The sequence below is a fragment of the Schistocerca piceifrons genome, chromosome 3, assembly GCF_021461385.2.
Source record: "Schistocerca piceifrons isolate TAMUIC-IGC-003096 chromosome 3, iqSchPice1.1, whole genome shotgun sequence".
Classification (NCBI taxonomy): Eukaryota; Metazoa; Arthropoda; class Insecta; order Orthoptera; family Acrididae; genus Schistocerca; species Schistocerca piceifrons.
In genome coordinates, this window is record NC_060140.1 from 940,342,403 (window position 1) to 940,414,491 (window position 72,089).

Below are 72,089 nucleotides of genomic sequence, written 5' to 3' on the forward strand. Positions count from 1 at the left end.
AAAGCCAACGGATTCTGCTATGGAACAACAACACTTTATCATATGCACCCATTCCTATATACAGTTTCTCAGGACGAGTTTTTACGCAGTTGATCATTGAAACAGTCGTTTGATTGACGTCACTCAAACGATTTCTATCCATAGCCTTCATCGTTAAAGCCTCTCTATTAAAAGGCAATGAATAGTTACTAGTGTTGTCTTTCTATTCTACAAAAAAAAACTAGAAACCCCTGTATATCTTGTGTCATGGCAGCAGCATGATTAGTACATACAGCGACGCAGTTCGTTCACTTAAGATCGTTATCTTGAAATAAACTCTCAGCAGTAGCAAATATATCAGTTAGAGTGACTGTTGTTTCCAATTCTTGACAAAAGAGGTACTGCTCAATAATCTATGATCCGCAAACAAATCTTACAAAGGATAATAATTGAGCGTTTGCGAAAACGTCAGTCCTTCCATCTAACTCTGAGGCAAACTGAGTGATTGTTAGGTTTTATATAACATCACTTTGAATATCAACTGAGATGCCCATAATAAACCGATGAACTGCATCATTTGACTCATTTGACAGAGGTAAGTTTGAAATCAGTTCAACTGGTTCCGTTCCCAACATAGTAGCATCAGTTTCTTCACATGGGGTAAAATAAACTCTTCGCTCATGTTATGGGATTCCAGTTTCTCAGTAAATCATTCAAGAAATTTTGAATGATGCAGAAAGGGTTTTATCTGAGAGTTTCATTCTTTTTTCCATCACGACAGAAGATGCTTCAATGGAAGTATACAGACATTAAAAATATGCTCGCGGTTTTTGAGAGACACTGCAGTGGTTACGCTCCATACGCCTATGCATCTTGTTAGGTACCATAGAATCATGTGACAACATTGTTCGGCACACCAATTATTTCGGTGTAGGCTTGTCCTACTCGTCTGTCCACCTAAATCAGAAATTTATATTTTCTTCTTTACGGTGGCGATTGTTTTGGAAATTGCTGTATGTTTTTCTGGGTAGTAGACGAAGGAAACGGCGCAATTTTTGGTCTCTTTCGAATATTAGTCTATTCACGTTCACTCTCCTCAGATGGAGTAGACGTCTAAGCTTTGTTTTACCTTCCTAGAAATTTGTCCATGATGAAAAGAGGGCATTAGCAACTGGCAAACTCACGAAACAACCGAAACTGGGATAACACTGTACCGAGGATTGAAACAAAAAGCAAGACTCTCCAGAACTCCAGTTTGAGTATTCACCGACATTTGTTACAGACGTAGCCGAAAGTGCCAATAAAAAGTCGAAGATAACGGCAACCGCGCCGACAAAGGATAAAAGGATGTTACGCACCGCAAAAAATGGAACTTTTAATGAAGATTATTCATGAAATAATGAATCGTTCGTTTTAGAATATAATTATTACGATACGATACATGTTAAAATGTGTATAATCACGTATAATGACGACGGCTTCTTTGTAAACTGGGTTACTCCAAGAAACGATTTGGCGATAAATTTTTTGTGTTCTAGATATTTTATCTGCCGAAGGTTAGAAGACATTAAAAATTACACGGCGGCCGAGAAACTCTGGTCTGAGACATACTTTGTCCGCAGAAAAATTAAAAATTTTTGGGATTACAGCAGATTTTCTTATTTCGCCTGTTTCATAAATATTCCATGCGATGTGTACTTGCTTTTTCTATGTGTGGGTACATAGCCCACCCACATGACAGTGCTGCGCCCTGCGTTGCCTGCGCCGAAGAGTGTACTGACCATAACAAAGCATGGTAAAGAAAGTGTGTCAGTATATAACACTACCGCCCACTACTCTTATTCTATAACCTCAAAGCTGGAGGCAGTTCGTATAATGAAATTATTTTTGTTAAAGCAATTGTAGTATAAAGAAGTAGAGCAGTCTTACCCTCTGAAAGGAATTCAGTTGTGTTGACCGTGATATACCAAACGGAAGGGGCTTATTGGAAGTGAAAGTCAGAAATACGCAAATATTTAAACAGTAGCAAACAACATTTTACCTAGAATGAGATTTTCACTCTGCAGCGGAGTGTGCGCTGATATGAAACTTCCTGGCAGATTAAAGCTGTGTGCCCGACCGAGACTCGAACTAGGGACCTTTGCCTTTCGCGGGCAAGTGCTCTATCAACTGAGCTACCGAAGCACGACTCACGTCCGGTACTCACAGCTTTACTTCTGCCAGTACCTCGTCTCCTACCTTCCAAACTTTACAGAAGCTCTCCTGCGAACCTGCAGAACTAGCACTCCTGAAAGAAAGGATATTCGCAGGAGAGCTTCTGTAAAGTTTGGAAGGTAGGAGACGAGGTACTGGCAGAAGTAAAGCTGTGAGTACCGGACGTGAGTCGTGCTTCGGTAGCTCAGTTGGTAGAGCACTTGCCCGCGAAAGGCAAAGGTCCCTAGTTCGAGTCTCGGTCGGGCACACAGTTTTAATCTGCCAGGAAGTTTCAACATTTTACCTATCCATACTGTTCAAACAATTAATAAAACGCTCGCGAGCCTAATTAGGCATGAGAATGATTAACATTCTTGTTCAATAAAATAGATATGAGTAACTTTAATGTACAGACACAGCCTATACTTTATCACACGAGAGTGCAATGAACTCTGTCACTAGCAGATATTGACGTTAAAGAAAATGCTAACAGTTAAAGAAGAACAAGGCTATTTGAATAAACACAACATATAATGAAACACACTTTTACATTCAGGGCTTAGTCAAACTGAATAATTTCAATAACATTACTATTAAAGATAACTGTAGAATTATAAAATGGGGCATGAATTTAGTCCCTCTTTACCAAATACTTTTCTACCTTACATGAAATTAAAAAGGAGTTCGCTAGCAAACAATTCCTCACTGTCCTCTGCGTAAAACAAATTACTATTTTCATAGAAAATGATCTTTCTGTCAATAATTTTTTATCAGTGCGCACAATAGACAAACTATGGATCCTGTTGCACTGGTAATAATCACTTCCAACACATATGAGGATTAAGAATTCAGCAAGTTTAGGTATATAACTTTCAACAGTGACAGTTTTTAACTTTTATTGCAATGACACGTAAATTGACATAGTTATAAAACAATGACTCACCTTCTTGCACTATTTCAACAGACTGCACACTAATTGTTTACTAAGAAGAACTTTTCAAACCAAACTTTAGTAATATTTACTTTTGTAACCAACTTCAAGATGCGATTCTTCAGTTTCTCCCTGCGTATTTCTTGATCGAACCCGTAGACTATTCGAGCAAAAAAAAAAAACCACCAGTCAAGATGTTTTATTGTCTGTCGTTAATACCACAATCTTTTACTTTAATGTCAATGATTAAATAGGTAACTTTGAAAGTCCACAAAACTTTAAATTGGAATGTTTCAGTCACTGGGAGGCTTTCACAAAGCTACATTTACTACCTCCCACAATTTTACCAAATCCACAGTAAATATGAATACTCCCTTATTACCAAATATCAAACAACATTACTTAATTAACTGTCTGGCTTCGAGGCTTCCATTTTCCCACAGTAAGGACACTCGGTAATCATAGTTCAAACGGAGAGGAACCTGAGAGGTGTTGTCATAAGGAAAAAATCAAGGTAGGTACATAGATTCAGGTATAAGTTACGATGTATTTGACCACACTAACACATCCAATGAGGTGATCCGTCACTTAACATATCTACAATTCCTCCATTCCGTTACAGTGATTGCTCAATGTGGTGGCGAGTACATCTTGGCAGGTGGATTTATAGTTGGTATTGATAAAGCTCTGTCATTTCTTGGTGGCGATGACAGATATCATTTCCAAAACAGAGCTAGCTTACAAATCCACCCATCCGAGGCTTTGCAACATTGGAAAACGGCACAAAAAGCCTCTCTCGGCACCAGCACAATCCACGACCTTTACATAAGCTGTTGACAGTTTGGTAGCTCGTCCCCGACTGACTCTTCCGTCCACCTTTCTATCCATGCCAACCACATTTCGCGCGTGTTACAAAGTTCCGCTCCGGAGGGGAACCACAACACCTTTTATACATATAAAGAACGAAGCACCCTAAGTGAGGATCAGCTAATACAGAGTAGTAACAAGATATTTTGAACAAAACATATCGGTTGCACATATTGACAATTCCACAAAAAATTATTTAAACAAAACTATTCAACCTTAAAGATAACCAAAGAGAATATGTAAGAAAGACGAAACATATCATAGTATATTATAGAGTACATATTACAGAGATTACACTTCATACAAAAATATAATTAATCAGAAGAGAAACATTGGTCATCTTACTGTAGTGTTACAAGTACGGCAGAAACGACAGCAATCCACTCTATGGTGAACAACTCTGGACGCCATCTCTGCGATTCCGTGTGCTCGTCTCGTCGACTGACGGCAGCGACAGCGCTCCTACGAGGTGCAGCTAGTGCGAACCTAACTGCTTCCGCCACATCACGTAGTCACAAATACACTGGAAGCAGTCCATCCGCCCGCAACAGTCTGGGCCTAAGTGGAGTCGCCAACAGCCTCCGTCCTGGCTAAGCAGAGAGTTGGCATCTCAGTGTTGCCCTCCGGGGTTTTGGTATCTCAGCTCGATACTGCCGTTGTGGTCTAGCACTTTGTTTGTGACTAGACCATTCTAGGCGAACAGTTGAAACGAATCACGAACCTATACTTGGTAACTGCAAACTGTGTCTGACGAAACCCCTCGCTAGCAATGTGAAAGCAAGTACACTACTGGCCATTACAATTGCTACACCAAGAAGAAGTGAAGATGATAAACGGGTATGCATTGGACAAATATATTATACTAGAACTGACATGTGATTACATTTTCACGCAATTCGGGTGCATATACTCTGAGAAATCAGTACCCAGAACAACCACCTCTGGCCGTAATAACGGCCTTGATACGCCTGGGCATTGAGTCGAACAGAGCTTGGATGGTGTGTACAGGTACAGCTGCCCATGCAGTTTCAACTCGATACCATAGTTCATCAAGAGTAGTAACTGGCGTATTGTGACGAGCCAGTTACTCGGCCACCATTGATCAGACGTTTTCAATTGGTGAGAGATCTGGAGAATGTGCTGGTCACGGCAGCAGTCGAACATTGCCTGCATCCAGAAATGCCCATACAGGACCTGCAACATGGGGCCGTGCATTATCCTGCTGAATTGCAGGGTTTCGCAGGGATCGAATGAAGGGTAGAGCCACGGGTCGTAGTACATCTGAAATGTAACGTCCACTGTTCAAAGTGCCGTCAATGCGAACAAGAGGTGACCGAGACGTCTAACCAATGACATCCCATACCATCACGCCGGCTGATACGCCGGTATGGCGATGACGAATACACGCTTCCAATGTGCGTTCACCGCGATGTCGCCAAACACGGATGCTACCATCACGATGCTGTAAACAGAACCTGGATTCATCCGAAAAAATGACGTTTTGCCATTTGTGCACCCAGGTTCGTCGTTGAGTACACCATCGCAGGCGCTCCTGTCTGTGATGCAGCGTCAAGGGTAACCGCAGCCATGGTCTCCGAGCTGATAGTCCATGCTGCTGCAAACGTCGTCGATCTGTTCACGCAGATGGTTATTGTCTTGCAGACGTCCCCAGCCGTGCGTATCAAATGCCTTTCACCTCGACTGCTAGTCATACGAGGCCGTTGGGATCCAGCACGGCGTTCCGTATTACCCTCCTGAACCCACCGATTCCATATTCTGCTAACAGTCATTGGATCTCGACGAACGCGATATGCTATTATCCGACATTCATCAAAGTCGAAAGCGTGATGGTACGCATTTCTCCTCCTTACGCGAGGCATCACAACAACGTTTCACCAGGCAACGCCAGTCAACTGCTGTTTGTGAATGAGAAATCGGTTGGAAACTTTCCTCATGTCTGCACGTTGTAGGTGTCGCCACCGGCGCCAACCTTGTGTGAATGGTCTGAAAAGCTAATCATTTGCATATCGCAGCATCTTCTTCCTGTTGGTTAAATTTCGCGTCTGTAGCACGTCATCTTCGTGGTGTAGCAATTTTAATGGCCATTAGTGTACTTTTAAATTCCGATTACAGTGTCTGACCTAAAATCACCTTTGCTACCCTACTTTTAAACACTATGATAATTGTGCAAATTACTGTTAATGTACCTGATACCAGTTAATCTAAACTGCATCTATCTGTAAATGAATATAAGGACCGATTATCGATAATACTTCGAATGATTTTACCACGAAAAAATCACACACGATGGCTAACTGTTGCGGAATAAAACCTGTACCCATCTATAAAAGGAATCTGTTCAATTTACATGAAATTTCGGTAATGAAAACGTTTCCTAATATTCTCACAAAAGTTTCGTTTAGGCCATACAATATATCCTTACTCTGCAACGGACTTCTGTGTCTGCACTGCAAAACTGATGAGCTGAAATAAATCACTACGTGGCAGTTTGCCTCTTTAGCTTATTTACCAGGCTGCACTACCAACCGAAACTTTTTTGTCCTTTTCTCAGAAATGATACTGTTCTCGCAATAGTGCAACTTCTCTTATTAAACATCGAGGATAGGCTTCAGCGAAATGTTTCGCAAATTCTTAAGGGGGTATTTTGCAATTAGACTGAAACATTTTAATAAAAAAGAAAAAAACCGAACTAACATGAACCATTGCACTTTCTCAACATTATCTTCTCAACGTTGTCGTACACCATATAGAATACTTTTACAACACACTTTTTTAAATCTCTTTTAGATTACTAATGAAATATCTTTAATGTAATCTTGGGGAAGACTAATTAGCATACTGAACACATGACTGGTAATTCTCCCTGTACACCAACATGTAGACAGTGTCAAAGACAATTAAATCTTTACACTGCAATAACTATTAAACTATCGCTTCCAGAAAAATAAACTCAATGCAAATTACGTTGTTTTTAACAAATGACTCAGATATCTGTACAAATATACCAAATCATCCTTTATTTATTCTTTATGCCGCACATCCGCCATCCCAGCTCCTCATTCTACCATGATACAACACTCTCTATTTCTGCCTCTCTCTCTGGCGTACGACTGCTTCCGACTCCTTCGCTCGACCGTGTTCTACTTCATAATATAACCTCTCGAACCCAAAGAATACGTCACACGTGTGTTCAGGCATGCAAAGATGCTCGTAGTGGCAAACGTTACGAACAATCTTGATTGCTCTTAATATTTACATTAAAAGATACGCCAGGCGACAAACATAACAGACAAATTATGATTTTTCATGATATTTGAAATTTGTAACCATTTCTCTGTCAGAGACAGCAAAGGACTTGGAAGAGCAGTTGAACTGAATGAACAGTGTCTTGAAAGGAGGATATAAGATGAACATCAACAAAAGCAAAGCAAGGATAATGGAATGTAGTCAAATTAAATCGGGTGATGCTGAGGGAATTAGATTAGGAAATGAGACACTTAAAGTAGTAAAGGAGTTTTGCTATTTAGGGCCGGCCGCGGTGGTCTAGCGGTTCTGGCGCTGCAGACCGGAACCGCGGGACTGCTACGGTCGCAGGTTCGAATCCTGCCTCGGGCATGGGTGTGTGTGATGTCCTTAGGTTAATTAGGTTTAAGTAGTTCTAAGTTCTAGGGGACTTATGACCTAAGATGTTGAGTCCCATAGTGCTCAGAGCCATTTGAACCATTTTTTGCTATTTAGGGAGTAAAATAACTGATGATGGTCGAAGTAGAGAGGATATAAAATGTAGACTGGCAATGGCAGGGAAATCGTTTCTGAAGAAGAGAGATTTCTTAACATCGAGTATAGATTTAAGTGTCAGGAAGTCGTTTCTGAAAGTATTTGTATGGAGTGTAGCCATGTATGGAAGTGAAACATGGACGATAACTAGTTTGGACAAGAAGAGAATAGAAGCTTTCGAAATGTGGTGTTACAGAAGAATGCTGAAGATAAGGTGGGTAGATCACGTAACTAATGAGGAGATATTGAATAGGATTGGGGAGAAGAGGAGTTTGTGGCACAACTTGACTAGAAGAAGGGATCGGTTGGTAGGACATGTTTTGAGGCATCAAGGGATCACAAATTTAGCAGTGGAGGGCAGCGTGGAGGGTAAAAATCGTAGAGGGAGACCAAGAGATGAATACACTAAGCAGATTCATAAGGATGTAGGTTGCAGTAGGTACTGGGAGATGAAGAGGCTTGCACAGGATAGAGCAGCATGGAGAGCTGCATCAAACCAGTCTCAGGACTGAAGACCACAACAACAACAACTTCTCCCAATACAGATACCTTTAACTTTGAGTTAAACAATCAGAAGTGTTTAGTAAGATAAACAAAAAAATGGTTCAAATGGCTCTAAGCACTATGGGACTCAACTGCTGTGGTCATAAGTCCCCTAGAACTTAGAACTACTTAAACCTAACTAACCTAAGGACATCACACACACATCCATGCCCGAGGCAGGATTCGAACCTGCGACCGTAGCGGTTGTGCGGTTCCAGACTGTAGCGCCTGTAACCGCTCGGCCACTCCGGCCGGCTTAAGATAAACACAGTGATTCATAAACTAATTTTGTGTTCTTGTGAATGTATGCGCCAAGACATAGGAGAGTGAATTTATGTTATTAGAGTAATAAGATTGTTGTTCATTGTCTACCTGGGTGTTAGTTTCTCTGCGTTGAATCTGACGTGGCTGATTCGACAGACGAAGAAATTTTTTGTGAATCTGGTATGAACTCTCGTGCTACGTTACAGGTAGACGGTGTTTTGGCATGTTTTTACCCCAAAAACGTGATTTGCTTAAGTTATATTTCCGTTTCAGTATGGCCACGACCACTACGTATTTGACTACCCAAGTACCACTGCTTTTGCAAAACACTTGGCGGGGACTGCAGACCATACAGCAACTGCATGAACTGATGGAGGAAAAGATGGCGGCAACCGACACGCCGCCTGATGTATCCAACAGATTGTTTCGCGTATATTTCTGGACCAACTACGTCATACAACTTGTGCAGCGCTTCATCCGCCACGGAATCTCCGTTGATATCCAGCACTGTGCTTTTTGTGCTGGTTTACGCAGGAGCTGGTGTCTGTCGCCTCTTGCAGGATTTAAATCCTGTAGTGGAGCCTAACGCTTTAACCTATGAACTTCTGGAAACATGTTTATTGGGCTATTTTGATTCACAAGTTTATGTCGCAGCTGCAAACCACAAATTTCTTAGTTGTCATATGCAGTATGGATAGTCCGAGCAGGAGTGAAGAGCAGAATTACAGGGACTTCATTAGGACTACCGTTTTCAGTATTCCAATATTAAGGGCTAACAGTCATACTCTGAATCTTTAGTTAGGGATATGAGTCTAGTACATTCTTCACATGAGAGGCTCCGGAATGACCCGCCGTTATCCGTGTACCTGTCCCTCATCCATGATTTTCAGCAGTCCGTCAGGCCTTCAGGGGCCTTAGAACCCCTTGCAGGTATTTGCCATTTGCCCCACACGCAAGGCCGAGCCTCAACCCTCACCCCCACAGCCTGCCCATTCCACCGGAGAAGTCACCCTCTACATGGGATGTCGTAAGAAATCATTGCAATCAGAAGTTACCCTCAATCAATAGTTGTTTTGTTGCGTCTCAGCGCCAGCAGCGCTACTTCCCCAGGAGAAGGGTAAAGCCAGTGGTAAAACTGGGCATAAGGTAGAGGTTTGCCAGACCTCACTAGCAACTGAACGAGCATAGTATCTGTGTTGACACATTGGATTCTGACTTGGACGAGGCAGACTATGTGTATGGCCCATATGTCCTCCATGTATAGACTCTGCAGTCCACTTCAGATGATCCCATCAACGTCATCCCCTCACTTTTCAAATAGCTACTGGCTCTTATACCAGTACCCTGAATTGGGACATATATAAGAGCGTTAGTTCACCACGACTCCTGTGCTTTGCCAAACATCTCAGTAGCTACAGCAACGACATAATTGATTATGACAGACCAGTTAGTGCCCAGACTCAGTATCAAGTATGAGCCCTATTTGTCTACATCTATATGGGGAGCCACTTAACATCTTGGGTTTACATTTCTTTAACGCTTGATTAAAAGAATTTCATCCAATTCTTTGTACATAGACCCTTTCTTCAAGAGCTTTTTACAAGCTATGCCATAGTGTTTTCCCACCAGTCGACTAGTGTCACAGACTTTGAAACAAACATTTTCTTGCAGCCCTCAGCAATGCATAGATTTTTCAAGTCACGGAATGTATCTTTTCATTGTGGGGAACGCTTCGCCAGGAGCTATGAAGACTGCAGGAGTAGGGAAGCCTTACAATAGTCGCCAACAGTTAGTGGGCTACTCCTATTGTGATAGACGCAAAAGCAAATCTATCTTTGAGAATTTGAGTCTACTGTCTATGCACAGTCTGCCACAAATGCCTATCCTATCCCACATGTTGAAGATATCATGGCAAAACTTACTAGTGGTTAGCTGCTCACAAAAATCGACCATAGGGATGCTTACCTACAAATACACTTTGACGAAGCCGCTCAGTGCATCTTAGTGACTAACACGCCCTTTGGCCTTTCCTAATACAATCGACTGCCTCCTGGCATCGATAGCACGCTAGCCATATTTCAAAAATATTTGGAACACCTAACAAAGGGAGTTTGACGCATTGCCAATTATCTGGGTGATATCACAGTCGCTGGCAAAAACGCAAAACACCTTCCAACAAATTTGGAAGCGTTACTCAGTATGTCCCAAAAAGCAAACTTGAAATGTAAGAAAGACAAATGGTATTTTTTGATGCCACAAGTCGAATATGTAGGACATGTTTTAAGTACCTCAGGGATACGCCCCATTCCATGCCATGTAGAGGCTACACAAAAACTGCTGGTTCCAAGGGGTACCAAACAACTGAAATCGATATCGGTTCAGCTGAACTCCTATTGAAAATTTATTCCTCGCATAGCCGCCGTCACCCAACCGCTTCGTCAGCTTCCTTGCAAAAATCTTAAACGGCATTGGCCCTCTGCTTACAACAAGACTTTTCAGGACTTGAAACAGGTGTTGCTTCAGCCATTGTACCTTATAGCTTGTGACCCAGTGCTGTTCCAATTACTGTGACAGATGCATCAGACTATGGCCTTGGAATCATTGGCATGGAGTGCCTGATTGCATTTGTTCCCAACACTCTGACGCTGGCACAGCACAATTATCATCAAAGAGAAAAAGAGGCCTTGACCATCATCTATGCGCTAAAGAAGTATAATGACCATGTTTATGGTCAAAGATTTATTCATTTAACAGACTGTAAGGCAGATCCGCAATTGTTTAATGCTCACACTGACGTAAGTACCAACCCCTCCTGGTGCCTGCAATTATAGGCGCTGTTCCTCTCTGAGTACCACTCCAACATCCATTACTGCTCAACAGCAGACATGCGAACTCAGATGCATTGTCCTGTCTCCTAGGAGGGTAGGATTCTGACTTTGATGCTGCACCAGTTACCTGCTTCCTTGCAGAAGCACAGATAGAGGTCACTGTCATACGTTTCCCGAAACATGCCACGCCCATTGTAACCTCCCCCTCACTTATCGACCTTAATGACAGTGAAAAATTAAACCGCGTGTACCTAATGGAAATTTGGGAAAAGCAATCGTCACCGAAGTTAATTTGTCGGTAAAGAGGGAGGAAAGGGTTACAGCTAAATGAAAGGAAAAATGCAAATGAAATTGGTGGAAATTGATTTTGAGAAAAGGGGTAAAGTTAATAAAGAAAGTAAATGTGCGGCCGTTACGTTAACAATTAACTAGCGGTAATTAGATATTTGAGATTTGGGGGAAATTACGGTCGCCAGTCCTGAGGACAATCACTATAGTAACTGAAAAAGAAAGGTTATTACACATATAATTAGCACTAGAAGCGTGGCAACTGAAGGTTGACACGTGTAGTGTGAAAACTGAACGTTTGTCAGAAGAAATAAATTTCCCTACACTCTGACTTAATTTAGCAGAAGAATTAATAAAACCGGAAAATCGAAAGTTAATTTAGTGACTGAAGTTAATAGTGAGCTTTCTTTCTGAAGCACATCGAAATTCAGTAAAATACGATTAGTCTTGGACTACCTCAACAATCATTTCAAAAGCTACTTGAATCTACGCAATTTAGAAATAAGAGATTTAACTTTGAACTTGAATTAAATGATTCTGAACAATTAACAATAGTAAAATTTAGTACGTACCAAGCTGAGCTGCAGTCACAGGTAAGCTAAAATATGGTAACAAAACTCGCACTCTTAATTTGTGCTTGTGTAATCTAAATATTGTAGCCAGCTATGGATACTTAAACTGAACTTTGAAATTAAAGCAGTGAAATGGAATGATTGTACTTTAATGCTGGCGTCTGAATTTCAACGACACTCGGGTTCATTTCGGAAAAGGAAGGGACCCTGCTTGGCAATGCAATTGGGACAATGAGCAACAAAGGTTCATGCTAAGTTGCTGTAATTTTGCGAGGCAAATGGAACAGTTTGAAAAGGTGAGGTCTGCCATACAGTTCTAAAACTTTACGTGCTTCTAGTCTTCCTTGTTGGTTGATTGAAGGTTTGAAGTCGTCGATCGAGGAGGTGGCGACAGTCACTCATTGTCGGCCGTCGCTGTTGCAGAAGCTGGATGTTGGCGCGCCTTCTTCTCGACTCGGTCACCAGGCGAAACTGGCTCTTGATGTGCCCAGCTAATGCTTTCCGTCCGCGACACCGTGTCAGAAACTATCATAGCAAGTCGAGCGCAATTACATGCTGCCCAACCGCGAAAGCGCGGCAACTCGCGGGATCGTCACACAACACACCTGCTCCACTGCACCACCCCAGCCAGACTCTCCCTCTGCCCGCGCTCCACGCGACAGAGTTATCACTACCAAAGATCCTAAACATTTTCGTTCTCCATACGACCTATCGATGTATTTGTTCGATAGCATAGTTTTCCCTAGGCCAGACCCAGCGTATAAATACAAATAATATTCACAAAACAAACCAATTATAAATCGACATAAATGCATTTATATACAAATAGTAAAACAATTACAATATACAAAGACACAGAAATGTCATATCTTCAGGTAACAAAATAAGGAAAAAAACTTATAGTGCAGCAGATGGAAATAGGAGGATATGTATTTCCGGCGTTACACCATCACTAACAGGTTGCCAGAGGACCTGGTAGTCTGTGATGTCATCCACTATGTTAAACATGGGAGGCCATTAGATCGCAAACTCTTCATGTACCCTAAGAACCAGGCATATTGCCACTGCCGGCACAAATTACCCCATTCAGTGATTTAGTAGTGTGCTCTTACTGCATGGAGACAACAGTCACCCACAGTCATCATGCCAAGACCACTCCAACGCTGGGTATTGATCTTTCTTCATCAAAGTCATTGGGGCAGGTCATCACCAAAAAGTAGGCTGAACAACATGTCTTCAGGAAGGTCATCAACAAAGATATCAAACAGATGCCTGCAGTGTGCCGGATATGCCAGAGCAAGCAGGTAGCCCTGGAATGTCAGTAATTCCCATAGGACGAGGCAATGTCCCAGTGTCCCCAGATTCATTTGGATTTCGCTGGCCTCTTCTGGGTTCCTCTTGGTTGTTCCTGGTCAATGCTCAAAGAAAATTCACGGTTCTCTCTCGAATTCAACAGGCTTCCTCAGGAAAAACTGTACAGGCCTTATCATGCTCTTCTTCTGTATCAAATATGCTCTCATAAGACTCATGGTGCCCCAGCAGAGAATTTCTGCTCAATTACTGTTCCAGATCTGGACCACGCAGCCCCCAAGAGTGACAACCACAGCTGTCGACTGCCCCAACTTGGAAACCAAAGAGCCTGTGGTCATGTTCCTGGCTGGCACCTCTTCAGCAGTCCACAGCGCCAATTCCACGAATGTCGACAGCAGTCAACTAGGGTTGCTGCTTCCTCAGGGCTTTGGCGGCAGCAATGCTGACTTTCGGGGATGCCAAGATGAGCCACTATCTTTCCACTTGGGGAAGACGGATGATATTCCTGGACACAGACAAGCACCATGACAGTACTGCGCCATAGGTTACTTACATTGTGAGTGAAAGGGCCACGATAACTTAATCAGGACAAATTGCGTCAGTATGGCACTAACAATAAAAATACAGGGTTATAGAGAACTCTGGGCGTCACCGCCGTCACTCCCAGCGCTCACCTCACAAACAAGCTGAAGTGTAATTGGTTCAAATAGCTCTGAGCACTATGGGACTTAACATCTATGGTCATCAGTCCCCTAGAACGTAGAACTACTTAAACCTAACTAGCCTAATGACAGCACACAACACCCAGCCATCACGAGGCAGAGAAAATCCCTGACCTCGCCGGGAATCGAACCCGAGAACCCGGGCGTGGGAAGCGAGAACGCTACCGCACGACCACGAGATGCGGGCTGAAGTGTAATTGGAAAGCACAGTTAGGCGCAGCAAGTATGTCCGTAAGTATGACTCCCCCCACAAAACCCCAGGACAGAGTATGTGTACACTGACTGTGGTGCCAAGTATAGAAGACATATTGGTAGAGCAAAGCCAGTTAGTGAAATAGTTGCCTTCAAATCCCAAGTGAAAGAGCTGATGAAGAGCTCTGACACGGTCTCCTTGTAAGGTGTCAAACAAATAACACACATAACATTAAATTCCTGAAACATTTCCAGTTAACTCGATATGTCACATGGCATAGTTATGTGAAAATGTACGAATTATTGATAGACAATGCGAATAAACAAGCTAGCATTTCATGAATATAAACCACTAGCACTCACACTGGTAATTGTACGCAAGTAATTTCCCAGACCCCAGCTAAGAGAAGCAGTTCTGAGGGAAGCAGAATTTTACGACAGAATGTCCATCCCGCGTTTGGCTAAAAACTTCACAGCGGGACATCTAGCAGACACAATGAGACACCAGGCCGCCGCAAAAGCAGCCCTTGTCCCTGCTTTTAATAACGATCCTTCGGAAACCATTTCTAGAGCAACACTACTGAAGATCGCAGATAAACTTCTGAAGAAACCCAACTCAGAACACTGGTGACTCTCTGAAGCCACCTGTGTTAAAACTCACATGAGAGAAAAAGCTGTTTATCTCAGTATTAAAACTAAACTCCTCCAGAACAGGCCATGAGGGCCCAATGGTACCGACCGGCCGCCGTGTCATCCTCCGCCCATAGGCATCACTGGATGCGGATATGGACGGGCACGTAGTCAGCACACCGCTCTCCAGGCCGTATGTCAGTTTACGAGACCGGAGCCGCTACTTGTCCGCGTTCGCAGGAGAGCTTCTGTGAAGTGTGGAAGGTAGGAGACGAGATACCGGCAGAAGTAGAGCTGTGAGGACCGGGCGTGAGTCGTGCTTCGGTAGCTCAGAAGGTAGAGCACTTGCCCGCGAAAGGCAAAGGTCCCGAGTTCGAGTCTCGGTCGGGCACACAGTTTTAATCTGCCAGGAAGTTTCATATCAGCGCACACACCCCGCTGCAGAGTGAAAATCTCATTCTGGAAACATCCCCCAGGCTGTGGCTAAGCCATGTCTCCGCAGTATCCTTTCTTTCAGGAGTGCTAGTTCTGCAAGGTTCGCAGGAGAGCTTCTGTAAAGTTTGGAAGGTAGGAGACGAGATACCGGCAGAAGTAGAGCTGTGAGGACCGGGCGTGAGTCGTGCTTCGGTAGCTCAGTTGGCAGAGCACTTGCCCGCGAAAGGCAAAGGTCCCGAGTTCGAGTCTCGGTCGGGCACACAGTTTTAATCTGCCAGGAAGTTTCATATCAGCGCACACACCCCGCTGCAGAGTGAAAATCTCATTCTGGAAACATCCCCCAGGCTGTGGCTAAGCCATGTCTCCGCAGTATCCTTTCTTTCAGGAGTGCTAGTTCTGCAAGGTTCGCAGGAGAGCTTCTGTGAAGTGTGGAAGGTAGGAGACGAGATACCGGCAGAAGTAGAGCTGTGAGGACCGGGCGTGAGTCGTGCTTCGGTAGCTCAGAAGGTAGAGCACTTGCCCGCGAAAGGCAAAGGTCCCGAGTTCGAGTCTCGGTCGGGCACACAGTTTTAATCTGCCAGGAAGTTTCATATCAGCGCACACACCCCGCTGCAGAGTGAAAATCTCATTCTGGAAACATCCCCCAGGCTGTGGCTAAGCCATGTCTCCGCAGTATCCTTTCTTTCAGGAGTGCTAGTTCTGCAAGGTTCGCAGGAGAGCTTCTGTGAAGTGTGGAAGGTAGGAGACGAGATACCGGCAGAAGTAGAGCTGTGAGGACCGGGCGTGAGTCGTGCTTCGGTAGCTCAGTTGGCAGAGCACTTGCCCGCGAAAGGCAAAGGTCCCGAGTTCGAGTCTCGGTCGGGCACACAGTTTTAATCTGCCAGGAAGTTTCATATCAGCGCACACACCCCGCTGCAGAGTGAAAATCTCATTCTGGAAACATCCCCCAGGCTGTGGCTAAGCCATGTCTCCGCAGTATCCTTTCTTTCAGGAGTGCTAGTTCTGCAAGGTTCGCAGGAGAGCTTCTGTGAAGTGTGGAAGGTAGGAGACGAGATACCGGCAGAAGTAGAGCTGTGAGGACCGGGCGTGAGTCGTGCTTCGGTAGCTCAGAAGGTAGAGCACTTGCCCGCGAAAGGCAAAGGTCCCGAGTTCGAGTCTCGGTCGGGCACACAGTTTTAATCTGCCAGGAAGTTTCATATCAGCGCACACACCCCGCTGCAGAGTGAAAATCTCATTCTGGAAACATCCCCCAGGCTGTGGCTAAGCCATGTCTCCGCAGTATCCTTTCTTTCAGGAGTGCTAGTTCTGCAAGGTTCGCAGGAGAGCTTCTGTGAAGTGTGGAAGGTAGGAGACGAGATACCGGCAGAAGTAGAGCTGTGAGGACCGGGCGTGAGTCGTGCTTCGGTAGCTCAGAAGGTAGAGCACTTGCCCGCGAAAGGCAAAGGTCCCGAGTTCGAGTCTCGGTCGGGCACACAGTTTTAATCTGCCAGGAAGTTTCATATCAGCGCACACACCCCGCTGCAGAGTGAAAATCTCATTCTGGAAACATCCCCCAGGCTGTGGCTAAGCCATGTCTCCGCAGTATCCTTTCTTTCAGGAGTGCTAGTTCTGCAAGGTTCGCAGGAGAGCTTCTGTGAAGTGTGGAAGGTAGGAGACGAGATACCGGCAGAAGTAGAGCTGTGAGGACCGGGCGTGAGTCGTGCTTCGGTAGCTCAGAAGGTAGAGCACTTGCCCGCGAAAGGCAAAGGTCCCGAGTTCGAGTCTCGGTCGGGCACACAGTTTTAATCTGCCAGGAAGTTTCATATCAGCGCACACACCCCGCTGCAGAGTGAAAATCTCATTCTGGAAACATCCCCCAGGCTGTGGCTAAGCCATGTCTCCGCAGTATCCTTTCTTTCAGGAGTGCTAGTTCTGCAAGGTTCGCAGGAGAGCTTCTGTGAAGTGTGGAAGGTAGGAGACGAGATACTGGCAGAAGTAGAGCTGTGAGGACCGGGCGTGAGTCGTGCTTCGGTAGCTCAGAAGGTAGAGCACTTGCCCGCGAAAGGCAAAGGTCCCGAGTTCGAGTCTCGGTCGGGCACACAGTTTTAATCTGCCAGGAAGTTTCATATCAGCGCACACACCCCGCTGCAGAGTGAAAATCTCATTCTGGAAACATCCCCCAGGCTGTGGCTAAGCCATGTCTCCGCAGTATCCTTTCTTTCAGGAGTGCTAGTTCTGCAAGGTTCGCAGGAGAGCTTCTGTGAAGTGTGGAAGGTAGGAGACGAGATACCGGCAGAAGTAGAGCTGTGAGGACCGGGCGTGAGTCGTGCTTCGGTAGCTCAGAAGGTAGAGCACTTGCCCGCGAAAGGCAAAGGTCCCGAGTTCGAGTCTCGGTCGGGCACACAGTTTTAATCTGCCAGGAAGTTTCATATCAGCGCACACACCCCGCTGCAGAGTGAAAATCTCATTCTGGAAACATCCCCCAGGCTGTGGCTAAGCCATGTCTCCGCAGTATCCTTTCTTTCAGGAGTGCTAGTTCTGCAAGGTTCGCAGGAGAGCTTCTGTGAAGTGTGGAAGGTAGGAGACGAGATACCGGCAGAAGTAGAGCTGTGAGGACCGGGCGTGAGTCGTGCTTCGGTAGCTCAGAAGGTAGAGCACTTGCCCGCGAAAGGCAAAGGTCCCGAGTTCGAGTCTCGGTCGGGCACACAGTTTTAATCTGCCAGGAAGTTTCATATCAGCGCACACACCCCGCTGCAGAGTGAAAATCTCATTCTGGAAACATCCCCCAGGCTGTGGCTAAGCCATGTCTCCGCAGTATCCTTTCTTTCAGGAGTGCTAGTTCTGCAAGGTTCGCAGGAGAGCTTCTGTGAAGTGTGGAAGGTAGGAGACGAGATACCGGCAGAAGTAGAGCTGTGAGGACCGGGCGTGAGTCGTGCTTCGGTAGCTCAGAAGGTAGAGCACTTGCCCGCGAAAGGCAAAGGTCCCGAGTTCGAGTCTCGGTCGGGCACACAGTTTTAATCTGCCAGGAAGTTTCATATCAGCGCACACACCCCGCTGCAGAGTGAAAATCTCATTCTGGAAACATCCCCCAGGCTGTGGCTAAGCCATGTCTCCGCAGTATCCTTTCTTTCACGAGTGCTAGTTCTGCAAGGTTCGCAGGAGAGCTTCTGTGAAGTGTGGAAGGTAGGAGACGAGATACCGGCAGAAGTAGAGCTGTGAGGACCGGGCGTGAGTCGTGCTTCGGTAGCTCAGAAGGTAGAGCACTTGCCCGCGAAAGGCAAAGGTCCCGAGTTCGAGTCTCGGTCGGGCACACAGTTTTAATCTGCCAGGAAGTTTCATATCAGCGCACACACCCCGCTGCAGAGTGAAAATCTCATTCTGGAAACATCCCCCAGGCTGTGGCTAAGCCATGTCTCCGCAGTATCCTTTCTTTCAGGAGTGCTAGTTCTGCAAGGTTCGCAGGAGAGCTTCTGTGAAGTGTGGAAGGTAGGAGACGAGATACCGGCAGAAGTAGAGCTGTGAGGACCGGGCGTGAGTCGTGCTTCGGTAGCTCAGAAGGTAGAGCACTTGCCCGCGAAAGGCAAAGGTCCCGAGTTCGAGTCTCGGTCGGGCACACAGTTTTAATCTGCCAGGAAGTTTCATATCAGCGCACACACCCCGCTGCAGAGTGAAAATCTCATTCTGGAAACATCCCCCAGGCTGTGGCTAAGCCATGTCTCCGCAGTATCCTTTCTTTCAGGAGTGCTAGTTCTGCAAGGTTCGCAGGAGAGCTTCTGTGAAGTGTGGAAGGTAGGAGACGAGATACCGGCAGAAGTAGAGCTGTGAGGACCGGGCGTGAGTCGTGCTTCGGTAGCTCAGAAGGTAGAGCACTTGCCCGCGAAAGGCAAAGGTCCCGAGTTCGAGTCTCGGTCGGGCACACAGTTTTAATCTGCCAGGAAGTTTCATATCAGCGCACACACCCCGCTGCAGAGTGAAAATCTCATTCTGGAAACATCCCCCAGGCTGTGGCTAAGCCATGTCTCCGCAGTATCCTTTCTTTCAGGAGTGCTAGTTCTGCAAGGTTCGCAGGAGAGCTTCTGTGAAGTGTGGAAGGTAGGAGACGAGATACCGGCAGAAGTAGAGCTGTGAGGACCGGGCGTGAGTCGTGCTTCGGTAGCTCAGAAGGTAGAGCACTTGCCCGCGAAAGGCAAAGGTCCCGAGTTCGAGTCTCGGTCGGGCACACAGTTTTAATCTGCCAGGAAGTTTCATATCAGCGCACACACCCCGCTGCAGAGTGAAAATCTCATTCTGGAAACATCCCCCAGGCTGTGGCTAAGCCATGTCTCCGCAGTATCCTTTCTTTCAGGAGTGCTAGTTCTGCAAGGTTCGCAGGAGAGCTTCTGTGAAGTGTGGAAGGTAGGAGACGAGATACCGGCAGAAGTAGAGCTGTGAGGACCGGGCGTGAGTCGTGCTTCGGTAGCTCAGAAGGTAGAGCACTTGCCCGCGAAAGGCAAAGGTCCCGAGTTCGAGTCTCGGTCGGGCACACAGTTTTAATCTGCCAGGAAGTTTCATATCAGCGCACACACCCCGCTGCAGAGTGAAAATCTCATTCTGGAAACATCCCCCAGGCTGTGGCTAAGCCATGTCTCCGCAGTATCCTTTCTTTCAGGAGTGCTAGTTCTGCAAGGTTCGCAGGAGAGCTTCTGTGAAGTGTGGAAGGTAGGAGACGAGATACCGGCAGAAGTAGAGCTGTGAGGACCGGGCGTGAGTCGTGCTTCGGTAGCTCAGAAGGTAGAGCACTTGCCCGCGAAAGGCAAAGGTCCCGAGTTCGAGTCTCGGTCGGGCACACAGTTTTAATCTGCCAGGAAGTTTCATATCAGCGCACACACCCCGCTGCAGAGTGAAAATCTCATTCTGGAAACATCCCCCAGGCTGTGGCTAAGCCATGTCTCCGCAGTATCCTTTCTTTCAGGAGTGCTAGTTCTGCAAGGTTCGCAGGAGAGCTTCTGTGAAGTGTGGAAGGTAGGAGACGAGATACCGGCAGAAGTAGAGCTGTGAGGACCGGGCGTGAGTCGTGCTTCGGTAGCTCAGAAGGTAGAGCACTTGCCCGCGAAAGGCAAAGGTCCCGAGTTCGAGTCTCGGTCGGGCACACAGTTTTAATCTGCCAGGAAGTTTCATATCAGCGCACACACCCCGCTGCAGAGTGAAAATCTCATTCTGGAAACATCCCCCAGGCTGTGGCTAAGCCATGTCTCCGCAGTATCCTTTCTTTCAGGAGTGCTAGTTCTGCAAGGTTCGCAGGAGAGCTTCTGTGAAGTGTGGAAGGTAGGAGACGAGATACCGGCAGAAGTAGAGCTGTGAGGACCGGGCGTGAGTCGTGCTTCGGTAGCTCAGAAGGTAGAGCACTTGCCCGCGAAAGGCAAAGGTCCCGAGTTCGAGTCTCGGTCGGGCACACAGTTTTAATCTGCCAGGAAGTTTCATATCAGCGCACACACCCCGCTGCAGAGTGAAAATCTCATTCTGGAAACATCCCCCAGGCTGTGGCTAAGCCATGTCTCCGCAGTATCCTTTCTTTCAGGAGTGCTAGTTCTGCAAGGTTCGCAGGAGAGCTTCTGTGAAGTGTGGAAGGTAGGAGACGAGATACCGGCAGAAGTAGAGCTGTGAGGACCGGGCGTGAGTCGTGCTTCGGTAGCTCAGAAGGTAGAGCACTTGCCCGCGAAAGGCAAAGGTCCCGAGTTCGAGTCTCGGTCGGGCACACAGTTTTAATCTGCCAGGAAGTTTCATATCAGCGCACACACCCCGCTGCAGAGTGAAAATCTCATTCTGGAAACATCCCCCAGGCTGTGGCTAAGCCATGTCTCCGCAGTATCCTTTCTTTCAGGAGTGCTAGTTCTGCAAGGTTCGCAGGAGAGCTTCTGTGAAGTGTGGAAGGTAGGAGACGAGATACCGGCAGAAGTAGAGCTGTGAGGACCGGGCGTGAGTCGTGCTTCGGTAGCTCAGAAGGTAGAGCACTTGCCCGCGAAAGGCAAAGGTCCCGAGTTCGAGTCTCGGTCGGGCACACAGTTTTAATCTGCCAGGAAGTTTCATATCAGCGCACACACCCCGCTGCAGAGTGAAAATCTCATTCTGGAAACATCCCCCAGGCTGTGGCTAAGCCATGTCTCCGCAGTATCCTTTCTTTCAGGAGTGCTAGTTCTGCAAGGTTCGCAGGAGAGCTTCTGTGAAGTGTGGAAGGTAGGAGACGAGATACCGGCAGAAGTAGAGCTGTGAGGACCGGGCGTGAGTCGTGCTTCGGTAGCTCAGAAGGTAGAGCACTTGCCCGCGAAAGGCAAAGGTCCCGAGTTCGAGTCTCGGTCGGGCACACAGTTTTAATCTGCCAGGAAGTTTCATATCAGCGCACACACCCCGCTGCAGAGTGAAAATCTCATTCTGGAAACATCCCCCAGGCTGTGGCTAAGCCATGTCTCCGCAGTATCCTTTCTTTCAGGAGTGCTAGTTCTGCAAGGTTCGCAGGAGAGCTTCTGTGAAGTGTGGAAGGTAGGAGACGAGATACCGGCAGAAGTAGAGCTGTGAGGACCGGGCGTGAGTCGTGCTTCGGTAGCTCAGAAGGTAGAGCACTTGCCCGCGAAAGGCAAAGGTCCCGAGTTCGAGTCTCGGTCGGGCACACAGTTTTAATCTGCCAGGAAGTTTCATATCAGCGCACACACCCCGCTGCAGAGTGAAAATCTCATTCTGGAAACATCCCCCAGGCTGTGGCTAAGCCATGTCTCCGCAGTATCCTTTCTTTCAGGAGTGCTAGTTCTGCAAGGTTCGCAGGAGAGCTTCTGTGAAGTGTGGAAGGTAGGAGACGAGATACCGGCAGAAGTAGAGCTGTGAGGACCGGGCGTGAGTCGTGCTTCGGTAGCTCAGAAGGTAGAGCACTTGCCCGCGAAAGGCAAAGGTCCCGAGTTCGAGTCTCGGTCGGGCACACAGTTTCAATCTGCCAGGAAGTTTCATATCAGCGCACACACCCCGCTGCAGAGTGAAAATCTCATTCTGGAAACATCCCCCAGGCTGTGGCTAAGCCATGTCTCCGCAGTATCCTTTCTTTCAGGAGTGCTAGTTCTGCAAGGTTCGCAGGAGAGCTTCTGTGAAGTGTGGAAGGTAGGAGACGAGATACCGGCAGAAGTAGAGCTGTGAGGACCGGGCGTGAGTCGTGCTTCGGTAGCTCAGAAGGTAGAGCACTTGCCCGCGAAAGGCAAAGGTCCCGAGTTCGAGTCTCGGTCGGGCACACAGTTTTAATCTGCCAGGAAGTTTCATATCAGCGCACACACCCCGCTGCAGAGTGAAAATCTCATTCTGGAAACATCCCCCAGGCTGTGGCTAAGCCATGTCTCCGCAGTATCCTTTCTTTCAGGAGTGCTAGTTCTGCAAGGTTCGCAGGAGAGCTTCTGTGAAGTGTGGAAGGTAGGAGACGAGATACCGGCAGAAGTAGAGCTGTGAGGACCGGGCATGAGTCGTGCTTCGGTAGCTCAGAAGGTAGAGCACTTGCCCGCGAAAGGCAAAGGTCCCGAGTTCGAGTCTCGGTCGGGCACACAGTTTTAATCTGCCAGGAAGTTTCATATCAGCGCACACACCCCGCTGCAGAGTGAAAATCTCATTCTGGAAACATCCCCCAGGCTGTGGCTAAGCCATGTCTCCGCAGTATCCTTTCTTTCAGGAGTGCTAGTTCTGCAAGGTTCGCAGGAGAGCTTCTGTGAAGTGTGGAAGGTAGGAGACGAGATACTGGCAGAAGTAGAGCTGTGAGGACCGGGCGTGAGTCGTGCTTCGGTAGCTCAGAAGGTAGAGCACTTGCCCGCGAAAGGCAAAGGTCCCGAGTTCGAGTCTCGGTCGGGCACACAGTTTTAATCTGCCAGGAAGTTTCATATCAGCGCACACACCCCGCTGCAGAGTGAAAATCTCATTCTGGAAACATCCCCCAGGCTGTGGCTAAGCCATGTCTCCGCAGTATCCTTTCTTTCAGGAGTGCTAGTTCTGCAAGGTTCGCAGGAGAGCTTCTGTGAAGTGTGGAAGGTAGGAGACGAGATACCGGCAGAAGTAGAGCTGTGAGGACCGGGCGTGAGTCGTGCTTCGGTAGCTCAGAAGGTAGAGCACTTGCCCGCGAAAGGCAAAGGTCCCGAGTTCGAGTCTCGGTCGGGCACACAGTTTTAATCTGCCAGGAAGTTTCATATCAGCGCACACACCCCGCTGCAGAGTGAAAATCTCATTCTGGAAACATCCCCCAGGCTGTGGCTAAGCCATGTCTCCGCAGTATCCTTTCTTTCAGGAGTGCTAGTTCTGCAAGGTTCGCAGGAGAGCTTCTGTGAAGTGTGGAAGGTAGGAGACGAGATACCGGCAGAAGTAGAGCTGTGAGGACCGGGCGTGAGTCGTGCTTCGGTAGCTCAGAAGGTAGAGCACTTGCCCGCGAAAGGCAAAAGTCCCGAGTTCGAGTCTCGGTCGGGCACACAGTTTTAATCTGCCAGGAAGTTTCATATCAGCGCACACACCCCGCTGCAGAGTGAAAATCTCATTCTGGAAACATCCCCCAGGCTGTGGCTAAGCCATGTCTCCGCAGTATCCTTTCTTTCAGGAGTGCTAGTTCTGCAAGGTTCGCAGGAGAGCTTCTGTGAAGTGTGGAAGGTAGGAGACGAGATACCGGCAGAAGTAGAGCTGTGAGGACCGGGCGTGAGTCGTGCTTCGGTAGCTCAGAAGGTAGAGCACTTGCCCGCGAAAGGCAAAGGTCCCGAGTTCGAGTCTCGGTCGGGCACACAGTTTTAATCTGCCAGGAAGTTTCATATCAGCGCACACACCCCGCTGCAGAGTGAAAATCTCATTCTGGAAACATCCCCCAGGCTGTGGCTAAGCCATGTCTCCGCAGTATCCTTTCTTTCAGGAGTGCTAGTTCTGCAAGGTTCGCAGGAGAGCTTCTGTGAAGTGTGGAAGGTAGGAGACGAGATACCGGCAGAAGTAGAGCTGTGAGGACCGGGCGTGAGTCGTGCTTCGGTAGCTCAGAAGGTAGAGCACTTGCCCGCGAAAGGCAAAGGTCCCGAGTTCGAGTCTCGGTCGGGCACACAGTTTTAATCTGCCAGGAAGTTTCATATCAGCGCACACACCCCGCTGCAGAGTGAAAATCTCATTCTGGAAACATCCCCCAGGCTGTGGCTAAGCCATGTCTCCGCAGTATCCTTTCTTTCAGGAGTGCTAGTTCTGCAAGGTTCGCAGGAGAGCTTCTGTGAAGTGTGGAAGGTAGGAGACGAGATACCGGCAGAAGTAGAGCTGTGAGGACCGGGCGTGAGTCGTGCTTCGGTAGCTCAGAAGGTAGAGCACTTGCCCGCGAAAGGCAAAGGTCCCGAGTTCGAGTCTCGGTCGGGCACACAGTTTTAATCTGCCAGGAAGTTTCATATCAGCGCACACACCCCGCTGCAGAGTGAAAATCTCATTCTGGAAACATCCCCCAGGCTGTGGCTAAGCCATGTCTCCGCAGTATCCTTTCTTTCAGGAGTGCTAGTTCTGCAAGGTTCGCAGGAGAGCTTCTGTGAAGTGTGGAAGGTAGGAGACGAGATACCGGCAGAAGTAGAGCTGTGAGGACCGGGCGTGAGTCGTGCTTCGGTAGCTCAGAAGGTAGAGCACTTGCCCGCGAAAGGCAAAAGTCCCGAGTTCGAGTCTCGGTCGGGCACACAGTTTTAAATTGCCAGGAAGTTTCATATCAGCGCACACTCCGCTACAGAGTGAAAATCTCATTCTGGAAACATCCCCCAGGCTGTGGCTAAGCCATGTCTCCGCAGTATCCTTTCTTTCAGGAGTGCTAGTTCTGCAAGGTTCGCAGGAGAGCTTCTGTAAAGTTTGGAAGGTAGGAGACGAGATACCGGCAGAAGTAGAGCTGTGAGGACCGGGCGTGAGTCGTGCTTCGGTAGCTCAGAAGGTAGAGCACTTGCCCGCGAAAGGCAAAGGTCCCGAGTTCGAGTCTCGGTCGGGCACACAGTTTTAATCTGCCAGGAAGTTTCATATCAGCGCACACTCCGCTACAGAGTGAAAATCTCATTCTGGAAACATCCCCCAGGCTGTGGCTAAGCCATGTCTCCGCAGTATCCTTTCTTTCAGGAGTGCTAGTTCTGCAAGGTTCGCAGGAGAGCTTCTGTAAAGTTTGGAAGGTAGGAGACGAGATACCGGCAGAAGTAGAGCTGTGAGGACCGGGCGTGAGTCGTGCTTCGGTAGCTCAGAAGGTAGAGCACTTGCCCGCGAAAGGCAAAGGTCCCGAGTTCGAGTCTCGGTCGGGCACACAGTTTTAATCTGCCAGGAAGTTTCATATCAGCGCACACTCCGCTACAGAGTGAAAATCTCATTCTGGAAACATCCCCCAGGCTGTGGCTAAGCCATGTCTACGCAGTATCCTTTCTTTCAGGAGTGCTAGTTCTGCAAGGTTCGCAGGAGAGCTTCTGTAAAGTTTGGAAGGTAGGAGACGAGATACCGGCAGAAGTAGAGCTGTGAGGACCGGGCGTGAGTCGTGCTTCGGTAGCTCAGAAGGTAGAGCACTTGCCCGCGAAAGGCAAAGGTCCCGAGTTCGAGTCTCGGTCGGGCACACAGTTTTAATCTGCCAGGAAGTTTCATATCAGCGCACACACCCCGCTGCAGAGTGAAAATCTCATTCTGGAAACATCCCCCAGGCTGTGGCTAAGCCATGTCTCCGCAGTATCCTTTCTTTCAGGAGTGCTAGTTCTGCAAGGTTCGCAGGAGAGCTTCTGTGAAGTGTGGAAGGTAGGAGACGAGATACCGGCAGAAGTAGAGCTGTGAGGACCGGGCGTGAGTCGTGCTTCGGTAGCTCAGAAGGTAGAGCACTTGCCCGCGAAAGGCAAAGGTCCCGAGTTCGAGTCTCGGTCGGGCACACAGTTTTAATCTGCCAGGAAGTTTCATATCAGCGCACACACCCCGCTGCAGAGTGAAAATCTCATTCTGGAAACATCCCCCAGGCTGTGGCTAAGCCATGTCTCCGCAGTATCCTTTCTTTCAGGAGTGCTAGTTCTGCAAGGTTCGCAGGAGAGCTTCTGTGAAGTGTGGAAGGTAGGAGACGAGATACCGGCAGAAGTAGAGCTGTGAGGACCGGGCGTGAGTCGTGCTTCGGTAGCTCAGAAGGTAGAGCACTTGCCCGCGAAAGGCAAAGGTCCCGAGTTCGAGTCTCGGTCGGGCACACAGTTTTAATCTGCCAGGAAGTTTCATATCAGCGCACACACCCCGCTGCAGAGTGAAAATCTCATTCTGGAAACATCCCCCAGGCTGTGGCTAAGCCATGTCTCCGCAGTATCCTTTCTTTCAGGAGTGCTAGTTCTGCAAGGTTCGCAGGAGAGCTTCTGTGAAGTGTGGAAGGTAGGAGACGAGATACCGGCAGAAGTAGAGCTGTGAGGACCGGGCGTGAGTCGTGCTTCGGTAGCTCAGAAGGTAGAGCACTTGCCCGCGAAAGGCAAAAGTCCCGAGTTCGAGTCTCGGTCGGGCACACAGTTTTAAATTGCCAGGAAGTTTCATATCAGCGCACACTCCGCTACAGAGTGAAAATCTCATTCTGGAAACATCCCCCAGGCTGTGGCTAAGCCATGTCTCCGCAGTATCCTTTCTTTCAGGAGTGCTAGTTCTGCAAGGTTCGCAGGAGAGCTTCTGTAAAGTTTGGAAGGTAGGAGACGAGATACCGGCAGAAGTAGAGCTGTGAGGACCGGGCGTGAGTCGTGCTTCGGTAGCTCAGAAGGTAGAGCACTTGCCCGCGAAAGGCAAAGGTCCCGAGTTCGAGTCTCGGTCGGGCACACAGTTTTAATCTGCCAGGAAGTTTCATATCAGCGCACACTCCGCTACAGAGTGAAAATCTCATTCTGGAAACATCCCCCAGGCTGTGGCTAAGCCATGTCTCCGCAGTATCCTTTCTTTCAGGAGTGCTAGTTCTGCAAGGTTCGCAGGAGAGCTTCTGTAAAGTTTGGAAGGTAGGAGACGAGATACCGGCAGAAGTAGAGCTGTGAGGACCGGGCGTGAGTCGTGCTTCGGTAGCTCAGAAGGTAGAGCACTTGCCCGCGAAAGGCAAAAGTCCCGAGTTCGAGTCTCGGTCGGGCACACAGTTTTAATCTGCCAGGAAGTTTCATATCAGCGCACACTCCGCTACAGAGTGAAAATCTCATTCTGGAAACATCCCCCAGGCTGTGGCTAAGCCATGTCTCCGCAGTATCCTTTCTTTCAGGAGTGCTAGTTCTGCAAGGTTCGCAGGAGAGCTTCTGTAAAGTTTGGAAGGTAGGAGACGAGATACCGGCAGAAGTAGAGCTGTGAGGACCGGGCGTGAGTCGTGCTTCGGTAGCTCAGAAGGTAGAGCACTTGCCCGCGAAAGGCAAAGGTCCCGAGTTCGAGTCTCGGTCGGGCACACAGTTTTAATCTGCCAGGAAGTTTCATATCAGCGCACACACCCCGCTGCAGAGTGAAAATCTCATTCTGGAAACATCCCCCAGGCTGTGGCTAAGCCATGTCTCCGCAGTATCCTTTCTTTCAGGAGTGCTAGTTCTGCAAGGTTCGCAGGAGAGCTTCTGTAAAGTTTGGAAGGTAGGAGACGAGATACCGGCAGAAGTAGAGCTGTGAGGACCGGGCGTGAGTCGTGCTTCGGTAGCTCAGAAGGTAGAGCACTTGCCCGCGAAAGGCAAAAGTCCCGAGTTCGAGTCTCGGTCGGGCACACAGTTTTAATCTGCCAGGAAGTTTCATATCAGCGCACACTCCGCTACAGAGTGAAAATCTCATTCTGGAAACATCCCCCAGGCTGTGGCTAAGCCATGTCTACGCAGTATCCTTTCTTTCAGGAGTGCTAGTTCTGCAAGGTTCGCAGGAGAGCTTCTGTAAAGTCTGGAAGGTAGGAGACGAGGTGCTGGCAGAAGTAGAGCTGTGAGGACCGGGCGTGAGTCGCGCTTCGGTAGCTCAGAAGGTAGAGCACTTGCCCGCGGAAGGCAAAGGTCCCGAGTTCGAGTCTCGGTCGGGCACACAGTTTTAATCTGCCAGGAAGTTTCAAAGTAGCTCCTCAGTTTGCCTCCCAAGGGCTGAGTGCACCCCGCTTGCCGACAGCGCTCGGCAGACCGGATGGTCACCCATCCGAGTGCTAGCCCAGCCCGACAGCGCTTAACTTCGGTGATCTGACGGGAAGCGGTGTTATCACTGCGGCAAGGCCGTTGGCTTACCTTAGTATTACGTAGCAAAAGTAAAACTCTGCCCTACAAAAGAAACGACTCCTGTATAATAGGCAAAAAAAAATCTAGTGGATGGAATTATAACAAGTACGAATGCTCTGATTGGCCAAAAAGAAAACGCGTGGCGACCAGCTTTGATGTAGGCAAACTGGAGACAGAAAATTCGCTTTTTCTCTTGCGGCAAATCGTCGAGTGTTTGAGAAAGGCGACTGGCGCCGAGCTGAGACGATTGCCATAGTCATTATGTCAACACCTGTTCACAGGCTCGTCTTAAATCGTAAGGAGTTAAACTGTAAAGTCTCCCAGTTCGGAGAAACACACCGAGCACTGACAGTTAACCGCTGTGAGCGATTTGAGGGCAACAACGTACGCGCTATTCCAGCCAGATAACGTGTACCATGGCAGTTAACTTGGCTACGGAGTAACTAGGAGTCTCAGCTTCACCAAAGATGTAGGAAATGTATCAGACTGGGTTTTAACAATCGAGAGAGATTTAGAATACATTCTCAGGTCCACAGCGGCCACTCACTGCCGCCAACGACGAAAGGTAAACACTCGCGCTCATGCTATGCCAACAAGTAATATTCAGTTGCCACTCAGAACTGCGGTCGTGTCCGTTTTTTTTTTTTTTTTTTTTTTTTTTTTTTTTTTTTTTTTTTTTTTTTTTTGTACATTCAGCCATGACCTGTAGTTAAACGTGAATTCATGATTGTTGGGCTTAATCGAAGCAGAAACGCAAGATATCCGGTCTAGCGGAAGGGATTGATCAGCCACTATGGAGTGCTTTATACTCCGAAATTATTGAACTGTTTAAATTGAGCAGTTATCTTTGCAGTGATATTTACGCACCCTATACGGACCCCATTCAATTTTGAGTACTTTCATTGTGCATTTTAGCTTAATTGATTTCTCTGGCCCCAATTGTATTTAACTTGTGTGTATTTTTTCAACCCCCAGACATGGTTATCAACCATCTTGCTATTAAAGAACCTTAGAATAGTTGGGAATTTTGCTTCACAGTTGTGAACACCCAATATCAATATTTTACAGTCCTGTATGTATTATAACTATGAAGGATATGTAATAGAGCCATACTTAGAGTAAAATATAAATCTTAATAACGTATAGTTACGCCTGAACATGTACACTAATTTCTGTTGGCACTAACGTTTCCTTTACAGGGAATGTAGTGGAACCGACATTGAGATCATTGTCTGATTACATCACTGTCTGTACTGCTTTCTGAGCTCTGCATGTGTGGGATGGCGTCTTCCTACCTTGCAGGCCGTATGTTCAACACAAATTCCTAAAACAATCACAGAGCGTTTTTGCGCAACTGTGGTAGGAAGATAGATCAGAACAGCCTCACACATGTTACATCCTATTTGGAGGCTTTTGTTCCAGAGTGTGGGTTAAGAGATTATTATGCGAAGATCGAAATAGCTTTGAGTATGTTTGTGACATTATCAGTCACTCTGTCTATTGTGGACGTCGTTCCAGAAAATTAAATATTATTTCCAACTACTTATGGTCGCGTATAAGTGAAAGCAGACTGTGAAATGTAGCTATTGTTTTGACAGGATATGCCACAGCTGTTAAAGTTGACTCCAGCGACATAATAAATGAGTTTCATTCACTAAAGCAGGAGAATGCAGAGTAAATTTACATTAAACATACAATTTACGGAAAGGAATAGTCTCTCAGTTCTTAAATGCAGAACTTTTTCTTTAATTTCTGATCAGTAATTTATGTACTATTAATAACTTATAAGGATTAAATAAAGTAAGCTCTTTGTTAACAAAACCCAATGTACAGCAGTTGCCACAAACAATTGGGTATAGATTTTCCCTTGCTTTCAGTTTTTCAATGTTTGTAGTACAGTGGACGTACAGTTATTCGGGAATCACTTATACAGATGTGTGATTATCTACAATGGTGTCCAAAATTAAAGCGACAAATGAAAATTTTGCAATGTTGCACTTATTTTATTTATAAACAGGTGATAGTAAAGTAAAAACAATGTAATGAATGTAGAACGTAATCAACTACGACATGCATAACGGAAGACAAAAATTTTCTTCGTTTCTTTCTAACTTAACCCATTTGCACACACATTATGGCAGCTGGTTAACGTGCTCAGTATGGGGTGTGACCACCTCTGGTACCAATGCAGACCTGACGACGACGGGATCACGCTGCGAAAGATATTTGCAATCTCACGTTGAGGCAATAACGCCCATTCTTCCTGCACAGTTGTCGCAAGTCTTGGAGAGTGGTTGGTGGATGCAGACATCATGCAACCCGTCTCCGTAGTGCAGTCCAAACATGCTCTATGGGATTCAGATTGGGAGAGCGAGCGGGCCACGCCATATGTGCTATATCTTCCGTTTCCAAAATAACATGAACCACCCGCACTCTATGATGTCGAGCATTATTGTCCAACAATAAGAACTCTGGACCCACAGCAGCTCGCAACATCCGCACACGAGATCCCAACATCTCCTCACAGTACCTGATAGCAGTTACATCTTGCTGATTTATCTGTACAATTTCGTGAAGAGGTGATCGAGAGGTCAACATAATCCTGGTCCACACCATTAGGGATCCTCCTCGATACCTACATCTACATCTACATGGATACTCTGCAAATCACATTTAAGTGCCTGGCAGAGGGTTCATCGAACCACCTTCACAATTCTCTATCATTCCAATCTCGTATAGTGCGCGGAAAGAACGAACACCTGTATCTTTCCGTACGAGCTCTGATTTCCCTTATTTTATCATGGTGATCGTTCCTCCCTATGTAGGTCGGTGTCAACAAAATGTTTTCGCATTCGGAGGAGAAAGTTGATGATTGGAATTTCGTGAGAAGATTCTGTCGCAACGAAAAACGCCTTTCTTTTAACGATTTACAGCCCAAATCCTGTATCATTTCTGTGACACTCTCTCCCATATCTCGCGATAATACAAAACGTGCTGCCCTACTTGGAACTTTTTCGATGTACTCCGTCAGTCTTATCTGGTAAAGATCCCATACCGCGCAGCAGTATTCTAAAAGAGGCCGGACAAGCACAGTGTAGGCAGTCTCCTTAGTAGATCTGTTACATTTTTTAAGTGTCCTGCCAATAAACCGCAGTCTTTGGTTAGACTTCCCCACGACATTTTCTATGTGTTCCTTCCAATTTAAGTTGTTCGTAATTGTAATACCTAGGTATTTAGTGGAATTTACGGCTTTTAGATTAGATTATCGTGAAACGGAAGTTTAACGAGTTCCTTTTAGTACTCATGTGAATGATCACACACTTTTTGTTATTCATGGTGCCACTTTTCGCACCATTCAGATACCTTTTCTACATCGTTATGCAGTTTGTTTTGATATTCTGATGACTTTATTAGTCGATAAATGACGACCTCATCTGCAAACAACCGAAGACGTCTGCTCATATTGTCTCCCAAATCGTTTATGTAGATAAGGAACAAAAAAAATGGCTCTGAGCACTATGGAAGGAAGGGAAACCAATGAAAAATTTAGAGAAGGAATTAGAGCGCAGGGAGAAGAAATAATAAGTTTGAGGTTTACCGATGACATTTTTAGATCCATCACAAACAATAAGGACCTTGCAGTTGAAAGGAATGGACAGTATCGAGCATGGAGTGTGTAACCTCCCCCTCACTTATCGACCTTAATGACAGTGAAAAATTAAACCGCGTGTACCTAATGGAAATTTGGGAAAAGCAATCGTCACCGAAGTTAATCTGTCGGTAAAGAGGGAGGAAAGGGTTACATCTAAATGAAAGGAAAAAAGCAAATGAAATTGGTGAAAATTAATTTTGAAAAGGGGTAAAGTTAATGAAGAAAGTAAATGTGCGGCCGTTACGTTAACAATTAACTAGCGGTAATTAGATATTTGAGATTTGGGGGAAATTACGGTCGCCAGTCCTAAGGACAATTACTATAGTAACTGAAAAAGAAAGGTAATTACACATATAATTAGCACTGGAAGCGTGGCTACTTAAGGTTGACACGTGTAGTGTGAAAACTGAAAGTTTGTCAGAAGTAATAACTTTCGCTGCACTCTGACTTAATTTAGCAAAAGCATTAATAAAACCGGAAAACTGAAAGTTAATTTAGTGACTGAAATTAATAGTGAGCTTTCTTTCTGAAGCACATCGAAATTCAGTAAAATACGGTTAGTCTTGGAGTACCTCAACAACCATTCCAAAAGCAACTTGAATCTACGCAATTTAGAAATAAGAGATTTTACTTTGAACTTGACTTAAATGATTCTGAACAATTAACAATGGTAAAATTTAGTACGTACCAAGCTGAGCTGCAGTCACAGGTAAGCTAAAATACGGTAACAAAACTCGCACTCCTAATTTGTGCTTGTGTAATCTAAATATTGTAGCCAGCTATGAATACTTTAACTGAACTTTGAAATTAAAGCAGTGAAATGGAATTATGCTGGCGTTTGAATTTCAACGACACTCGGGTTCATTTCGGAAAGGGAAGGGACCCTGCTTGGTAATGCAATTGGTACAATGAGCAACAAAAGTTCATGCTAAATTGCTGTAATTTTGCGAGGCAAATGGAACAATTTGAAAAGCTTAGGTCTGCCATACAGTTCTAAAACTTTACGTGCTTCCAGTCTTCCTTGTCGGTTGATTGAAGGTTTGAAGCCGTCGATCGAGGATGTGGCGACAGTCACTCATTGTCGGCCGTCGCTGTTGCAGAAGCTGGATGTTGGCGCGCCTTCTTCTCGACACGGTCACCAGGCGAAACGGGCTCTTGATGTGCGCCAGCTAATGCTTCCCGTCCGCGACACCGTGTCAGAAACTATCATCGCAAGTCGAGCGCAATTACATGCTGCCCAACCCCGAAAGCGCGGCAACTCGCGGGAGCGTCACACAACACACCTGCCCCACTCGCTACTCCAGCCAGACCCTCCCTGCCCGCGCTCCACGCGGCAGAGTTAACACTACCAAAGATCCTACACACTTTGATTCTTCACACGACCTATCGATGTAATCGTTCGATAGCAGTTTTCCCTAGGCAAGACCCAGCGTAAAAATACAAATAATATTTACGAAACAAACCAATTATACATCGACATAAGTGCATAAATATATATATACAAACAGTAAAACAATTACAATATATAAAGAGACAGAAATGTCATATCTTGAGGTACCAAAGCAAGGAAAAAATATAATAGTACAATAGATGGAATTAGGAGGATATGCATTTCCGGCGTTGCAAGTGTACAAGATGCACACCAACAAAAGCAAAACATGGGTAGTGGAATGTAGTCTGATAAAATCGGGTGATGCTAAGTAAAAAAATGGCTCTGAGCACTATGGGACTTAACTACTGAGGTCATAATTCCCCTAGAACTTAGAACTACTTAAACCTAACCAACCTAAGGACATCACATACATCCATGCCCGGGGCAGGATTCGAACCTGCGACCGTAGCAGTGGCGTGGTTCCGGACTGAAGCGCCTAGAACCGATATAAGGAACAGCAAAGGGCCTATAACACTACCTTGCGGAACGCCAGAAATCACTTCTGTTTTACTCGATTACTTTCCGTCAATTACTACGAACTGTGACCTCTCTGACAGGAAATCACAAATACAGTCACATAACTGAGACTATATTCGGTAAGCACGCAATTTCAATACGAGCCGCTTGTGTGGTACAGTGTCAAAATCCTCCCGGGAATCCAGAAATACGGAATGGATCTGAAATCCCTAATATCGTTCTCTTTGCACAATGTTTGGGTCCAGAAATCGTGTTCCAAGTTCCCTCGAGATGCGACGCCACAGATAATCTCTCTCCATCTCTCAAAATCTGGACTCAGCTGTGACAAGAACATTGGCCCACTGGTCCACTGTCCAGGTGGCATGTTGATGACTCCACTCTAGACGCCGGTCGATGTGGCGGAGCGGTTCTAGGCGCTTCAGTTTGGAACCGGGAGACCGCTACGGTCGCAGGTTCGAATCCTGCCTCTGGCACGGATGTGTGTGATGTCCTTAGGTTAGTTAGGTTTAAGTAGTTCTAAGTTCTAGGGGACTCAAGACCTAAGATGTTGAGTCCCATAGTGCTCAGAGCCATTTGAACCACTCTAGACGTTCTCTTCTGTGGAGACGCGTCAGAGGCAGCAGACATACAGCAGGTCTCCCACGGTAAGAGCCACTCTGCCGAAGCCGTCTGCTCACCGTTTGCACAGATACAACACGTCCAGTGGATGCTGCGAGTTCACATGCCAGTTGCCGCACAGAAATAAGGTGGTACCGTCGTGCCCTTATAGCCAAATCACGGTTCTCTCTTTTCAAATTGTAAATAGGCTGTTTAGCTTTTTATGTTGGCAACGCCACGTAGCGCTCTGTATGAAAATCACTGACTGTGCTGTGTGAAGTCTGTGGCTGGTTTGCGTTATTCGAGTTTGCCATTGTAGTGTTGGACAGTTGGATGTGAAGAGCGCGTAGTGTTGTGCAGTTGGAGGTGAGCCGCCAGCAGTGGTGGATGTGGGGAGAGAGATGGCGGAGTTTTGAGAGCGGATGATCTGGACGTGTGTCCATCAGAGACAGTAAATTTGTAAGACTGGATGTCATGAACTGAAATATATATTATGACTTTTGAACACCATTAAGGTTGAAAGGTCTCTGTTGGATTCCTTTCATGTTTAATTTCTTAAATCTGTTGTCATTTACGGCATAAATTCCTTTTCTAAATTTACTGTGGCGTTTCTGACTATCTGGGAGGAGACTGAGTAGTGGAACGTGTTACTTTTACACATAAACAAGAACGATCTGTCACACTACTACACTTTAAAACACAGTTTATATGTAATTCGTGTCAGACAGTCTCATACGAAACCTACATCTGCTTTCTTTTATATACTGTATATGATAAGATACTGTCATCCCCCTTCCCTTCTGTGTGAGAGGATGAATGAGCAAATGTATTTCTAGTTGCATGCTTGAGGGTAGCAGACAAGCCTGTCTGCTAGAGAACAGTAGGACCAACGTCGGAACAGGTAGCTACGCTTTCTAAAAGCAGAGAGGTTTCTATTCTTAGTATGATCCTGGCCGTCCCTTGTCATGTTGGTATAGGAAGCTGCCCCTCCGGCCACTTCCGTTTGTATTTGTGAGCCACCCCTCAGGAAGGGACCACGGCAGTCTGTCCGTGGCGAGGGTCTGAAGTGGTAAGATCTCCGACTAAGCGCGTGTCTGCTAAGTCCGTAGGACAATGGATTTCTTAAGTTCAGCCTAACTGAAAATTTAATGACCTTTCTTTGAGGTTTAGCTCTAAAATATCTAATGTTATCTTAAATTGCAGCGCAATGTAATTCTCGTGTGAAGTTCAGATTATTTTCCGGTAGTTGCTATGTCACTACTTTGTGAGTAAAGTGGAACCACGTGTTGATCAGTAACTCTAAGATCAATCTTAAATGCGAATGCTTGTGTGATTATAACGTCTCGTCTTGACAATATTTTTCAATATAGCAACTTTTCTTTATGTTCAACCCACGTGGGGTGTACTTTGCCAGACCAGTACCACGTGCTTATATAACTGTTTGACCCGTCAGGTTAACAGTAAGACGTTAGTAACCAGTTCGAGGTTTTTCTTTTGTAAATTGCTTTTCGATGTAATTTATTTTAATTATCAAAATTATTGTGGAGTTACACTCTTTGTGTAAACCAAGTTGACCACGTGAAGCAAGTGGTGTAATCATCAAAGTAGCCCTCAGCTATTCTTTTCGCGAAGATTTCACAAAGAGTTAATATGAATTTAGTATACCAGTGTGTGGTAATTGCATGACGGACAGGATTGTGCTACAAACGTATCTTCTTTGGGTGAAAATTTGAATCTATTGGTAGTGGTTAACTTTCTCTTGCATACGTTTCAACGTTCTTTGTGTGTTGTTTTATGAATGCAGTGTTGTATGCAGTCTCCCGATCTTGCCTCCATATTTGATATGTTCCGTAAGATTACAAACTCACATTTTCACAGTCTTAAATAAGGCACCAGCTCAGTTATAACTCACGTTTAATATGCTGAAATTTCAATGATCAATCTTAAAATAAATTTCCAAATATAAACTGATTTCTTCCTTTTTATTTAAATTCTCCTTTATATATATATATATATATATATATATATATATATATATATATATATATATATATATATATATATATATATATATATATATATATTACCGGTTGTTGTATGACTATTAAAAGATTATAATCAATGTTAGTCTGATTGGGAATTTGGTAAACCTAGACTAGTTACCTGGTGAAACAATTGCGCAGTAATGCATGGTTAACTTCCCCAGACAGTTCACAGCTTTTAACCTGCTATTATTGAATATCTGTACCCCTGTCATAGCAAATCAAAGTAACAAACTTACAAGGTAAATACATTGTTTGTTCTCTATTAAAATCTTTCACTTGCTAACTATGCCTATCAGTAGTTAGTGCCTTCCATAGTTTGAATCTTTTATTTAGCTGGCAGTAGTGGCGCTCGCTGTATGGCAGTAGTTTGAGTAACGAAGATTTTTGTGGGGTAAGTGATCCATGAAAGGTTATTGTTAGTCAGGGCCATTCTTTTGTAGAGATTATTGAAATTCAGATTGCGTTGCACGAAAAAAAAATATTGTGTGTCAGTTTAAGCACAGTAATTCATAAATTTCAAAATTACACATGGTCGGCCCTGACCTTGCCTCTGGGGTACAGTGTCTGTCTCTATAAAGTGCCGTGTCATCAGAGAAACAACAGAACGATTCACATTAGGCCACCGGGCCACATCAGTTTGCATGTGACTCTCCTGCTTCTATTCTTCCTATGGCTCCCCACAGTAGAGAGTCTGTGGGTGTCTTTTCTGTGCCATACTGCACCGTCAGAGACTGTGAACACAGCGATTGTGGATGTGGGGCTACGCTGCAGACACTAGCCGCTTGATAGGTGCCCCGACGTCATTGCTAGTGTGGTGTCACCGCCAGACACCGCACTTGCTAGGTGGTAGCCTTTAAGGGGCTCCGGAACGCCCTATACTTGCAATGTTAAAATAACGCTTATAAATTACATCTTTCCTCACAAAGTATTTGAGGTAGGAAGTTGAACTTTTTACAGATTATTTACTGGAATATGGGCTACAACATAACACAGGGATTTTACAAAATTTTAGTTCAGTTATTAAAGATGATTTTTTTTTCAATTGTAATGAAAATTCACAACATTTTTTTGCAATTTTTTATTTATATATTCAAAAATATACAGTTTTTTGGAAAAAGGCTGTGTTAAATTATGCAGAAGGTACTGTGTAACATTTACTGAAAGTTTGAAACAAATATGTTTGGAAGATCCCTAGAAAACATGTAATTAGTATGAGAAAATAAAAGTTTTGGGAATCGAGCGACAAAGATTGGATTAACTTTTTAATGCATTCCAGGTCCATAAGATGGATTATCTTCATCCTCTGCAAACTCCTCCTCCAGCTTCCTCTTGTTCCTCCTCCTGTTTACTCTTGCTTGTATTTCTAGACTCTTTACAGCCCTGTCTGCAGCCCGAAGGTGTTCCTTGTCTAAAGCAAGCATCGCTCGTTGTTGTGTTCGTAGATTTTGCTACTATTTTCTTCAGTTGCAGTTACTGCAACACTGTTCCAAAAGGTGGTCATGTATGAACACTTATCACATTTCAGTTGTATTTCACTAGCAAGTCCTACGTGCTTTATTATGGAGAGTTCCAGACCAACTTCACTACAATGAATACATCTTACACAGTTTGAAAAAATTCCTTTGAGAACCGACATATCAAATATTTCATTCACATCCGATTTGCCCATAAAACATTCATAGTTTTCACTCATTGAACCAAGCTTCTTCTGTGAAGTATTTTCTTTCCCAGTCTGACTGCTATGGGCAGGTGTACTTGAGAGGTTAGGTTCACTCACTTGGTTATCGTCTTTATTGTTTACAGTAATAACACAGACCTTTGGCTTTCCAACATTTCTCCTTTTCTTAAAAGCCTTCAGAGGATTTCTAATAACTTTACTTTTACTTATTATTATACTTCAACAAAACAGAGACTCAAGAAACAGAATTAATTACGAATATTTTCGAGATAACGACAGAGTAAATAAACATGAAACAATCGACAATCACACCAGCGATATATATTGAACCATCACAGGTTAGCCACAACACATACATTATCTCACATCACTAAAATGTACCTGATGAACACGGACGTTAATAATAACACCATTTGACAGCAGTTTAACAGCGCCACAGTGGGTCACGCCCATGTAGAACACATTTCAAAAAAAATTTAAAAATAGTTGTAGTCTTCGGAATTGAATAAATTATATATCTATCAAAAGGTAATAGTCTGCAGATTCAGAAAACGCAAAAAAGTAAAAATTGAACTTTTCATGATTTTGAGCCTTTCCGGAGCCCCTTAAATCGGCCGCGGTCCGTTAGTATACGTCGGACCCGCGTGTCGCCACTGTCAGTGATTGCAGACCGAGCGCCGCCACACGGCAGGTCTAGAGAGACTTCCTAGCACTCGCCGCAGTTGTACAGACGACTTTGCTAGCGTTGGTTCACTGACAAATTACGCTCTCATTTGCCGAGACGATAGTTAGCATAGCCTTCAGCTACGTCATTTGCTATGACCTAGCAAGGTGCCCTTATCATTTGCTATTTATCTTGTGATGCATGTACCGACAGACCGATGTTCACCAATTATGGATTAAAGTTAAGTATTCCAACAGAATTAAGCTACGTACCTTTTTTGCTAGTCTCTATTCCTCTAACTGTTCCAGACCTCACGCCAGCCTGCGTGAGCTTAAACGCGTGCCTTTCGGCTTCCCCTCACAGTGGCTTGGCTGTCTTGCCAAGTCACAACAGCTAGTGTGGTCGTCCGTTGGTCGGAACGTCTTCTTCCGTGCAGGACACGATCGTAACGACATCTGTTGACAGTTTGTGTGATTATATCGTGAATTAGACACGGGACGGGGAAACAGTGGTTTGTTTGCTTTAATTTTGGACACCACTGTAGACTGTCTACCAGGACGAACACCTACAAGTATTTAGTATTTCAGTAATTTTAAGAAAATGTGTACGTATGTACGAAAAGATGTCTCTAATCTCTTTATAAACACTGATTTTTGTAGATTTTTGCCGGCCGAAGTGGCCGAGCGGTTAAAGGCGCTACAGTCTGGAACCGCACGACCGCTCCGGTCGCAGGTTCGAATCCTGCCTCGGGCATGGATGTGTGTGCTGTCCTTAGGTTAGTTAGGTTCAAGTAGTTCTAAGTTCTAGGGGACTTATGACCACAGCAGTTGAGTCCCATAGTGCTCAGAGCCATTTGAACCATTTTTTTTGTAGATTTTTAATAAGTTTAATTTATTTTTATTGTTTTGAATAAACACTTGACATCGTGTATTAACCTTAGAAATATAATCATATCTTCAACTTTTGTAGTCCCACTGATTTTCGTAGATGTTTTATAAGTTTAATTTATTTTTATTCTTTTGAATAAACACTTGACATCATGTATTAACCTTAGAAATATAATCATATCTTCAACTTTTGTAGTCCTGTCTTCCGCAGTTGCGTGTAATATTACGGTATACTGATAATTTTTATTTCTGGACCGTCTGACTGCAACTGGATGAAACCTAATTTTCGTGCCATACGCGTTTCGCCTTTATTTTCTGCAAGGCATCTTCAGTGGAAGGTTTCGTGGACGATTTTCTACATATTACGCTCCTGCTGCATTTTTGGTGTTGTTCCTGTTCTTATACATGCCAGTTTGCGGTTTTTTCCCCGTATGTCACAGCACTAGAAACTGAGCACCAGAACATTGCATCAAAACAAATGTTAGTTCCTAGGGCTGTGAAATATGGGAAAAAGCCGCAAGCTGGCATCTGTAAGAAGAGGAACAACACAAACCAGAACATTACATCAAAACAAGTGTTCAGTTCCTAGTACTGTGAAATATGGGGAAAAAACCGCAAACTGGCATTTATAATAAGAGGAACAGCACCAAAATTGCAGCAGGAGCGTAATATGTAGAAAATCGTCCACGAAATCTGGCACTGAAGATACCTTGCAAAAAATAAAAGCGAAACGCGTATGGCACGAAAATTGTGTTTCATTCAGTTGCAGTCAGACGGGGCCCATAAAATTAAAATTATCAGTATATCGTAATATAATCATATGACAACGTACCCAAAAGATAACCATACTTGGGTGACGTAGGTTAATAATAGAAAAAACGCTTTTCTTGATACGTTCAGTTATCTGGATTTTCGATTATCCGAATGGCTTACGACAGGAATAGGTTCGATTAATCGAAACTCCACCGTATTTGTGATTAATTTATTAGAATGATAGTTTTAATTTATACTGTATGCAACAGCTTGTACTCATGCTGCCATCGTTGCACCCTTTAGACTGCGGGGCCCCCGGTTCGATTCCCGGCCACGTCGGGGATTTTCTCCACTCTGGGTCGGGGTCTGTGTGTGTTGTCCTCATCATTCATCGCATTTTCTTCAGGCGCCCCGGCGTGTAATAGAAAAATTTGCGCGAGACGACCGAACAACCTTGCACGGAGTCTCTAAGTCAATAAAGTAACAATTTCATTTCAGTTTTTTGTGTGCAATATTTTCTACCAATTTAATTAATTTAAAAGATAGTATTTTCAGTAACAATTAATTTTTCTTAAACCTACTTATGATTACAAAAATTGCGAAAGAGACGTAGGAAAAATTGCGGAAAAGTAGTTTTACGGGAGGGGGGGGGGGGGGGCAGACGGCAGACGGCACCTAGCTTTAGCAGTTCTACGTGTACTTCTATATCCATACTCCGGAAGCCACCTGACGGTGTGTGGCGGAGGGTACCTTGAGTACCTCTATCGGTTCTCCCCTCTATTCCAGTTTCGTACTGTTCGTGGAAAGGAGGATTGTCGGTATGCCTCTGTGGGCTCTAATCTCTCTGATTTTATCCTCATGGTCTCTTCGCGAGATATACGTACGAGGGAGCAATATACTGCTTGACTTCTCGGTGAAGGTATTGTCTCGAAACTTCAACAAAAGCCGGTTCCGAGCTACTGAGCGTCTCTCCTGCAGAGTCTTCCACTGGAGTTTATCTATCATCTCCGTAACGCTTTCGCGATTACTGATTGATCCTGTAACGAAGCGCGCTGCTCTCCTTTGGATCTTCTCTATCTCTTCTGTCAACCCTCTCTGGTACGGATCCCACACCGGTGAGCAGTATTCAAGCAGTGGGCGAACAAGTGTACTGTAACCTACTTCCTCTGTTTTCGGATTCCATTTCCTTAGGATTCTTCCAATGAATCTCAGTCTGGCATCTGCCTTACCAACGATTAATTTTATATGGTCATTCCATTTTAAATCACTCCTCTTGCCTACTCCCAGATAATTTATGGAATTAACTGCTTCCAGTTGCTGACCTGCTATATTGTAGCTAAATGATAAAGGATCTTTCTTTCTATGTATTCGCAGCACATTACACTTTTTGCCATTCCCTGCACCATGCGTCAATTCGTTGCAGATCCTCCTGCATTTCAGTACAATTTTCCATTATTACAATCTCTCGATATACTACAGCATCATCCTCAGTGAACTTCGGATGATATCCACGAGGTCATTTATATACACTGTGAATAGCAACGATCCTACGACACTCCCCTGCGGCACACCTGAAATCACTCTTACCTCGGAAGACTTCTCTCCATTGATAATAACACGCTGCATTCTGTTATCTAGGAACTCTTCAATCCAATGACACAATTGGTCTGATAGTCCATATGCTCTTACTTTGTTCATTAAACGACTGTGGGGAACTGTATCAAACGGCTTGCGGAAGTCAAGAAACACGGCATCTACCTGGGAACCCGTGTCTATGGCCCTCTGAGTCTAATGGACGAATAGCGCGAGCTGGGTTTCACGCTATCGTCTTTTTCGAGACTCATGCTGATTACTACAGAGTAGATTTCTAGTCTCCTGAAGAGTCATTATACTCTAACATAATACGTGTTCCAAAATTCTACAATTGATCGACGTTAGAGATTTAGGTCTATAGTTTTGCACATCTTTTCGAAGTCCCTTCTTGAAAACGGGGATGGTTCAAATGGCTCTGAGCACTATGGAACTTAACTTCTGAGGCCATCAGTCCCCCAGAACTTAGAACTAGTTAAACCTAACTAACCTAAGGACATCACACACATCCGTGCCCGAGGCAGGATTCGAACCTGCGACCGTAGCGGTAGCGGGGTTCAGACTGTAGCGCCTAGAACCGCTCGGCCACTCCGGCCGGCTGAAAACGGGGATGACCTGTACCCTTTTCAAATCCTTTGGAACGCTACGCTCTTCTAGAGACCTACGGTACACCGCTGCAAGAAGGGGGGCAAGTTCCTTCGGGTACTCTGCGTAGAATCGAACTAGTATCCATCCGGTCCAGCGGCATTTCCTCTTTTGAGCGATTTTAATTATTTTTCTATCCCATTGTCATCTATTTCGATATCTTCCATTTTGTCATCTGTGCGACAATCTAGAGAAGGAACTACGGTGCAGTCTGCCTGTAACGCAAGATCTCCTGTCAAATCGACTCTTCTGGAGTATACAGCGTTTATTTACCTCCCTTCACTATTTTGCCGACGTAAATAGGACGTTGCTGCCACGCTTTGCGGAGACATATAGCACCTTCCTTTGTTTTGCGATTATTAAGCATTATTGGCCACGTCTCGCAGCGCTGAGAAGTTGCGCGCGAGGCCGCGCGCGGCGCTAGCGTCGCCGGCTTGGCGGGCCGGTACGAAGTTCCGCGGAGCTCGCTCAGTCGCTGTCATGCACACGACGCGAAAAGGTCGGACCGCGCTCAGCTGTGACTAGCCAGCCGCCACACGCGGCGCGCAATCTCCTCTCTGTCGACGCGAAACGCCGCCAGGATTCCGGAGCACGGGGCCACGGTTACGCCGCTCCTCGACCACCACCAACAGGTAAGGTCGGCAGCCTTGTCTCCGTACCGTCCCCTCGCATTCGTCTCTACCGCCCACGCAGAAAATGCGTTGTGATGCAGCGTTTTGCACTCAAGCAATTTCTCAGTGCTGTGACATCAAAAAGTGACGCAAAGTGTGGTACTCTGTACATCCTTCGGTAATTGAGGAAACAGATTGTATGAAATGTTGAACAGGTGGCGCATGTAAGGGTACTGTTTATGTTGTTGGCGTGATAAAATTTCGCTCTTTTAGCAAATTTAGGAGAAAGGAAGGAGGGTATGTCGAAAGTAATGCTGTCTGAAACCTTAATGCGAATTATTTATCAATTGCGGTCAAGCATCAGTTGGTGACTTCTTTACTATCCAGTTACATGGATTTGTGTAGAATTCATCTGGCAGCTGACAATAACAACGAGCTGTTTATTAAATTTGTTGACGCCCACTCACATGTGGCTAAACTCGTCAGGTGCCACGTTCTAACAATAAGATGAGCTGTTTTCTGTTATGCTGGTCTTGTAGTGTCAAACTTTGTGATGGCTATTGATATAAAAGTTTTCTGCGTATCGAATCTTATCATAACATAAAAAGAAAAGAACAGAGTCGGAAGTAATCCTTGTCGAAACGTTGATTTCTTCAGTATAGGGTTTCTTCTCCCGCGGTGCCCTAGGCAATTATAATTGTGATAATTGTTTATTCGTTTAAACCTAGTGGCACTGGTTTTGGACTGGTCGAGGTTGTCTTCTGTTCCTTCCGATGCCAAATGAAATTACCTGAAACAGGTGTCCCTAACCATGATTTTTCTTACTTCATTGTTGACAGTGTCTTTATTTACTATACTGCGAAGCGTCCCACCCGGAGTAGGAAATTACTAGCATCAAAATTAAAGTGCCTTTGTTTTTTGTTTTCTGTTTGGTATATGAGTTACGTCCGTGGTGTAAATACTGCATTCCAGCCATGAAATTAGATGGACTTCTGGTTGTCAAATTAGCGTAGTATAGTTAACAGCCAAGAAAATTTGTTTCCAATTTGCCATCTTTTTCTCCTTTGTGATAATTACTGAAATTGTGTGTGCGCAAATTCGTGACCACGTAACGGTATTGACAGCGAATTAATCCAAGCTGACGGCTGCATCGTATTCTTCAAAACGTCCGACAAAGATACCCAACAAATTAACAATGTGCACTGGACTTCTAGAGTGTATGACAGTGAAGTAGAACGATGGGGATTTTAGGTTATTGAGAACAGATTTGCGTTTGTTTGCTGGACGAGAAATTAAAAATAGACTTGTTGCTGTCGACGCAACACATGCCGCTAGTATGGGATTCCAAATGTTATTGGCACAAAAAAAAAATCAGCTTAATTTGATAAATGAGACTGCTATCTGCTGAATGTTATTTCTTAAAGGGGTTTCGTGTGACTAATGAAATGCACATTAATAATCTTTTGGTGGATTTTGTCTGCGGTATTGAAAAATGCGATACAAGCCGTCAGTTCTGAACAGTTATCTACTGTATTAACCAGTATGTTTACTATGACGTCATACAATCACACGTGTTGTAACCAACATAGTATTGTGATTCCTGCAGGAATATGGCCGTTTTTGGTTTCGGGATGCTCACGTTATTAGAGACCTAAACAATAAAAATTTGAGAATATTAGATCGCAGTGGGAAAATTGTGGTTATCATTAGGAACATAAATATAGACATAGTGTTTAATGGGCACGGAAAAGAAATTTTTAAAAACTCCGCATACATGCATTAGTTTCGGCAGCTTACAACCCAGACGTCGTCTTCCAGCGTAGCGTAGATTTCTGGTTTACGCTATAGATAAGTCTGACACTATAGTCTCCATTTAGAACTGACGGCAAGAGCACATCAAAGACCTGAGCAAGGAGATGGGCGGGTGCGCGTGAGGGGGGGAGGGGAGGGGGGGGGGGAGGAGCGACAACTGTCACTTGTTTCGCGGGGAATGACGAAATAGTTTTGAGATTTTCGTTCCGAGTGCACTTGCTGCTGTGCGCTACATGTTCAGCCTTTCTTCACACCGATACTGAACTGACACGTCTGTGTGGCGGTCTGTATAGATCACTGCTTTGGGATAACAGCTGTCCACCCTCCACCTCCTCATTAGCTATTCCCACCTTCAATGTCTGCCAAAGCAGACTGGTTCTATAGTGAACTTCAGCATCCCCGATTTTGTTTTGCTGGTAATTGGTAGCACAATGCTCGTGACAGACTTGGTCCTGTCCCAATGAGGCACACAGTTTTGGCTCGTCACGTACAAATAACGGAAACAATACTGTGCGGATAGTCAAAAATATCATGCCCATTTTGTCGTACTGTTACTGGCAGTAGCTTACTGCGTTGTGTAGCTCTAAACTAAAACTGCATTTTGTAGTTGTTAAACGTTAAAGCTAATATCTCTTTTGCGACTAAGTTTCTGTCTTAAAGACAATTTTCAAGCATATCAAGAGACTCCCAAGTAAATCAAATGCCATAATCTTGGGAAACAGGACAAATTACTTGTTTGAAGGAGACTCTAATCCATTCTCCTGCAATGTAATACTATGTATTAGTGTGGTAACGGTTGTGCATCTGCATACAGTATACAGGGTGGTCCATTGATCGTGACCAGGCCAAATATCTCACGAAATACGCGTCAAACGGAAAAACTACAAAGAACGAAACTTGTCTAGCTTGAAGGGGGAAACCAGATGGCGCTATGGTTGGCCCGCTAGATGGCGCTGCCATACGTCAAACGGATATCAACTGCGTTTTTTTAAATAGGAACCCCCCATTTTTAGTACATATTCGTGTAGTGCGTAAAGAAATATGAATGTTTTAGTTGGACCTTTTCGCTTTGTGATAGATGGCGCTGGAATAGTGACAAACATATGGCTCATAATTTTAGACGAACAGTTGGTAACACGTAGGTTTTTTAAAGTAAAATACAGCAAGTAGGTACGTTTGAACATTTTATTTCGGTTGTTCCAATATGAGACAAGTACCTTTGTGAACTTATCATTTCTGAGAACGCATGCTGTTACAGCGTGATTACCTGTAAATACCACATTAACGCAATAAATGCTCAAAATGATGTCCGTCAACGGCAATGCATTTGGTAATACGTGTAACGACATTCCTCTCAACAGCGGGTAGTTCGCCTTCCGTAATGTTCGCGCATGCATTGACAATGCGCTGACGCATGTTGTCAGGCGTTGTCGGTGGATCAACTTTCGCCACAGAAAGAAATCCGGGGACGTCAGATCCGGTGAACGTGCGGGCCATGGTATGGTGCTTCGACCAGTCCACCTGTCATGAAATATGCTATTCAATACCGCTTCAACCGCACGCGAGCTATGTGCCGGACATTCATCATGTTGGAAGTAGATCGCCATTCTGTCATGCAGTGAAACATCTTGTAGTAATATCGGTAGAACATTACGTAGGAAATCAGCATACATTGCACCATTTAGATTGTCATCGATAAAATGGGGGCCAATTATCCTTCCTCCCATAATGCCGCACCACACATTAACCCGCCAAGGTCGCTGATGTTCCACTTGTCGCAGCCATCGTTGATTTTCCGTTGCCCAATAGTGCATATTATGCCGGTTTACGTTACCGCTATTGGTGAATGACGCTTCGTCGCTAAATAAAACGCGTGCAAAAGATCTGTCATCGTCACGTAATTTCTCTTGTGCCCAGTGGCAGAACTGTACGCGACGTTCAAAGTCGTCGCCATGCAATTCCTGGCGCATAGAAATATGGTACGGGTGCACTCGATGTTGATGTAGCATTCTCAACACGGACGTTTTTGAGATTTCCGATTCTCGCGCAATTTGTCTGCTACTGATGTGCGGACTAGCCGCGACAGCAGCTAAAACACCTACTTGGGCATCATCATTTGTTGCAGGTCGTGGTTGACGTTTCACATGTGGGTGAACACTTCCTGTTTCCTTAAATAACGTAACTACCCGGCGAACGGTCCGGACACTGGGATGATGTCGTCCAGGATACCGAGCAGCATACATACCACACGTCCGTTGGGCATTTTGATCACAATAGCCATACATCAACACGATATCGACCTTTTCCGCAATTGGTAAACGGTCCATTTTAGCGCGGGTAATGTATCAGGAAGCAAATATCGTCCGCACTGGCGGAATGTTACGTGATACCAAGTACTTATACGTTTGTGACTATTACAGCGCCATGTATCAAAAAGCGAGAAAAGTGTTCCAAGTGAAATATTCATGTTTCTTTAGGTACTACACGAATATATATTAAAAAATGTGGGTTCCTATTTTAAAAAAACGCAATTGATATTCGTTTGACCTATGGCAGCGGCATCTAATGGGCCAACCATAGCGCCATCTGGTTTTCCCCTTCAAGCTAGACGAGTTTCGTTCTTTGTAGTTTTTTCGTTTGATGATTATTTCGTGAGATATTTGGCCCGGTCACTATCAATGGACCACCCTGTATATCCGCTTATTAATGCACAGTACGATACGTTTGTTTATGTTGAGGGTCAACTGGCAATCTCTGCACCGAGTGTCGATTCTCTGCAGGTTTTATATTTCATTGGCAATTTCCTAGTGTTGCAACCTCTCTATACGAAACACCATCATCCGCGAACAGCCTTATTGAGTTTCCCACGTTATTCCTTCGGTCATTTTTACTTACTGTGAGCGATAATGGCCCTATACTCTCCTGGCATACACCTTAAGTTAATTTTCCGTGTGAAGATTTACAGGGGGTGAAAAAAAAACGACAAAAACATAGCACATTACCACGCCCGTGATAGTTTTATCACGTTTCAAGTAGTCGATAATCATGAATCTTTCTGTATCGCAAAAGACAGATGCAAGCAACTCATCTGCTGAACTCGGCGTTTTGAACTTCTTTGGACGTGGAGAACCACCGTCTCCATTTTTTGGACTGTTCTCTGGTCTCTCGATTAGAAGTGTCCATCCACGGTGACGAGACGATTCAAAAATTCCACAGGATCCCGGCCAAATTTCACCAAATAGACTGTGAACACTCGTTCATGCTATTGGTCTGCACTGAGACATTTGGGAACCCATTTGGCTAAGAGCTTTCTCATGTCCAAAATATCATGAATAATATGACCCATACGTTCTATGGATGTGGCTCGGGGTCTCTGTTATCCTTTTAGCAGCTACCCTCCATTCATCCATCACCATCACTTACGATTTCATGAACGGTGACCTGAGTTGGCCTCCCAGGACTTCTTCACCTTCAGTACTGAAATGTTCTGTGTTAAATCCAGCAACCAAATTCTTGATAGTGGAGTTGGGAAGGCAGTTACCACCCAATGTACCAGACGTATCATTATCACAAATTTGGTTGGTCGTGTTCCCTTTAAAAAAAAAAAATACTTAGTCAAAGCTTGACTCTCTTTCAGCGTGAATTCTCTGTTGCCTTGCGCCACGTTCAAATGTGTGTCAAGTCCTAAGGGACATTCCCTAGAACTACACTCTACTTAAACTAACTTATTCTAAGAACACACCCATGACCAAGGGAGGACTCGAACCTCCGGCGGGAGAGGCCGCGCAACCCGTGACATGGCGCCTCAAACCGCGCGGCCACTCCGCGCGGCGTCTCGTCCAGTTCAAACCTGCACTGAAAGATAAAAACCAACGTTACAGCTAGGCATTTACACTGAGGTGACAAAAGTCAGCGATATGCACTTATACATATGGAGGTACTGTCGAGAACACATCATATAAAAGGGCAGTGAATTGATGGAGCTGTCATTTGTACTCCGTTGATCCATGTGACAAAGTTCCCGACTTGATTATAGCCGCGCGACAGGAATTAACAGGCCTAGAACGGGGAATGGCAGTTGGGGCTAAACGCATGGGACATTTCATTTCGAAAATCGTTAGGGAATTCAATATACCGAGATTCACAGTGGCAATAGTGTGCTGAGAATACCAAATTTCAAGCATTGCCTCTCACCACAGACAACGCACTGGCCGACGGCCTTCATTTAATGACCGACATCTGCGGCGTTTTGCGTAGAGTTGTCAGTGCTAACAGACAAGCAGCACAGCGTGAAATGACCGCAGAAGTCACTGTGGGACGTACGACGAAAGTACCCGTTAGGACAGCGCGGCTAAATTTGGCGTTAATGGGCTACAGTAGCAGACAACCGTCTGCCCTCGGTAGCTCTGAGTGGCCAGCGCGACGGAATGTCAACCCTAAGGGCCCCTCTTCTTCAATTTATGTATAATCTGTAGTACAGGGTGATTCAAAAAGAATACCACAACTTTAGGAATTTAAAACTCTGCAACGACAAAAGGCAGAGCTAAGCACTCTCTGTTGGCGAATTAAGGGAGCTATAAAGTTTCATTTAGTTGTACATTTGTTCGCTTGAGGCGCTGTTGACTAGGCGTCAGCGTCAGTTGATGCTAAGATGGCGACCACTCAACAGAAAGCTTTTTGTGTTATTGAGTACGGCAGAAGTGAATCGACGACAGTTGTTCAGCGTGCAATTCGAACGAAGTATGGTGTTAAACCTCCTGATAGGTGGTGTATTAAACGTTGGTATAAACAGTTTACAGAGAATGGGTGTTTGTGCAAAGGGAAAAGTTCTGGACGGCCGAGAACGAGTGATGAAAATGTAGCACGCATCCAGCAAGCATTTGTTCGCAGCCCAGGAAAATCGACTCGCAGAGCTAGCAGAGAGCTGCAAATTCCACAATCAACTGTATGGAGAGTCCTACGAAAAAGGTTAGTTATGAAACCTTATCGTCTGAAATTGGTTCAAGCACTGTCTGCAGCTGATAAGATTAAAAGAATCGATTTCTGTGATTTTCTCCTTGGTCAAATGGAAACAGATGAATCTTTCGTTTCAAAGATTGTGTTTAGTGATGAAGCAACTTTCCACACTAACGGGACAACTCAGTATGAACGTGACTCGCCTAAGGTGAACGTTTTCTGTGCCATTTCAGCCAATAAGGTTTTTGGTCCCTTTTTCTTCGAAGGTGCTACTGTAACTGGACTACAGTATCTGGAGATGTTAGAGAATTGGCTGTTCCCTCAGCTCGAACAAGAAGCACAACAATTCATATTTCAGCAGGATGGAGCGCCACCACATTGGCACTTATCTGTCCGTAACTACCTGAACGTCAACTACCCGAGGCAATGGATCGGCCGCCAGGCAGCCCGTGACAGAGCACTTCATCACTGGCTTCCAAGAAGCCCTGATCTTACCCCCTGCGATTTTTTCTTATGGGGGTATGTTAAGGATATGTTGTTTCGGCCACCTCTCCCAGCCACCATTGATGATTTGAAACGAGAAATAACAGCAGCTATCCAAACTGTTACGCCTGATATGCTACAGAGAGTGTGGAACGAGTTGGAGTATCGGGTTGATATTGCTCGTGTGTCTGGAGGGGGCCATATTGAACATCTCTGAACTTGTTTTTGAGTGAAAAAAAAACTTTTTAAATACTCTTTGTAATGATGTATAAGAGAAGGTTATATTATGTTTCTTTCATTAAATACACATTTTTAAAGTTGAGGTATTCTTTTTGAAGCACCCTGTATATGTAAAAAAGTTTCTTCCACTCCTGCTCCATCTAACATGCTGATGTTTCCCTCATACCGTCCCATGTAACAGTGCAAACTAGAGAAAGAGTTCAAACCAGAATGCACAATGTGCCGTTGGCATCACAAGTGCATGACACACAGAAACATGAACTCCAAATCAATGTGTCGATGCTACATATAAATTGTTATGCCTGTCCTGCAATGTATTACCCAAAAAAAAGATGACAAATGGCCATGTAAAAGGGTTCAAGGAAGAACAATAAGAGAAAAACGAAAAAGGAAAGAATATAAAAACTAAAACCTATAAAATGACAGTTATATTAACCAACACTAGGAATATAATAAGTTAATTGAATAAAATGTTTTTTTTTAATTGTATCATTGTTAGTATAATTAAATAAATATACATGGTTACAAAAAAAGGTTCGATTCCCGGCTGGGTCGGAGATTTTCTCCGCTCAGGGACTGGGTGTTGTATTGTCCTAGTTTACCATCATTTCATCCCCCATCGACGCGCAAGTCGCCGAAGTGGCGTCAAACCGAAAAATGGTTCAAATGGTTCTGAGCACTATGGGACTAAACATCTGGGGTCATCAGTCCCCTAGAACTTGGAACTACTTAAACCTAACTAACCTAAGGACTTCACACACATCCATGCCCGAGGCAGGATTTTAACCTGGGACCGTAGCGGTCGCGCGGTTCCGGACTGTAGCGCCTAGAACCACTTGGCTACTGTGGCCGGCGTCAAATCGAAAGACTTGCACCCGGCGAACGGTCTACTCGACGGGAGGCCCTGTTCACGCGACACTTACTTCAGCAGTCAACCTACGGGGGTGTCTTTGCTAACAGTACGACATCGCCTGCACCTTTTCTCTTGAGCTCGCGATCGTATTGGTTGGACTGGAAAAGCGTAGCCTCTTCAGCTGAGACCCAATTTCACTTGGTAAGAACTGATTATATGATTCCAGTGTGGCGCAGACCCTACGCAGCCATGAACCCAAATTGTCAACAACGCACTGTTCAAGCTGGTGGTGGGTTCGTACTGGTGTTCTCTGCGCTTACATGGAAGGGACTAGGTCCTCTGGTCCAACTGAACCGATCATTAACTGTAAATTGTTATGTTCGGCTACTTGGAGAGCATTTGCAGCCATTCATGAGTTTCATGTTTCCAAATAACGATGCGCCATGTTACCGGGCCGCAATTGTTCAAGACTGGCTTGAAGAATATTCTGGATAGTTCGAGCGAATGATATGCCTACCCAGATCATTCGACGTGTGTCCCATCGAACATATCTGGGACGTAATCGAGTGGTCAGCTCGTGCGCAAAATCCCATACCGACTACACTCTACCAGTTGCGGAAGTCTACAGAGGCAGCATGGTTTAGTACACCACTGGCCATTAAAATTGCAACACCACGAAGAAATGCAGATGATAAACGTGTTTTCATTGGACAAATATACTAGAACTGACGTGCGATTACATTTTCACGCAATTCGGGTGCATACATCCTGAGAAATCAGTACCCAGAACAACCACCTCTGGCCGTAATAACGGCCTTCATACGCCTGGGCATTGAGTCAAACAAAGCTTGGATGGCGTGTACAGCTACAGCTGCCCATGCAGCTTCAATACGATACCACAGTTCATCAAGAGTCGTGACTGGCGTATTGTGACGAGCCAGTTGCTCGGCCACCCATTCACCAGACTTTTCAATTGGTGAGAGATCTGGAGAATGTCCTGGCGAGGGCAGCGGTCCAACATTTTCTGTATCCAGAAAGGCCTGTACAGGACCTGCAACATACGGTCGTGCATTATCCTGCTCAAATGTAGGGTTTCGCAGGGATCGAATGAAGGGTAGAGCCACGGGTCGTAACACATCTGAAATGTAACATCCACTGTTCAAAGTGCCGTCAATGTGAACAACAGGTGACAGAGACGTGTAACCAATGGCACCCCATACCATCACGCAGGGTGATACGCCAGTGTGGCGATGACGAATGTGCGTTCACCGCGATGTCGCCAAACAAGGATGCTACCATAACGATGCTGTAAACAGAACCTGGATTCAACCGAACAAATGACTTTTTGCCATTCGTGCACCCAGGTTCGTCGTTGAGTACACCATAGCAGGCGCTCCTGTCTGTGATGCAGCGTCGAGGGTAACCACAGCCTTGGTCTGCGAGCTGATAGTCCGTTTGCTGCAAACGTCGTCGAACTGTTCGTGCAGATGGTTGTTGTCTTGCAAACGTCCCCATCTGTTGACTCAGGGATCGAGACGTGGCTGCACGATCCGTTACAGCCCTGCGGATAAGATGCCTGTCATCTCGACTGCTAGTGATACGAGGCCGTTGGGATCCAGCACGGCGTTCCGTATTACCCTCCTGAACCCACCAATTCCATATACTGCTAACAGTCATTGGATCTCGACCAACGCGAGCAGCAATGTCGCGAGACGATAAACCGCAATCGCGATAGGCTACAATCCGAACTTTATCAAAGTCGGAAACGTGATGGTACGCATTTCTCCTCCTTACACGATGCATCACAACAACGTTTCACCAAGCAACGCCGGTCAACTGCTGTTTGTGTATGAGAAATCGGTTGGAAACTTTCCTCAAGTCAGCACGTTGTAGGTGTCGCCACCGGCGCCAACCCTGTGCGAATGCTCTGTAAAGCCAATCATTTGCATATCACAGCATCTTCTTTTTGTCGGTTAAATTTCGCGTCTGTAGCACGTCATCTTCGTGGTGTAGCAATTTTAATGGCCAGTAGTGTATTTCTGCAGGGGATTTGCAGCGACTTGTTCAGTCCATGCCACATCCTGATGCTGCACTATTCTGGGCAAAAGAAGGTCCAAACGATATAAGGACGTATCCCGTGACTTTCGTCAACTCCGTGTAATCTACATCACTTTTAGCTATGGAAAACCATGGACTTAAGAGCTCGTGTGGACAGAGATATGGATCCAGTGTTGCGATGAACACGGAAAACTTGTGTGGCGGCGTGGAAGCGGCGCGTTCGCGCAACCAGGTCGCCGCAGAACCTTGAGCGCTTATCGCACGAAGGCTGTATTTGCATAAACAGATTACGGCGGCCGCGTATGCGTGGCGCGGCTTGCCAGGTTCCCGGGGCCGCCTGCACACAGCACAGTGGCCGAACAGCCTTTCTACAGCAGTCGCTTCAGAGAACTAACAATAGGCCGGATTTAGCGCAGCGAATGGCCGCCCAAGTTTTCTTAATGGAACAGCTAACATTACTGTCAAAAACTAACATTTAGAAGTACGAGGTCCACTCCAAAAGAAATGCACACTATTTTTGAAAAAATACAGTTTTCATTCTGCATGTGTGAAAGTTTTGCAGTGTGTAGATACATTCTTCCCGCTTGTTTTCAAACTTAGTTCAACCTGTTCCCGTGAGTGGCGCCGTCACAGCATGTCTTCAAGATGGCTGCTACACTTGACGTTCGTCAGAAGCAACGTGCTGTCATAGAATTCCTGTGCTATTCACAATATACGTAAATGACCTTGTGGATGACATCGGAAGTTCATTGAGGCTTTTTGCGGATGATGCTGTGGTGCATCGAGAGGTTGTAACAATGGAAAATTGTACTGAAATGCAGGAGGATCTGCAGCGAATTGACGCATGGTGCAGGGAATGGCAATTGAATGTCAATGTAGGCAAGTGTATTGTGCTGCGAATACATAGAAAGAAAGATCCCTTATCATTTAGCTACAATATAGCAGGTCAGCAACTGGAAGCAGTTAATTCTATAAATTACCTGGGAGTAGGCATTAGGAGTGATTTAAAATTGAATGATCATATAAAGTTGATCGTTGGTAAAGCAGATGCTGGACTGAGATTCATTGGAAGAATCCTAAGGAAATGAAATCCGAAAACAAAGGAAGTAGGTTACACTACGCTTGTTCGCCCACTGCTTGAATACTGCTCACCAGTGTGGGATCCGTACCAGATAGCGTTGACAGAAGAGATAGAGAAGATCCAACGGAGAGCAGCGCACTTCGATACAGGATCATTTAGTAATCTCGAAAGCGTTACGGAGATGATGGATAAACTCCAGTGGAAGACTCTGCAGGAGAGACGCTCAGTAGCTCGGTACGGGCTTTTGTTGAAGTTTCGAGAACATATCTTCACCGAGGAGTCGAGCTGTATATTGCTCCGACCAACGTATATCTCGCGAAGAGACCATGAGGATACAATCAGAGAGATTAGAGCCCACACAGAGGCATACCGACAATCCTTCTTTCCACGAACAATACGAGACTGGAATAGAAGGGAGAACCGATAGAGGTACTCAGGGTACCCTCCGCCACACACCGTCAGGTGGCTTGCGGAGTATGGATATATAAGTACATGTAGAACTGCTAAAGCTAGGTGCCGTCTCCCCCCCCCCCTCCCCCCCCCCCCAATTTTTCCTACGTCTCTTTCGCAATTTTTGTAATCATAAGAAGGTTTAAGAATTATTAATTGTTTCTGAAAATACTATTTTTTAAATTAATTACATTGGTAGAAAATATTGCACACAAAAACTGAAATGAAATTGTTACTTTATTGACTTAGAGACTCCGTCCGAGGTTGTTCGGTCGTCTCGCGCAAATTTTTCTATTACACGCCGGGGCGCCTGAAGAAAATGCGATGAATGATGAGGACAACACACACAGACCCCGACCCAGAGTGGAGAGAATCCTCGATTTGGCCGGGAATCGAACCGGGGGCCCCGCAGTCTAAAGGGTGCAACAATTTGCAGAGAGTTAACGAGTTGGTGCCTGCTGACAGACGCATCACAGTGAACGAATTGTCACGCTACTTTGGGATAGGGGAAGGAAGTGTTTGCAGAATACGGAAAGTGTTGGCGTTAAAAAAGGTTTGTGCCAGGTGCGTTCCCAGGATGTTGACAGTGGCTCACAAAGAAACAAGAAAAACGGTATGCAGCTAACTTTTGGAATAATACGAGAATGGTGGAGATGAATTTCTTGGAAGAATTGTGACAGCTGATGAAACATGGCTCCATCAGTTTTCACCAGAGACGAAGAGGCAAGCAATGGAATGGCATCATACAAATTCACCCAAGAAAAAAAATTCAAAACCACACCTTCTGCTGGAAAAGTTATAGCAACGGTGTTTTTCGATACCGAAGGACTCTTGCTTGTGGACATCATGCCAAGTGGAACCACCAGAAATTCTGATGGATATGTGACGACACTGAAGAAACTTCAAGCTCGACTGAGTCGTGTTCGACCACATCGGCAAAACCGGGATGTTATGCTGTTGCACGACAATGTACAGTCACATGTCAGTCAAAAAACCATGGAAGCGATCACAATACTCGGATGGACAACACTGAAACACCCGCCTTACAGTCCTGACCTGGCTCCATGTGAGTATCATCTCTTTGGGAAACTGAAAGACTCTCTTCATGGAACAAGATTTGAAGATGATGACTCCCTTGTGCACGCCGCCAAACAGTGGCTCCAACAGGTTGGTCCAGAATTTTACTGTGTGGGTATACAGGCGCTGGTTCCAAGATGGTGTAAGGCAGTTCAGAGGGATGGAAATTATGTGGAGAAATGAAAATATTGTTCCCAAAGGATGTATTTACACACTGTAAAACTTTCAAACATGTAGAATAAAACATGGATTTAAAAAAAAAATATTGTGCATTTCTTTTGGAGTGACCCTTGTACAATGGTGGTATTTTGCTTTTTACTGTATATGAGGTTTCTTCCACCACACGAATAAAACTCTACACTATGGAACATTTCTGCCAACAGCTGTTGCAGTTTTCCTTGACGCGGCAGGAAAAATCATCGCCGACAGCCCACGAAAACACAGGAGGATTTTATTTTCCTTTTCTCTCCGAATCAAAACGTTTTACGCTTGGAGTAGTACTTAACATTTTGAAAATGCTAGGAAGGTACAAAATGATAAGATGGTGGACACAAGTTAGCACTCCCTTTAGGTCTTGGTCAGGGTCGAGTGCGAGGCGTACAAAGGGAGAAAAAACAAATTAAGAAGTAACCGGTAGTGGCTCTAAGCACTATGGGACTTAACATCTGAGGTCATCAGTCCCCTAGACTTAGAGTTATTTAAACCTAAGTAATCTAAGGACATCACACACATCCTTGCCCGAGGCAGGATTCGAACCTGCGACCGTAGCAGCAGCGTGGTTCCGGACTGAAGCGCCTAGAACCGCTCGCTCACAGCGGCCGGTAGTAACCTGTAGAGTTAACGTGAGTTCTGCCTTCGAGAAGAGCCCTTTACCTCGGCCCACGACAGTAAACGCACGCTGTTGCCCTTGTCATTTCGTCCGAGTAGTGATAATACAGAAACACAACAGACGTCTTTCGCCAAAATAGGTTACGTGGCAGGAGTGCGCTCGGTTCACGCAGCTTCTATCTACTCGGCTCGCTCGTGGTCAACATCTGAGTTGTTGCAATTACTTCGCTACGGTAGCGTAGGATCTCAAAGAGCTGGTGCCGAAGCAAATATATTGTTTCACCGATGGCTTCTTTTTATGGCCTATTTCTGCACATCTGTGTTCTGCAGCGAGACATGACAATTGAGAAAGCCTGAAGGTAGCAGGGTGTAAGGCCTGGTTAAATCCGCAGGACAGAACAGGTAGTTGGAATCGTGGAAAGGGGCCAAAAATGAGCGGCTGTCAGTTACACTCGAACACATACAACTTTATTTAGTTGCCCAAATATTACAGCGCAAATTTCCGAGCTTAACTATCGACTGAATGTGTCACACAATCTCATGGCTTAAGGGCACAACCTCTGTAACTTTTAAAACGGCTGAAGGCCCATGATTTAAAAACACAACTATAATAAATTTTCAAAGGCAGAAGACCCAAAGCTTTATCCTTAAATAATTTTAAAAAAGGAGGCTGAAGGCCCAAACGATCTAAGACTTAACAATAAGGAATTTTACTTTTTAAATGGCTGAAGGCCCATGATTCAAAACACAACTACAATAAATTTTCCCAAGCCAGAAAGCCCAAGACTTTATCTTTAATTTTTTCTTAATGAGGCTGAAGGCCCAAACAATCTAAGACTTAACAAGTAAGGAGTTTTAATTTAAGATGATTGAAAAACACAATTCAGAAGGCAGAAGGCCCATTATTTAAAACCGAACGAAAAGCACACAAATTCAAACCATCGGCTATGAGCCATTAAAATAGACAATCAAACACCAATAAGAAAAGGCAGTACAGCCAGTGGCGCTCAGCCGGCCGGGGTTGCCGAGCAGTTCTAGGCGCTACAGTCTGGAACCGCGTGACCGCTACGGTCGCAGGTTCGAATCCTGCCTCGGGCATGGATGTGTGTGATGTCCTTAGGTTAGTTAGGTTTAAGTAGTTCTAAGTCTAGAGGACTGATCACCTCAGACGTTAAGTCCCATAGTGCTCAGAGCCATTTGAACCTAGGGCACAGTAGTTATTCAGAGACGAATAGGCCTGGACGGACTGGTACAGAGAGTTGCATCAAGCCAGTCTTCGGACTGAAGACCATAACAAACTAAACTGAACAGCCAAAGAAACTGGTACAACCGCCCAATATCGTGTAGGGCCCCCGCGAGCACGCAGAAGTGTCGCAACACGACGTGGCATGGACTCGACTAATGTCTGAAGCAGTGCTGGAGGGAACTGGCACCATGAAACCTGCGGGGCTGTCCATAAATTCGTAAGAGTACGAGGGGTGGAGATCTCTACTGAACAGCACGTATCAAGACATTCCAGATATGTTCAATAACGTTCGTGTCTGAGGAGTTTGGTGGTCAGCAGAAGTGTTTAAACTCTGTAGCAGTTTTGGAAGAGTGAGTTGTCGCATTGTCCTGCTGGAATTGCTCAAGTCCGTCGAAATGCACAATGGAAACGAATGGATGCAGATGATCAGATAGGATGCTCATGTACGTGCCACCTGTCAGAGTCGTATCTAGACGTATCAGGAGTCCCATATCACTCCAATTGCACACGCCCCACACCATTACAGAACCTCCACCAGCATGAACAGTCCCTCGCTGACATGCAGGGTCCACTGATTCATGAGGTTGTCTCCATACCCGTACACGTCCATCCGCTCGATACAATTTGAAACGAGACTCGTGCGACCGGGCAACACGTTTCCAGTCATGAACAGTCCAATGTCGGTGTTGACGCACCCAGGCGTGACGCAAAGCCTTGTATGGTGCAGTCATCAAACCCATGTCGATTATGATTCGTTGAATGATTCGCACGCTGACACTTGTTGATGGTCCAGCAATGAAATCTGCAGCAATTTGCAGAAGGTTTGCATTTCTGTGACGTTTAAAGATTCTCTTCAGTCGTCGTTGGTCCCGTTCTTGCAGGATCTTTTTCCGGCCGCAGCGATGTCGGAGATTTGATGTTTTACCCGATTCCTGGTATTCACGGTGCACTCGTGGAATGATCATACGAGAAAATCCCCACTTCTACACTTCCACCGAGTTGCTGTATCCCTTCGATCGTGCGCCGACTATAACAACACGTTCAAACTCACTTAAATCTTGATAACCTGCCATTGTAGCAGCAGTAACCGATCTGACAACTGAGACATACGCTTATTGTCTTATATAGGCGTTGCCGACCGCAGCGCCGTATTCTGCCTGTTTACTTATCTCTACATTTGAATACGCACGCCTACACCAGTTTCTTTGACGCTTGAGTGTATAACGACAATAACAGGGCAATCTTTTGCTACTGAAAAGGGCGCTGCGTAAAAATGGCTTAGCCATAGCCTAGCGGACTGCTTCCGAAATGAATTTTCACTCAGTGGTGGTGTGCGCAGTGATCTGAAATCTCCTGTCAGATCAAGACTTTGCGCTGGACCGGTACACGATCCTGGGACCACTGGCTTTACGGGGGAAGTGCTGTGCCGACTCGGGTATCCAAACACGACTCACGACCCGCCCTCACAGCTTTCCTTCCGTCAGTACCTCGCGTCTTACCTTCGAGACTTCTTTCCTTTGAGGAGTGCTCTTCGCGCAAGGTATGAAGGAGAACTGTGGTGAAGTCTGACCCTCCCATCCCCCTCCCCCTTGTTATATTAGTGTTGTGACTGACGCGGAGGGGGGGAAGGGGGGAGGGTACGGCAGCGGGGCGACCTCGCATGCCTGGGACCGCGGGCGGCCGTGACCTTGCTGACCGTGCGGCCCGTGGGACGCGCCCGGAAGACCACACGCCGGACAGCGGCCGTCGCCCGCGCCGCGGAGACTCTGGCCGCGCTTGTAGGCGGGTGGCAAACAGCGAGGCGAGCGCCAGCTGCGACAGCACAGGCTCCGACTAGCGACGTGGCGTCGAGCCAAAACTGTCGATCTTTCCTCAAAAGCAGTTGTTGTTGTTGTTGTTGTGGTCTTCAGTCCTGAGACTGGTTTGATGCAGCTCTCCATGCTACTTTATCCTGTGCAAGCTTCTTCATCTCCCAGTACCTACTGCAACCTACATCCTTCTGAATCTGCTTAGTGTATTCATCTCTTGGTCTCCCTCTACGATTTTTACCCTCCACGCTGCCCTCCATTGCTAAATTTGTAATCCCTTGATGCCTCAAAACATGCCCTACCAACCGATGCCTTCTTCTAGTCAAGTTGTGCCACAAACTTCTGTTCTCCCCAATCCTATTCAATACCTCCTCATTAGTTACGTGATCTACCCACCTTATCTTCAGCATTCTTCTGTAGCACCACATTTCGAAAGCTTCTATTCTCTTCTTGTCCAAACTAGTTATCGTCCATGTTTCACTTCCATACATGGCTACACTCCATGCAAATACTTTCAGAAACGACTTCCTGACACTTAAATCTATACTCGATGTTAACAAATTTCTCTTCTTCAGAAACGATTTCCTTGCCATTGCCAGTCTACATTTTATATCCTCTCTACTTCGACCATCATCAGTTATTTTTCTCCCCAAATAGCGAAACTCCTTTACTACTTTAAGTGTCTCATTTCCTAATCTAATTCCCTCAGCATCACCCGACTTAATTCGACTACATTCCATTATCCTCGTTTTGCTTTTGTTGATATTCATCTTATATCCTCCTTTCAAGACACTGTCCATTCCGTTCAACTGCTCTTCCAAGTCCTTTGCTGTCTCTGACAGAATTACAATGTCATCGGCGAACCTCAAAGTTTTTACTTCTTCTCCATGAATTTTAATACCAACTCCGAATTTTTCTTTTGTTTCCTTTACTGCTTGCTCAATATACAGATTGAATAACATCGGGGAGAGGCTACAACCCGGTCTCACTCCTTTCCCAACCACTGCTTCCCTTTCATGCCCCTTGACTCTTATAACTGCCATCTGATTTCTGTACAAATTGTAAATAGCCTTTCGCTCCCTGTATTTTATACCTGCCACCTTCAGAATTTGAAAGAGAGTATTCCAGCCAAAAGCAGTATCGTAAGCAAAGTGTCGTACTCACAAAAGCACCAAAAGATACCGAAACCTTGACTCAAGCCGGCCGCTGTGGCCGTGCGCTTCTAGGCGCTTCAGTCCGGAACCACGCGGCTGCTACGGTCGCAGGTTCGAATCCTGCCTCGGGCATGGATGTGTGTGATGTCCTAAGGTTAGTTAGGTTTAGGAAGTTCTAAGTTCTAGGGGACTGATGACCTCAGGTGTTAAGTCCTATAGTGCTCAGAGCCGTTTCAACCACCTCCTCATCGTCCGCAAAATGTTTTCCGCCAATGGCATCCTTAAATGGCCCAAAAAAGTGGAAGTCCGAGGGGCTGGATCAGGACTGTAGGGTGGATGACGTAACACAGTCCAACCCTGTGTTCAGCAGTCCTCAGACTTGTGTGGGGCCCAGCGTTATCGTGCTGGAGCAAAACATCTGCTGGGTTCCTCTGGCGCCGAAGTCGCCCGAAGCGCGTCTTGAGATTTGTTAATGTGTTGGCACATGCTTCTCATTTAATGGTACCACCTCTTGGCATTACATCAGTGAGAATCACACTTTCACGGTGATCATGACCTTACCAGCGGAAGCAGGTGCTTTGAATTTTTTCTTTCTGTGGGGAGCAGGAATGTCGCCAGTCCATCGACTGTCGTTTTGTTTCGGGCTCAAAATGGTGAACTCAGGATTCATCACCTGCCACAATCTGGGACAAGAAGGCCTCCCCCACAGCTTCAAAACGTGGCAACAAATCAACGCAAATGTTCTGTGCGATTTGTGATCCACCGTTAGACAGCGTGCGACCCATCCTGCACACACTTTTGAATATCCAAGAGTGTGCATAATTACATCCACACTTCCTTTGCTGACTGACGCACGCAGCGCCAACTGCCCAGTCTTAATGCGTCTGTCCTCTCGAATGACAACATCAGCTCGCTGCAACATGTCAGGTGCGACAGCCGTGCATGGTCTCCCCGACCGCTACAAATCGTGGAACTCCGCCTAACCCCCTTCTGATGACCTCTCCCTCCGTGCCCAGCGACTAACTGTACTTCTGCCGACAGCAAATGATTCTTAGACTTTGCACAAGCGTTTGTGAATATTCCCCACAGTTTCTTTCTCTGCACTGAGAAATTCAATGACGGCATGTTGCTTGTAACGTATATCACGTACAGACGCCATTTTGAAACTGTCCTGCAGCTACGCTATCTGTCGGAAGTGACGGGAACTCGGGGCGCTCACCCAGGCGACTTCACATAATACATACGTAACAACGTTCCGCTTTCGTAGCATTGTTTTCGGATGAGAAAAAAAAACTGCGGCGCTTTACTTTCTGGGCAACCTTCATAACTTCATTACGGCACATCCAATTCCTAGCCGAAATCTGGATCTGCTCTAAATAAAGCTCGAACACAAACGACAACTGAGTGCTACTCTTTACCGTTTTAAAGTGATCATCTCCCGTTCGCCTTGTCGGTAACTTGGACAGTGTGAGTTACGTTTCTGACGTGTTAACGCCCGTGGCAGAACTCTAAATTGTACGTCTCTCTGACATTGTCTTTCAACAAAATAACGCAAGACCGTATGTTGCGCACATCGTGCTGACCTACCTGGGTGTAATGTGTGTTGGACTGCTGATGTGCACTAGCACGTTCTTGTGGCGAAATAAATTTAAAAAAAATTAAATTTAGTGATTTTTTGAAAAGAAATAAAATGTGGACATGGAACTTTAACTGAATTTTTGAAAGGCTTTTTTACGGACTGTATTGACCGGCTTGAATGCGGACAAATTCAGTGCTGCGTGAAATTTGCCTGTAATATAATTTAGAATTCCGATTAATAATATTTTTGAATTCTACGTCATTCTTGATTTATTCAGAGTTCTCACCTTAAACGCTCAAACGTAGAATTAGTCCTTCTGCCACAATATCAATTCATTAGTCGCCATCGATGTTCTTCTCTTTGCTGAGCGTGCGCATCTTCTAAGTCGGCATCGGTTTACTTCACGAAGACGGTGGAAACAAAGGAATACAATGCTACGTCGCTTTAAATAATTCTCGTAAAACTTAGATACCTTTCACTATTTTTTACTCACAAGACACTAAGACTTGGTATGCTCGTCGCAGAAATCATAAATACTACCAATATGGCTGCCTTTTAGCACACACAAATAATTACGCCCATTCCCTACAAGGTAACAAACGAGAGTGTATCTTAACTGCTTCTTGGAGTATGAAACAAAAGAGAATCCAATATGAACTTTACAGGGATTATATTCTACATTCCTCTCAATTTAACCTTTGGCGCAGACTATAAAGTATTGTATCTTTCTGCGTCGTAATGTGTCATTACATTCTCCATATCTCTGTCACCCAAAGCAACGGACTTGCACCGAAGTTAAGCGCTCTTGGGAGTGGCCGGCACTTGGATGGGTGACCATCCAGCCATCATGCGCTGTTGCCATTTTTCGGGGTGCACTCAGCCTCGTGATGCCAATTGAGGAGCTACTCGACCGAGCAGTAGCGGCTTCGGTCGAGAATACCATCATAACGACCGGGAGAGCGGTGTGCTGACCCCAAGCCCCTCCTATCCCCATCCTCCTCCGAGGATGACACGGCGGTCGGATGGTCCCGGTAGGCCACTCGTGGCCTGAAGACGGAGTGATTTTTACATCTCTCTCACCCAGTAAAAAAAAACATCTGGTAATGGATTACTGAGAGACTGGTTGGCCACCACCTGGAAAACCACTAAGACTCTTGAATTCTGTTGGAGAACCCCCAGAAGACCCATGGCTATAATCTAAGCTGAGTTCGTGTCTACTCTCAGCCGAGTTGGTGGGATTGTCATTGCCAGAGGTGGCAGCTATGTGTACTAAATTTCGCACCCTGCATGCCCCCCAAATCACAGGCATATTTAATCACGTATTCTTCATGCTGTCCATAACGACTGTAGAGTTCACAAGACCAGTCACGGATAAAATAACGTTCAATTTGCGTTCTTCGCCGCACTTGCCGATGGTACCGTTTTAACGGCCAGCAGTGTGCTTAGGCCGGTATTACACTACCAAATTTCTTTGTCAAATATCTTTGTCAAAAATCTTTGTCAAAGATATTTGATGGTGTAATAGGGAACTTTGTCAAAAGTCGTCCAATATTTGATCAAATCTAGGGCCTCGCTGTAGATTTGATCAAAGAAGTCGCTTGTCTTCTGTTCACTGCAATGTGACATGTTACCACGTGGAGCGCTAGCATCGCTGCAGTGTTCTGTCGTCTGTAGTGTTTTTATAAACATTGCTGGTAAATACAACTGGTGTGTGCCGACAACTACAAAATTAATAGAGATGTATGAAGCTGATGAGGCGCTTTACAACGTGAGGCACCCTGAATACAAAAATAGATTAAGAAGATTAGAGACCTGACCTGACCTGACCTAACCTAACCTAACCTAACCTAACCTAACTCTCTCCTGTAGCAAGGAATCGGAGTGTTACAGTGAGCCCGCCTTCTGCAGATGTAGCAGTTATTAAGTGAATATTGTGCTTTTTGGTATGAGGATACACTTCTTTGAGCACATACCAATGTATGCTCATCCATTCTTAAGTAATTGATGTACGACTTAACGTCCTCCACTATAAGCTCACGTAACAAGTTTGGTTGTCTTAAAACCCACGGCTTCACCCAGGTACGTTTCCTTTTTTTTTTTTTTTTTTTTTTTTTTCCCGCTTCTCTTCCGCATGTGGTACATGCAACTGCTGTGGTTAATAACAAGTTGTTGTTGTCAGCCATCTTGAACTTTGACGAAAAATATGATGACAGTGTAATACCCCCTCCAGCGCTACGTCAAAGATCTTTGTCAAGTATATTTGACGGAATAGTTGATCACATCTTTGATCAAATCTTTGACAAACAAATTTGATAGTGTAATACCGGCTTTAGACGCGGCCCTGCAGGTCCGCCCCGACAGAGAGGACCCTGTGGCAGCACTGGAGCTGACGGCTTCGGCCCGCACAGCTGGCGCACGGCTGCTCCGGTCTCTGGTTTCGCGGCCTCCCTCGGTGCTGGCCGGAGATAGCGGCCGCGTCACGTCCAGCCAGCCAGCCAGCCAGCCAGGGTTTCACAACAGCTGCGGCCGGCCGCCGCAGTCAGCTGGTCCGCCACACACACACACACACACAGGAGCTGCGCCGCGATACACTGCCCGCCCTGCAGCGTGTTACACAACCCGCGGCGCACCGGCGTCACTTTTTTTTTTTTTTATTCCACATTATTGGCTTTCGGGTCACGCCCATATAGCCATCTCAGAAATAGACAGACCATACGACGATTTCCTTGTCAGTTACGACTATGGGAACGAAAAAACAGCGCAACATCTAGTTCCCGACTGGAGAAAATCCTCGACCGGGCCGGTAATCGAACCCCGGCCTCTTCAGTTAGCAGCCTATCGCGCTAATCCCGCAGCTACCGAGGCGGACTAGACGCCACTTTACATGATTCCTGTCAGAGAGGTCACAGTTCGTAGTAGTTGACCGAAGGTCATCGACTAAAACCGAAGTGATTTCTGGCGTTCCGCAAGGTAGTGTTACAGGCTCTTTGCTGCTCCTTATCTATATAAACGATTTGGGAGACAATCTGAGCAGCCGTCTTAGGTTGTTTGCAGATGGTTCAAATGGTTCAAATGGCTCTTGCACTATGGGACTTAACATCTGTGGTCATCAGTCCCCTAGAACTTAGAACTACAGTGCTATTACAAATGATTGAAGCGATTTCATAAATTCACTGTAACTCCATTCATTGACATATGGTCACGACACACTGCAGATACGTAGAAAAACTCATAAAGTTTTGTTCGGCTGAATCCGCACTTCAGGTTTCTGCCGCAAGAGCGCTCGAGAGTGCAGTGAGACAAAATGGCGACAGGAGCCGAGAAAGCGTATGTCGTGCTTGAAATGCACTCACATCAGTCAGTCATAACAGTGCAACGACACTTCAGGACGAAGTTCAACAAAGATCCACCAACTGCTAACTCCATTCGGCGATGGTAGTTTAAAGCTTCTGGATGCCTCTGTGAGGGGAAATCAATGGGTCGGCCTGCAGTGAGCGAAGAAACGGTTGAACGCGTGTGGGCAAGTTTCACGCGTAGCCCGCGGAAGTCGACGAATAAAGCAAGCAGGGAGCTAAACGTACCACAGCCGACGGTTTGGAAAATCTTACGGAAAAGGCTAAAGCAGAAGCCTTACCGTTTACAATTGCTACAACCCCTGGTACCCGATGACAAAGTCAAACACTTTGAATTTTCGGCGCGGTTGCAACAGCTCATGGAAGAGGATTCGTTCAGTGCGAAACTTGTTTTCAGTGATGAGGCAACATTTTTTCTTAATGGTGAAGTGAACAGACACAATGTGCGAATCTGGTCGGTAGAGAATCCACACGCATTCGTGCAGCAAATTCGCAATTCACCAAAAGTTAACATGTTTTGTGCAATCTCACGGTTTAAAGTTTACGGCCCCTTTTTCTTCTGCGAAAAAAACGTTACAGGACACATGTATCTGGACATGCTGAAAATTGGCTCATACCACAACTGGAGACCGACAGCCCCGACTTCATCTTTCAACAGGATGGTGCCCCACCGCACTTCCATCATGATGTTCGACATTTCTTAAACAGGAGATTGGGCCACAACTGGAGACCGACAGCGCCGACTTCATCTTTCAACAGGATGGTGCTCCACTGCACTTCCATCATGATGTTCGGCATTTCTTAAACAGGAGATTGGAAAACCGATGGATCGCTCGTGGTGGAGATCGTGATCAGCAATTCATGTCATGGCCTCCACGCTCTCCCGACTTAACCCCATGCGATTTCTTTCTGTGGCGTTATGTGAAAGATTCAGTGTTTAAACCTCCTCTACCAAGAAACGTGCCAGAACTGCGAGCTCGCATCAACGATGGTTTCGAACTCATTGATGGGGACATGCTGCGCCGAGTGTGGGAGGAACTTGATTATCGGCTTGATGTCTGCCGAATCACTAAAGGATCACATATCGAACATTTGTGAATGCCTAAAAAAAATTTTTGAGTTTTTGTATGTGTGTGCAAAGCATTGTGAAAATATCTCAAATAATGAAGTTATTGTAGAGCTGTGGAATCGCTTCAATCATTTGTAATAACCCTGCATTTACACCTAACTAACCTAAGGACGTCACACACATCCATGCCAGAGGCAGGATTCGAACCTGCGATCGTAGCAGTGCGCGGTTCCGGACTGAAGCGGCTACAACCGCTCGGCCACAGCGGCCGGCTACGCAGGTGATTCATGTGAAAAGGTTTCTGATTTGATAAAGCCTACACGACGGGAATTAACAGACTTGAAATGATAGCTCGAGATAGACGCATGGGACATTCCATTTCGGAAATCGTTGGGAATTCAATTCTCCGAGATCCACAGTGCTATGAGTGTATGGAGAAAACCAAATTTCAGACACTGCCTCTCATCGTGAACAACGCAGTGGTCGACGGCCTTCACTTAACGACCGAGAGCAGCGGCGTTTGCGTAGAGTTGTCAGTGCTAACAGACAAGCAACATTGTATGGGATAACCGCACAAATCGGTGCGCGACGTACGGCGAACGTATCCGTTAGGACAGCGGCGAAAATTGGCGTAAAGCGACTACGACAGCAAACGACCGACGCGAGTGCCTTTGCTAACAGCACAGCATCGCCTGTAGCTCTTCTCGTGGGCTCGCGATCGTACCGTTTGGACCCTAGACGACTGGAAAACCCTGGCCTCGTCGGATGAGTCCCGATTTCAGTTGATTAAAGCTGATGGTAGGAGTCGAGAGAGGCACAAACCACACGAAGTCATGGTCAGCAGTTGTCAACAAAGCACTGTGCAAGCTGGTGGTGGCTACATAATGGTTTGGGCTGTGCCTGCATGGAATGAACTGGGTCACTGGGTGGACATGATTATGTCCGGCTAATTGGGGACATTTTGCAGCGATTCATAGACTTCATGTTACCGAATAAGGATAGAATTTTCATGGATGACGATGCGCCATGTCACAGGCGCGATTGATTTGAATAACATTGTGGACATTCCTAGCGAATGATTTGGCGACCCATATCGGCCGACGTGAATCCCACCGAACGCTTATGGGACATAATTGAGAAGTCAGCTCGTGCACAAAATTCTGCGTCGGCAACACTTTCGAAGTTATGGATAGTTATACAGGCAGCATGGGTCAATATTCCTGCAGGGGGCTTATAAAGACTTCTTGAGTCCATGCAACGTAGAGCTACTGCAGTACGTCGGGCAAAAGAAGGTCCGACTCGCTGCTGAACGCTATCCCATGACTTTTGTCACGTCATTATAATCAACTAGTATTTAATGATGAGAGAACTTCAGGACTTCCAACAAATTGTATATAGGTCTATAATTTCAAACCTTTTCAAGACTTCGGCCGGCCGAGGTGGCCGAGCGGTTCTAGGCGCTATAGTCTGGAACCGCGCGACCGCTACGGTCGTAGGTTCGAGTCCTGCCTCGAGCCTGGATGTGTGTGATGTCCTTACGTTAGTTAGGTTTAAGTACTTCTAAGTTCTAGGGGACTGATGACCTTAGAAGTTACGTCCCATAGTGCTCAGAGCCATTTGAACCATTTTTTTTTTCAAAACTTCTTCTTGTTTACAGCCATACAAGTGTTTTGGTGTTGACCTTTTCATTAGTCTTTGCTTACAGCCATACAAGTGTTTTGGATTGATCTTTTCATTAGTGTGTTCATGAATGATCCGAAACTAATAAAACCAATAAACTGAGAGTTCCGTGTCTTCAACCATAAATGTTTTATATACATAACTTCAAAGACTCAAGACATTAACTCGTTCGTAGGGAATCAGAGGTTTTAAGCTGTTTTATACGTCAGAGCTTGATTATTTAGAGAATCAGCGTTGTGGAGATTATTGAGTGGTAGCTGCTGAAGAGCTTCACCCAATACCACTTATAACTGTACCATTGCTCGGAAGATACACCTGCAATTCGAGTACTACAGGAATCAACTTTGAGCCCAACTTTGATTGTTCTTATACAGTGCGTTCCGAAGCACCAGCGTTAGAATTGTACGAATAAAACAGGGCGCTGAAATGGAAGATTGGAAGAAAGATTGGGTTTTACGTCCCGTCGAAGTCGAGGTCATTACAGACGAAGCACAAGCTCGAATTGTGTTGAGGAAGGAAATCGGGCATGCCCTTTCAAAGGAACCGTCCCGGTATTTACCTGGAGCGATTTAGGGAAATTTTTTACTAGCAGTATTTCAGGTAATACTACGTCTAGAACGAGCAGTGCTTATATTTCATCTACATCTACATCTGATGGTTACTCTGCAAATCACATTTAAGTTGAAACGTCCCCTTCGAAATCTAAAAAATGGCTGTGCTGGAAAAACCAAAACTCAACGTAGTCAGACAGTTTTCTCTTTACTTATTCTGATCATCACAAAACTGACACACAATATTTTTAGCGCATCCCAACCTGACTTTCAAAAGTCCCTACAAAAGAATGGCCCTGACTAACAATAACCTATAACTTTCATGAGTCTCTTACCTCACAAAAATCTTCATTACTGGAACTACTGCAATACAGTGAGCGCCAATACTGCCAGCTAAATAAAAGATTCTAACTACTGAAGGCACTAACTACTGGTGTTCAAAAGTCTAGCAGTTCGTGACATCCAGTTTTACAAATTTCCTTTTTCTGACGGACACACGTCCACATCGTCCGCTCACAGTGACCTCTCAGAACACTGCCATCTCTCTCCCCACATCCACCACTGCTGGCGGCTCACCTCCAACTTAGCAACGCTACGCGCAGTTCACATCCAACTGCCCAACACTACACTAGCGAATATTCCAACAATGAGTCCAACCAGCCACAGACTGCACACAACGCAGTCAGCGATCTTCATACAGAGCGCTACGTGGCGTTACCAACATAAAAACCTAAACAGCCTTCTTATAAAGTGCCTGGCAGAGGCTTCATCGAACCACCTTCACCATTTTCTGTTATTCCAATCTCAATTCATGACACACAGCTGCCTGGTACATCGGCTTTGATTTGCGGTACGTTTAAAACCGACAACACACAGTCATCCTGTGATACGCCCAGCTGTTAAGTCTTCACGAATAGTTATCGAAGGTGGCGAATTACTGCTAGAGACGCATTTACTGTCTGTTGCAGGAGCGTGAAGTGACTGGCAAGCCGGACGAATGTACAGAGACGAATATGTCACAAAAGGGGTGGTGCTAGTTCTGAGACATTTATTGCCGTGGGTATAAGATTACGAGGACCTGGTCGTTCAAATCACAAACTGTTTGTCTGCTTCTCGACAAAGAATTCTTCAGACACCAGAATAACTTCGAACAATTGCTACAAGTTTAGTTGCAGTTAACGCGTCCGTTATTTATGTAAATAAAAATATATATTTAAATAGAAGAAAATTCCTAATGTCTTGCAAAATTATATTTACTTGGTCAAGAACGGGCTTTCGGCTTCTTAGGCCACCTTCAGATGAAGGCCGGTTCGTGACCAAATAAATATAATTTTCCAGAACATTAGGATGTGTTTTCCTCTGTAATGTTATTAACATGTTCTACCAAGCATCGACAAAAATTCAGTTATTGTTAAGAAACTAAATACTCGTTTCCACTAAATAGTTCCTAATCCAAAAGTACTCATTTTACGATCCAGAGGACGCATGCACGAGGACGTCTCTGAAGTTTGGAATGCAGGAGATGATCTACCAGCGTAAGTAATAGCGTGCTTCGATAGCAAAGTTGGTGCATCACTTGCCTGTAAACGGTCATGGCTCCAGCTTCAAATTCAGTTTTAACCAGCCTCGAAATTTCGATTTTATTTTGTTTGACGGCACAGTTTTGGCGTTTTCTCCAAATACCTACAAAAAAGAAACTATAATTGGGTCAACGATAGTAGTTCAGGCTGCAACGTCAGACCCAACTGGTATGCTACAGGTGCAGGGATTGTACTCTACTGGCCATTAAAATTGCTACACCAAGAAGAAATGCAGATGATAAACGCGTATCCATTGGACAAATATATTATACTAGAACTGACATGTGATTACATTTTCACACAATTTGGGTGCATAGATCCTGAGAAATCAGTACCCAGAACAACCGCCTCTGGCCGTAATAACGGCATTGATACGCCTGGGCATCGAGTCGGACAGAGCTTGGATGGCGTGTACAGGTACAGCTGCCCATGCAGCTTCAACACGATACCACAGTTCATCAAGAGTAGTGACTGGCGTATTGTGACGAGC

General features: G+C 45.5%; 1 pseudogene; it reads right to left on the minus strand.

The window, feature by feature from the left end:
- Positions 1-28,597: 28,597 nt before the first annotated feature.
- Positions 28,598-28,715, minus strand: LOC124790270 (annotated as a pseudogene).
- Positions 28,716-72,089: the final 43,374 nt, after the last annotated feature.